At 43.9% G+C, this 52,259-nt stretch overlaps 1 protein-coding gene and 1 long non-coding RNA gene across 3 annotated transcripts; both read right to left on the minus strand.

The window, feature by feature from the left end:
• Positions 1 to 1,235: 1,235 nt before the first annotated feature.
• LOC115834260 lies at positions 1,236 to 5,959 on the minus strand. Its single transcript, XR_004029243.1, has 4 exons — positions 5,874 to 5,959; positions 5,406 to 5,467; positions 2,590 to 2,664; positions 1,236 to 1,248 (listed from the first exon to the last, which is right to left on the minus strand). It is a non-coding gene; the product is annotated as an uncharacterized LOC115834260 (long non-coding RNA).
• Positions 5,960 to 8,773: 2,814 nt separating this feature from the next.
• LOC115830421 (UAP56-interacting factor-like) lies at positions 8,774 to 32,315 on the minus strand. Of its 2 annotated transcripts, none has more exons than XM_030809005.1 (4): positions 30,795 to 32,274; positions 22,560 to 22,691; positions 10,467 to 10,615; positions 8,774 to 8,913 (listed from the first exon to the last, which is right to left on the minus strand). In XM_030809005.1, exons 1-4 carry the CDS (start codon positions 30,895 to 30,897, stop codon positions 8,797 to 8,799), a joined length of 501 nt encoding a protein of 166 aa, XP_030664865.1. In that variant the 5' UTR covers positions 30,898 to 32,274; the 3' UTR covers positions 8,774 to 8,796. The 2 variants fall into 2 exon arrangements, with proteins under 2 accessions (XP_030664865.1, XP_030664866.1); XM_030809006.1 differs by having other exon boundaries at positions 8,804 to 8,891; positions 30,795 to 32,315.
• Between the last annotated feature and the right edge of the window lie 19,944 nt (positions 32,316 to 52,259).

The raw sequence follows: 52,259 nt of genomic DNA on the forward strand, positions 1-52,259 counted from the left end.
AGCTATGATTATGCCGCTGCATTCCAGTCCTGGTGACAGAGTGAGACCATTTAAAAAAAAAAAAAAAAAGTCCTAAGGAATCTACAAAGTCAATACAAAAGTAAGTGAATTTAGCAAGATTACAGGATACAAGCTTAATACGGTTAATACCAAATTGTCAATGTGGTTTTGACCTTTTTTTTTTTTTTTTTTTTTTTGAGATGGAGTATTACGCTCTGTTGCCCAGACTGGAGTGAGTGACACGATCTCAGCTCCCTGCCATCTCTGCCTCCTGGGTTCAAGCAATTCTCCTGCCTCAGCCTCCCTAGTAGCTGGGATTACAGGCGTGAGCCACCACACCAGGCTAATTTTTGTATTTTTAGTAGAGACAGGATTTCACCACGTTGGCCAGGCTGGTCTCGAACTCCTGACTTCAGGTGATCTGCCCACCTCGGCCTCCCGAAGTGCTGGGATTACAGGCATGAGCCACCGCGCCTGGTTAGTTTTGACAATTTTATTAACTTGTATCCATGTAATCTGCTAGATGGCTATAGTCGAACAGCAGATAATAGTGTTGGTGAGGATGTAGAGAAATTCAGAACCCTCACAGAATGCTGGTGGGATAAAAGTTGTAGCACAGACTCCTCTAGGAAAAAAACAGTCCAGTATTCTCAAAAGGTTAGATTACAGAGTTACTATTAAACCTAGCAATTCTACTCTAGGTATTTACCAGGAGAAATGGAAACATGTTCACACAAAAACTCTGCACCAAATGCTCAAGAGCAGTATTTCCTAATAGCCGAGAGTGAAAACACCCAATACCCATCCAGTAATGAAGGAATAAATAAGATGTGGTATATAACATATGATGAACACTGTTCAGCAGGAAACAAATTAAATACGCTACAATATAGATGAACCTTGAAAACATTATGCTAAGTGAAAGAATTCAGTCACAAATACACACTGGCACGAGCTGATTTATATGAAATGACAAAAACTGGCAGACAAAAGCGGATTCGTGGTTCCCTAGGTTTCAGGGGGCAGTTAGGGTACCTTGTTTATAATTCACATTATATAATATCTTTGTTAATAAAAATTCTCAGCAAATGACCCAAGAAATATAGGAAAACGTTTTTTTACCTGTTTTCCGACACTGTTATGTCAAACTGTAGGGGAACACCTTTAGGAACTTTCATGATGTCACTTTGCTCCCCGCTTTGTTAAAAATGAAGGTACAGCAGTACGAGTTAATCTGGTTTCTGTGTTCTATTAGAAATATTAAAATATCAGAGCAGCTTAACAATTTGAAAAGGAAAAATAAATTCATTTGGTACTTAAGACATCTTGTACACATGTTCAAATGTATTAGGGGCCATTTTATTTGTGTTCTCAAAAAAAAAAAAGTGTCACTGGCTACTCTAGACTAAAATATGTATTTTGTCAGAGAATATCTCTTTTAAATGAACTATAAACTTTTCAACAAGTTGGAATGTTTTGGTGATTCCTAACTCTTGATCTTCCATTAAAATAAAGCAACTCTCTAAAGTCCTAGGTACCCATCCTACATTCTTTTCATTTCAATTTTAAGATGGCTGGATGGATAGGCACTGTGGCTCGGGCCTATAATCCGGTACTTTGCGAGGCCAAGGCAGGAGGATCGCTTGAGGCCAGGGGCTAGAGACCAGCCTAAGGACACAGCAAGACCCATTTGTACAAAAAAAAAATTAGCTGAGTGTGGTGGTGCATGCCTATGTTCCTAGGTGCTCAGGAGGCTGAGGCAGGAGAATTATTGGAGCCCAGGAGTTCGAGGGTAGCAGCGAGCTATGGTGGCGCCACTGCACTCCAGCCTGGGCATCAGAGTGAGATCTTATCTCTGAAAAAAATCAAGAGATGGTTTGAATAGAACATAAGCTCCATAAATTGACAAAGTTTATAAAGCAATAAATTTAAAGAGAAGGTAGGTCTGTATGGTCTGAAAAATAAAGACATCGAAAATATTACAGGGATTGAGAGAAGTAGCATGTTATACCATCATCTCGTTTATTATTATACACAAAAATATACATATTGGGTCGGGTGCAGTGGCTCACGCCTGTAACCTCCGCATTTTGGGAGGCCAAGGCAAGAGGACTGCTTGAGTCTAGGAGTTCAAGACCAGTCTGGCACAAACAAACACACAAAAAAGCCAGGCATGGTGGTGGGCAGCTGTCGTTCCAGCTCCTCAGGACTCAGGAGGCTGAGGCAGGAGGATCGCTGAGCTTTGGGAGGTCAAGGCTGCAATAAGCCATGATCATGGCACTGCACTCCAGCCTGGGTAACAGAGCCAGAACTTGCTCCAAAAAAAAGGGTACATAGAGCATACATGCACATAACTTTTAAAAACACAAAAAAACACTGTTCAAACGTGGTGATTTAGGGCTGCAGAATCAGGAATCAAGAAAGCTCTTACTTTACACCATATACTGTTTCCATACTGTATCACAGGTATTACTTTCTTCCTGGTTTATCCTAACTTGGACATCATTCTCTGAGCAGAAGTCCAATACTTTCTTATGATCTCATGTAATGAGAGGTTGTAATTTTTGCAAAAAGAAAGAAACAACTTACACTGGGCATTGCACTGCTCCAGGATTGTCAATAGATACAGTCAAAATTCCTCCATTTGTAGTGGAAGTTCGCCATCTGGTTTCAAAAAAAATCAAAAAAATTCATTAAATGTAAGTTGATAAACCCTATGTATATTCAAAATAAAAATAAACATTAAAAATAGCCATTACTTTTTCTTAGCTTGTAAGAAATAAGTACCTGAACCCCACCATGATATAATGAATCAACATCTTGGGTGCAGAACTGGGCATCTGAATTAATTTATTTAAATATTTTTCAGTGTAATAAATATATAAATTTAAAAAATCAAATAGTACAAAAGAACTTCTAATAAAAAGCAACAGTGCCTCACCCCACTATTCTCCTGTTTTCCATTCCTACTCTCCAGAGGCAGCACTTTTAACCTTTCTGTTTTTACTGCTTGCTGGTTACTTCCAATTCACTAAACAAGATGCTTACATAGTAAAAAAAAAACCTTGCTGCAGCCAGGCACGGTGGCTCCCACCTGTAATCCCAGCACTTTGGCAAGCAGAGGCAGGTGGATCATGAGGTCAGGAGTTCAAGACCAGCCTGGCCAAGATAGTGAAACCCCATCTCCACTAAAAAAAAAAAAAAAATACAAAATACAAAATTAAGCCGAGCGTGGGGTGTGGTGGTGGTATCTGTAATCCCAGCTACTCAGGAGGCTGAGGCAGAGAACTGCTTGAACTCGGGAGGGGAGGTTGCAGTGAACTGAGACTGCACCACTGCGCTCCAGTCTGGGCGACAGAGCGAGACTCCATCTCAAAAAAAAAAAAAAAACTTCCTACGATGAATAAAGATTTAGTTCGTCAAACTATCCTCCAGTTTCCTTACCTACCTTGAAACATTTTGATGGCTGTATCACTATTTCCGGGCCTTTGTAACTTAAAATACTTAAATCTCTGTTTCTTTCAGTAGAATCTCTTGACCCCACCCCCAGCTTGTGTGAAAGGATAATAGTGCCTCTATTCCTTCCCTCCACCTCTGACCCTTTGTACCTCTCACTTTCTGTCAGCTCTTCCTTTACATTCACATTAGTCAAAATCGGACATTTACAGTATATTCTGTTCTCAAATTAACTATTTTGTGCTTCGTCTAACAGGTTGATTCTCAAAGTTCAAAACAAATAACATTATATGATCACGATTATGTAAATATTGTTCACTGCAGAAGCAAAAAGGCTACAATTATTATTTCTTTCCCCAAGGCTTCTAATGTCATGACCCCTGTGCTAAAGAATACTACCTGTATCAGTTTCACAGTTTCCTAACACTCCCAATTGCTAAAAATCATGCCCCATAGTTGGCACCATATCTGGACCCTGACCATGTTTTGCAGCCAGCTCTCTGTATCCACAGGTTCTACATCCATGTATTCAATCAATTGCAACTGCAGAATGAAAACAATCCACGGATATAGAGGGCCAACTGTAAGGGACTTGAGTATCTGAGGATTTTAATCTCTTCAATGGGCCTGGAACCAATTTCCCTGAGACACAGACGGCCAACTGTATATATTTTGTTTTCCAAAAAGTAGTCATAATTTTAAATAGTTTAATCTCAAAACCTAATCACACTGATGGAATTAGTATGTTACAACTCACACTTAGGAGGTATGATTATAACAGGATAAATAGATTTTCAAAAGATTTTTTATAGGGCTAAGAAAAAAAGACTATGAAAAGGAAAACTATTGTTTTTAAAGTTGGACAAATTTTCCAAAAGCTCTACTGAATTTTATTCTATTCATTCCCTAAATAGGTTCATTTGTATGAAAGCAGTTATAGCAAAAAAAGAAGAAAAAAAAAAGCTGTTTCATTAAAATGGAATAACCAATAAAAAATAAAAATAATAAAAAAAGAAGTAATCTACCTGGCACTAAAACTGTTACAATATCGACACATGAAAACTCAAAAGGTTTTTGGGGAAAATTAACAAAGGACAAAACAGGATTTATTTTAGGCTCAATTTTTAAAAATTTTTTGGAGACAGTCTTTCATAGCCCGAGCTATGCTGCTCAGGCTTTTGTGCACTGGCATCAAGCTGTGTTGCTCAGGCTGGTGTGCACTGGCATCAAGCTGTGCTGCTCAGGCTGGTGTGCACTGGCATCAAGCTGTGCTGCTCAGGCTGGTGTGCACTGGTGATTGAGCTATGCTGCTCAGGCTGGTGTGCACTGGAATCAAGCTGTGCTGCTCAGGCTGGTGTGCACTGGTGATCGAGCTATGCTGCTCAGGCTGGTGTGCACTGGTGATCGAGCTATGCTGCTCAGGCTGGTGTGCACTGGTGATCGAGCTATGCTGCTCAGGCTGGTGTGCGGGATGGCAGCTGCTCGGTGTGTGCACTGGCATCGAGCTATGCTGCTCAGGCTGGTGTGCACTGGCATCGAGCTATGCTGCTTAGGCTGGTGTGCACTTGCATCGAGCTATGCTGCTCAGGCTGGTGTGCACTGGCATCGAGCTATGCTGCTCAGGCTGGTGTGCACTGGCATCGAGCTATGCTGCTTAGGCCTGGTGTGCACTGGTGATCGAGCTATGCTGCTCAGCTGGTGTGCAGTGGCGATACACAGGTGAGATCATGGCACTTCACAGCCTTGAACTCTAGGGCTCAATCAATTCTCTGGCTTCAGTCTCCCAACTAGCTGGGATTACAGGTGTGTAGCACCACTATGCCCAGCTTTCAGATTGAATTTTATTTTGGGTTTCAATTAATTTCTTCTGGACTGAGGTACATGATAATTGGGTAGTTAGTATTCTGGGAGTTTTGAAATAACATTTTGAAAAACAAATGGAAACTTACTGACGAGTTCTCTTTGCTACTACATCGTCTAGCAGTTGTTCTGTATTCAACTGGGCCTGAACCTGAAGGGAAAAAAAAGCAGTAGGTCCCACAGAAAGCAGAGGATTTGAATCCAAAGAGCAATCCTGCTCTAGAACTTTATAACCCAGTGGGCGTGTGCATGAATGCAGAAGAGGGGCCTGTGCTATTCCGGCAACACTTCCCTGTTGGAATTCCTATATGAGAACAAGTGGCAAATACAGGTTTATTCCCAAATAACAAGTTAAATTCTTATAAGACATTGCCATTGAGGGTAAGAAAAGACGGGAAATAAAAAACATACAACAGAAAGAACTAATCTACTACCACGTGCCTCACGTCCTGAACCCAATGCTGCCTATGACTGAGGCTTACTAAAGGTGGCTGCTCAGGATCCTCTTTGGGAAAAAACAACAAACAAACAAAAACACCGCCAAAGTTTTTAAATACCTTCAGGCCTCTTCTGAAAAGAAAAGTTGCCTGACGAGTATCTTTCTGATGATTTAATTTATTTCCACTCCTGGTAAAATTAGCTGAATGTTATTTCTGCAACAAAAACACATAGGCCATGCTAAGCCATTTAACTACTTTCAAACATCTTGAGGAAAAATAAGCAAAAATAGTTACATTCATAGGCTGCAAACATGAGGTGCAAGAAACAAACAACTCTGAATTATTTCCTTATTAACATGAAGCTACTGAGATTTGATTAACAAATACCTCCCTCCGAAGCAGAGCACATAACCACCTGTTAATTTCAAACCACTTTATCTTCCAAATATTCAATCCTCTAATATTCCATATATCTTCTGAAGACATTAATAATCACATTTTTAGTGCTATTTCCTATATTTGGTGAAAACATAACTTTACAATTTACAGGATTAGTACAAAGAAAAACTACACATAGGCCAAACTCAAGACCTAAAATAAACTGAAGACCAAAAATAAAGAGAAAGGTTTGAAAAATACATCTCCTCCTCCAGCTTTCTCTTCCTTCCTCACTCAGAAACCGTTATGTATTAACATAAACCATAGAGACCAGGCGTTATGGCTCACACCTGTAATCCCAGCACTTCGGGAGGTTGAGGTGAGTGGATCACTAGAGGTCAGGAGTTTGAGACCAGCCTGGGCAACATGGGTGAAACCCCGTCTCTACTAAAAACACAAAAATTAGCCAGCCTTGGTGGCACGTGCCTGTAGTCCCAGCTACTCAGGAGGCTGAAGCATGAGAATTGCTTGAATCAGGGAAGCAGAGGTTGCTGTGGGCCGAGATCACGCCACTGCACTCCAGCCCAGCGACACAGACTTCATCTCAAAAAATAAACCACAGAAAACTTACACTCTTCTATTTCTTGTTCTTTCATGCACAGAACAATGCTCTTAATTATGTTTGACTTTCACCAATTCTTTTTTTAATTTTACTTAAAGTTCTGAGACACGTGCTGAACGTGGAAGTTTCTTACGTAGCTATACATGTGCCATGGTGGTTTGCAGCACCTAATTTCTTTTGTTTTCTATAGGAAGTTAGTGAAGTATGAAAAATTAAAATTTCATATTTATCTATGAAATATTCAATCCTCTAACATTCCATGTCTTCAACTGATGTACTGATAAACATGAAACAATATGTAAACAAGTGTTTAACAGATTCCCTAGTCTTACCTCCAATCTTTCAGAGATTCAAGTTCAAAATTGCCCTGGCTAACCCAATTAACATGTAAGTCTAATGTAAATCATGGGTTCTTATTTGAGAAGGTCCCCTTTCACAAAAGGTATTATCAAGTGATTCCCAAAAGATGATGGTTAAAACTGCAATTCCAGCCATTCCATTTTTTGTTTTTTATTTTTATTTTTTTGAGACAGAGTCTCACTGTCACCCAGGCTGGAGTGCAGTGGCACTATCTTGACTCACTGCAACCTCCGCCTCCCAGGTTTAAGCAATTCTCCTGCCTCAGCCTCCCAAATAGCTGGAACTACAGGCATGCACCACCACGTCCAGCTAATTTTTGTACTTTTAGTAGAGATGGGGTTTCACCATGTTGGCCAGGCTGGTCTCGAACTCCTGGCCTCAGGTGATCCACACGCAGCGGCCTCCCAAAGTGCTGGATTGCTGGCATGCGCCACCACATCGGGCTAATTTTTGCATTTTCAGTAGAGATGGGGTTTTGCCATGTAACTCCTGACCTCAGGTGATCTGCCTGCTTTAGCCCCCCAAAGTGCTGGGAATACAGGCATGAGCCACTGTGCCCAGCCACTGCATTTTTTAAAAACCTCATTCCAGGTTTTGTTTGCTGAATTATCTTCCACGAAAGATAAATAAATAATACTAGAAACTGAATAAGGAAACTTCACACCTCATCAACTTCATCTACTTTGTCCTTACAGAGAACAGAATGCCATAACAACAGATCATAATTTTTTCTTTTCTTTCTTTTTCAGAGACGGGGGTCTCACTATGTTGCCCAGGTTGGCCCTGAATCCTGGGCTCATGTGATCCTCCTGCCTCAGCCTCGTAAGTAGCTGGGACCACAGGCACATGCCACTGCACCCAGCTCACAGGCCATAATTTTGGTTTTTATTATTGAATTTAGTATAAAAATAATTTCAGTTTAACAAGTGTTCATGAAGAATTCTTCCTTTCTAGTTTGATTTTTCCACAAATAACATACATTGTGATTCAGTGTTCTAGTAAGAGCCATCCAGACTGAGTAATAAATTGAGCTTTCAGAATTCCCAATTTTGAATAATTCCCACTGAGATGTTAAGAGTTCTACCAGGGCTGGGCACAGGGGTGCATGCCCGTAATCCAGCACTTTAGGAAGCTGAGGTGGGAGGATCACTTGAGGCCAGGAATTGAGACCAGCCTGGACAACATGGTGAGACCCTGTCTCTATTTAAAAAAAAAGAAAATTAGCAGGGCATGGTGGCATGTATCTGTGGTCCCAGCTACTCAGGAGGCTGATGTGGGAGGATCGCTTGAGCCCAGGGCGGGCCGAGGCTCCAGTGAGCAGTGATGGCGCCACTGCACTCCAGCCTCAGCAATAGATCGAGAAGCCTTGTCTCAACAGGGAGAAAAAAAAAGAGAGTTCTACTGAAGTGATCAGCTTTTGCAATTTTATTCCATATGTCAAAGAGGTAAGAAGCAGAGTGATGTTTTTTAAAAAGCTTATATCGTTAAATTCATCAGTAAGAATTCATCTAATAAACAAGCTATTACTGGATACATCCATGTGGATGTTCAGATAGACATCCCAAATATCTGTCTTGAAAATGACCAGATAACTAAAAAAATCACTGCAAATCCATTCTCACACCACTTAATGCAGGAAGTGTTTTTAATGCAAAATAACACATCATTATATTTGAGCACTTACTTTCTGCTTAGCTGGTTAGGTCTCTTGAGAACTGCTACTGGTTTCCTCTGCCCTTCATTTTGTCTCAGAAGATTTGCCTTCCTTTTTAACACTGGAAAATATTGTTCTATATTCTATCAGAAGGCAAGAAACTATGTTAATCAAATTGCATTTTTCTATATACTCTATACAATAAACATTCTGATGCAGAATCAACAAGGATTGACAACTGCTTGAATGTGTAGATAAGGGAGACAGAGAAACAACTTGAAACTGTACAGTCTACATGACTGAAAAGATGAAAACCCACATTATATTTAAAATATGTGAGGTACTCGGGGGACCCACAGGTGATGGAGAATCGTGGCTCTGGAACTCAAGAGAAGAATCAGAGAGCCAGAGATATTTAAAATATGTGAGGTGCTCAGGGGACCCACAGGTGATGGGGAATTGCAGCTCTGGAACTCAAGAGAAGAATCAGAGAGCCAGAGATATAAATCAGGGAATAATTTATATAAACATGATTTTTGATACTAATAGATTTTAAAAAGCCAAGTTCCAAAACAAATGCATGCCAAAAAAAAAAGAAAAACTGGGGAACTTATGACAGCAAAGACGCTGGAGTAGATATGGTTAGAGGCGAAAAGTATCATAAAAAACAAAAGCACATGAAACATCCTCTTTTTCTTCCTCCACATGTATAAATTAAATCCATCATTAAAGCCTAATTCAGATATCCATATTGTCCATAAAGACTTCTCTAAAGTTCTTGACAAATATGCACCTTATCTTATACTTTATCTGGATTCTTCTAGTAAGTATATGAGAAGTACTTCCTAAATATCCATTGACCAAATCACATTAAAAAGTCTTAATTTGGCCAGGCACCGTGGCTTACGCCTTTAATCCCCACACTTTAGGAGGCTGAGGCAGATGGATCACGAGGTCAGGAGTTCGAGACCAGCCTGGCCAGCATGGTGAAACCCCGTCTCTACTAAAAATACAAAAATTAGCCAGGCGTGGTGGCACACACCTGTAGTCCCAGCTACTAGGAGGCTGAGGCAGAGAAGTGCTTGAAACCAGGAGGCGGAGGTTGCAGTGAGCCAAGATTGCACCACTGCACTCCAGCCTGGGCGACAGAGTGAGACTTTGTCTCGAAAAAACAAAAACAAACAAACAAACAAACAAAAAACTCTTAATTTTCGGCCAGGCACGGTGGCTCACACCTGTAATACAGCACTTTGGGAGGCCAAGGTGGGCAGATCACTTGAGGTCAGGAGTTCGAGACCAGCCTGGCCAACATGAAAATTAGCTGGGAGTGGTGGCACACACCTGTAATCCCAGCTACTCGGGAGGCTGAGGCAGGAGAACTGCTTGAACCTGGGAGGTGGACATTGCAGTGAGCCAACATCACATCACTGCACTCCAGCTTAGGTAACAGAGCAAGACTCTATCTATACATAAAAAACAAAAACAAACAAACAAAAAACTTACTTATATTTGAGAATGTGGAAATTTAGGTATTCTTTATGAATGGCAATGATTTTTATTTAGATATTAAATTTTTTATATCAGTCCCAAAGTACCACATAAAAACAAATAAAATTCTCTCTTAAGCTTATTCACAGAAATGTCAGTACAAATAAAGGAAAAGGATATCTAATCCAGGATTAAGCCATCATCCTACCTTGTCACTTAGAGGTGGACGATTCATAGGACTAATTCCTTTTCGAATTCCAGTTGTTTTCCTAGCTGCAAGGCCAGTGATAACCCCATTAGGACGTCTCTTTCCAGGCATTACTCTTCCTCTACGATTCAGACTAGTCTTACCAAAACCTATAGGGGGGCAAAAAGAGAAGAAAATGTCAATTTAACAATTCAATTGGGGGGGTCACAGGATATTCTATTTCCCAAGGAAGGGGAACTTAGGAACATTTATTATTTTATTATTTATGTTTTTTAAATTACATAAAATACTTCATTTTGAAAAGGCAACCTGCTGCACTGGGAAGGGTTCTGTGGCTACACCGGGCTGTAAATAACTAGAGGATTCTCACATGCTGCCTCTAGCCATACTATTTTGTCATTAGTTTCTCAACAAGCAGGACAGTCTGTCTATCTTTACCTGTGCATGACGGTAGATACTAACCATATGTCGCTACTGAGTACTTGAAGTTAGGTAGTAGTCTGAATCAAGGTATTTCAAGGTAAAATATTTCACTGATGATTTATATAAATTATATAGTGAAATATTTTAGATATTGGGCTAAGTAAAATATATTCATATGTGCTCAATCTTTATTGAACAGTGCCGATCTGGAGTGGAATCACTATCTCATCTCCAATTTACTTATGACAGCACACTGCAATCTGGCTTCATTTTCAGCCCTACTCCATTCAAATTGCTTTTGCAAAAGTTGCCAGTGGAGTGCCAATAGACACATTTTAATCTGTGGCATGTGACATTACCAACTTTGGTCTTCCATTATATATCTCACCTATTTAAATACTTTTTTTAGGCTGGGCACAGTGGCTCACACCTGTAATCCCAGCACTTGGGAGGCTGAGGAAGAGGATCCCTTGAGCTCAGGAGTTTAAGACCAGCCTGGGCAACATAGTGAGGCCTTGCCTCTAAAAATTAGTTGGCGTAGTAGCACATGCCTGTAGTCCCAGCTACTCAGGAGGCTGGGGTGAGAGATTGCTTGAGCCCAGGAGTTCTAGGCTGCAACAGAGTGAGACCCTGCCTCCAAAAAATAAATAGATTAAAAAATAAATAAATATATAAATAAATAAGTAAATACTTTTTTCTAGTTAAAAAAAAAAATAGGGGCCAGGTGCGGTGGCTCACACCTGCAATCCCAGCACTCCGGAAGGCCAAGGCAGGTGGATCACAAGGTCAGGAGATCGAGACCATCCTGGCTAACACGGTGAAACCCCGTCTCTACTAAAAATACAAAAACTTAGCGGGCATGGTGGTGGGTGTCTGTAGTCCCAGCTACTCGGGAGCTGAGGCAGGAGAATGGCGTGAACTGGGAGGTGGAACTGGCAGTGAGCCGAGATCGTGCCACTGCACTCCAGCCTGGCGAAGAGCGAGACTCATCTCAAAAAATAAAAATAAAAGTAAAAAATAATTGGGAGTGTCTCTGAACCTATTCAGAGGTAAATTAAAAAATAAACATGTTCACTGCAGAATTCCTAGAAACACATAAAGTACAAATAAGAAAATAAACATCACCCATCAGCCTACCACCTAGAGATGACCACTAACATTCTGTCTTTCTAGTCTTTCTTTTACTTGTATACATATATTTTAAAAGTTAACATTTTTGGTTTTAACTATTTTTAAGCAACTCATGACTATCACCCGTAGTAATTCTCAATTTTATAGTAGTGCCTCAATTTATAGTAGAAGGTGAACTGAGTCAATCTTTCGGCAACTATACAACTCTACATACTATTTTGTAGCCCTACGTTAATCCTGTACTGCAGGCTGGGCATGGTGGCTCATGCCTATAATCCCAGCACTTTGGGAGACCGAGAAGGATGGATTGCTCGAGCCCAGGAGTTCGAGACCAGCCTAGGCAACATGGCGACACCCCATCTCTAGAAAAAATACAAAAATTAGCCGGGTGCAGTGGCGTGCACCTGTAGTCCAGGTAATAGGGAGGCTGAGGCAGGAGGATCACTTGAGCCTGGGAAGCAGAGGTTACAGTGAGCCAAGATCACACTGTACTCCATGCTGGGGTGACAGAGCAAGACCCTGTCTCAAACACACACACACACACACACACACACACACACACACACACCACACGTCTCAAACACACACACACCTATATTGTGAAAATATTATCCCATGTTTTTGACATCCTTTTACTGCATTACTTTTTAATATGCCATACTTGATCCAACCAACTTTAATCATTTCAGTTAGTTCTAATAATAAATAATATCACAATTGAACCACGGATATATTTTTAAACACATCCATGATTATTTTCTGAAGATGTAAGTTTCCAGAAGGTGAAATGCTAGGTGAAACAATAAAGCAAACTCCTTTTTTTTTTTTTTTTGAGACACAGTCTCACTCTGTCGCCCAGGCTGGAGTGCAATGGTGTGATCTCAGCTCACCGCAACCTCCACCTCCTGGGTTCAAAGAATTCTCCTGCCTCAGCTTCCCCGAGTAGTGGGGATTACAGGTGCCTGCCACCACACCCAGTTATATATATATATATTTTTTTTTTTGAGATGGAGTCTCGCTTTGTTGCCCAGGCTGGAGTGCAGGGGCGTGATCTCGGCTCACTGCAACCTCCGCCTCCCGGGTTCATGCCATTCTCCTGCCTCAGTCACCCGAGTAGCTGGTACTACAGGGGCCCACCGCCATGCCTGGCTAATTTTTTGTATTTTTAGTAGAGACAGGGTTTCACCATGTTAGCCAGGATAGTCTTGATCTCCTGACCTTGTGATCCGCCCGCCTCAGCCCCCCAAAGTGCTGGGATTACAGGTGTGAGCCACCACGCCCGGCCTATTTTTGTATTTTTAGTACAGACAGGGTTTCACCATGTTGGCCAGGCTGGTCTCAAACTTCTGACCTCAGGTGATCTGCCTGCCTCAACTTCCCAAAGTGCTGGGGTTACAGGCGTGAGCCACCACGGCTGGCTTAAAGTTTTTAGTTTTAAATCAAATATTGCTGCCCTATGTGTGGTTTCCTTCTAAAATTGCAACTAGGTGAAGATTAAACCATATTGGGAAAAACTGTACATTAAAATTAATTCCAATACACAATGACTTGCTATTTGTGTTAAATAATGTGACAGCTAACCCTTCACTGTGCTAGGCACTGTGCTGAGTACTATAATTTGTATGATAATCTGATAAGACTGATGCTAACGATCTTCCTTGAGAAAGGAAGAAACTGGAAAATATTCCAAAAGAATAAGTGAGCTTGTAGGGCAAAAAGAAAAGATTAAAAGGAGGAGGAACCCATTATTATACCAAAATTTCAGGACTAGATGAGAAAGACTGACAAGAAACTCTCATAAATAGGAATCAGATGGATTAAAACAAGATCTTAAGTATGAAATAAGGTTGGGCACCGTGACTCACACCTGTAATTCCAACATTAGTGAGGCTGAGGCAGGTGGATCATTTGAGGTCAGGAGTTCGAGACCAGCCTGACCAACATGGTGAAACCTCGTCTCTACTAAAAATATGAAAATTACAGGTGGTGCACACCTGTAATCCCAGCTACTGGGGAGCTGAGACATGAGAATCGCTTGACCTGGGAGGCGGAGGTTGCAACAAGCCAAGATCGCACTACCACACTCCAGCCTGGGTGACAGGGCAAGACTCCATCTCAAAAAAAAAAAAAAAGTATGGAATAGAACTCTATCCCTTGGCGCTTTCTATTGATAGTACAGTACATTGTTCCCATACTTATCAATCTTTCTGCTGTTTTTTTCCTCTTATCCAAGGTGTTGCCTCGCCTGCTTTTTTTTTTTGGAGGGGGGGGGACGGACTCTCGCTCTGTCACCCGGGCTGGAGTGCAGCCGCACGATCTCGGCTCACTGCAAGCTCCGCCTCCCAGGTTCACGCCATTCTCCTGCCTCAGCCTCCCGAGTAGCTGGGACTACAGGCGCCCGCCACCATGCCCAGCTAATTTTTTGCATTTTTAGTAAGACGGGGTTTCACCATGTTGGCCAGGCTGGTCTTGAACTCCTGACCTCGTAATCTGCCCACCTTGGCCTCCCAAAGTGCTGGGATTACTGGCGTGAGCCACTTGGCCCGGCCTCCTCCTCTGCTTTCTAATCAGGCCTATGTGATTTGTTCTCCCACCTTTCTACCTTTGAACAAACTTCATTAGCTGTATCTGTTTTAGCAATGATTATATTCTTTACCCTTTCATTGTCACACTACATAAAGTAAAGATCTATACATACTCTATATGCTACATATATATAGTATATCTATACATACTCTATATACTATGTACTATAATTGGGTATCTATACATACCCAATTATCTCCCTTTCCCTCTTATGCTCTGTAACTATCTTATATTCTAAAAAGCACTATGAAGGGGTACTAAAGACATCATCCAATGCAACAGTCTTTTCTTAGTTTTCATTCATTGAGCCTCTCTGCAGAGTTCCAGAGTACCCACATTCTCCATGTACTTCAACTATCTCCCTTTATGAAGACCCTTTTACATTTTCAGCTCCACCAGAGCAGTAGTTTAATACCAGTTAGGTATCAGAATCACCCATGGAGCTTAAAGAAAACCCCCCAAGCCCTACCTCTACAGGTCCTGGTTCAGTAGAAATAAAGTACAGCCAGAGCAACTATTTCATAAAGCTCCGCAGGTGCAACTAAGGTTGATAACAGCTAAAACTGGAGAAAGAAATTTTCATCTTTCTTTTGAATCCCAAGACTAATCTATTCATGAATTTCTTTCCACATACATCATATGCCTCAATAATTTCAGGAGCCTTATCATCTAAATAAAGATTTGAGGGATTTTCTGGGAAATGTCACATCCTAGAGTACATGTAATCATATTATTGGCTCCTTTCCAAAGCAACATACAAATATTCCCAACTCTTCTACCTCTAGTAAGAACAGCATTCTCAAACTTTTTAGTCTCAGTACCTCTTTACACTCTTTCTTTTTTTTTGTAGAGATGGGGTCTCCCTATGTTGCCCACGCTGGTCCTGAAGTCCTTGGCTTAAGCAATCCTCTTGCTCTCACCTCCCAAAGTGCTGGGATTACAAGCACGAACCTCTTCATATGCTTAACAATTGAGGACTCCAAAGTTTTTGTTTCTGTGGTTATATTTACTGCAATTAAAATAAAAACTTTTTTTTTTTTTTGAGACAAGAGTCTCACTCTGTCACCCAGGCTGGAGTGCAATGGCACGATCTCAGCTCACTGCAACCTCCGCCTCCCCAGTTCAAGCGATTCTCCTGCCTCAGGCTCCCGAGGAGCTGGGATTACAGGTATGTGCCACCACACCCGGCTAACTGTTGTATTTTTAGTGGAGATAGGGTTTTGCCATGTTGCCAGGCTGGTCTCAAACTCCTGACTTCAGGTGATCCACCCACCTCGGGCTCCCAAAGAGCTGGGATTACAGGGGTGAGCCACCACGCCCGGCCAATATAAAAACTATTAATAAGATAGTTAAAAACCATTTCACTTAAAAAATAATAATAAACTCATTACACATAGGGTAAACATCTCTTTTTAAATGAAAAAGAACAAATTTTAACTTTTATTTTAAGGTCGGGATACACGTGCAGGATGCGCAGGTTTGTTACACAGGTAAACATGTATCATGGGGGTTTGCTGTACAGATTATTCCATCGCTGAGGTATCAAGCCTAGTATCCATTAGCTTTTTGTTTTTGTTTTTTTTTTTTTTGGAGATGGAGTCTCACTCTGTCACCCAGGCTGGAGTGCAGTGGCCGCAATCTTGGCTCACTGCAAGCTCCGCCTGCCAGGTTCACGCCTTTCTCCTGCCTCAGCCTCCCGAGTAGCTGGGACTACAGGCGCCTGCCACCACGCCCAGCTAATTTTTTGTATCTTTAGTAGAGACAGGGTTTCACTGTGTTAGCCAGGACGGTCTCAATCTCCCTATCTCGTGATCTGCCTGCCTCGGCCTACCAAAGTGCTGGGATTACTGGCATGAGCCACCGCGCCTGGCCTTTTTTATTTTTGAGACAGAGTCTCGCTCTGTCACCCAGAGTGGAGTGCAGTGGCGTGATCTTGGCTCACTACAATCTCCACCTCCCAGGTTCAAGCGATTCTCCTGCCTCAGCCTCCCAAGTAGCTGGGACTACAGGTGCCCACCACCATGCCCGGCTAATTTTAATATTTTTAGTGGAGACAAGGTTTCACCATATTGGCCAGGCTGCTCTTGAACTCCTGACCTTGTGATCTGCCTATCTCGGCCTCCCAAAGTGCTGGGATTACAGGCGTGAGCCACCGCACCTGGCCTAGTTATTTTTATTTTCCAAAACAGATAAAAATATTTAGTAGGAAGAGTGGTATTGTTTTTGGATCTCTTTGGTGTTTGCCTTAATAGAAGACAACTAGATTCTCACAACTGCTTGTTAAGGACTGAATGTTTCTATCTCTCCAAAATTCACATGTTGAAATACTAACACTTAATGTGACGGTATTAACAGGTGAGGGCTTTAGGAGGTAAAGTCATGAGGATGGAGCCATCATGAATAGGATTACTGTCCTTACAAAAGTGACACTGGAGAGCTCTCTAGCCTTCTCTCTGCCACACAAGGATATCAAAAGAAGTCCAAAGTCTGCAACCTGGAAGAGAACACTCACCAGAACCTGACCTTACTGACATCCTGACCTTGAACTGCTAATCTCCAAAACTGTGCAAAATAAACGTCTGTTGTTTATAAGCTACCTAGTCTACGGTACTTTGTTACAGCCCACTGAACTAAGATCCAGCTTTTGCATTCAATCTACTTTAATTATCAGACATCGTGTAGACTCTGGAAAAGGCTACTGCACGTTCCTGAGAGAGTAAGAGTCAAAATACAATTAATGCCTTAGTATTAACATGAAATTAGCTTTCATCTTGTGGATCCCCCATATCGTAGGGATCCCAGAGGGTCCCTGATGACATTTTGAGAACTCTATACCATTCCACCACTGAAGAACAACTCTATACATTCTACCACTGAGGAACACTCGATACATTCAAGCACTGAGGAATAACTTGATATATTCTACCACTTAGGAACAACTCTATACATTCTACCACTGAAGAACAATTCTATACATTCTACCACTGAAGAACACGCTATACATTCTACCACTGAAGAACACGCTATACATTCTACCACTGAGGAACAATGCCATACGTTCTACCGCTGAAGAACACGCCATACGTTCTACCACTGAAGAAGAACTCCATACATTCTACCACTGAAGAACAACTCCATACATTCTACCACTGAAGAACAACTCTATACATTCTACCACTGAAGAACACGCTATACATTCTACCCTGAAGAACAACTCTATACATTCTACCACTGAGGAATACTCGATACATTCAAGCACTGAGGAACAACTTGATACATTCTACCACTGAGGAACAAGTCTATACATTCTACCACTGAAGAACAACTCTATACGTTCTACCACTGAGAACACTCGATACATTCTACCACTGAGGAACAACTCGATACATTCTACCACTGAGGAACAACGCCATACGTTCTACCACTGAAGAAGAACTCCATACATTCTACCACTGAAGAACAACTCCATACATTCTACCACTGAGGAATACTCGATACATTCAAGCACTGAGGAACAACTTGATACATTCTACCACTGAGGAACAAGTCTATACATTCTACCACTGAAGAACACTCTATACATTTTACCACTGAAGAACAACTCTATACGTTCTACCACTCAAGAACAATTCTATACGTTCTACCACTGAAGAACACTCGATACATTCTATCACTGAGGAACAACTCTATACATTCTACCACTGAAGAACACTCTATACATTTTACCACTGAAGAACAACTCTATACGTTCTACCACTGAAGAACACTCTATACGTTCTACCACTGAAGAACACTCTATACATTCTACACGAAGAAAACTACTTCTCCTGAGACTCTATACATTCTACAAGAACAATTCTATACATTCTTACCACTGAAGAACACTCTATACATTCTACCACTGAAGAACAACTCTATACATTCTATCACTGAAGAACAATCAATACTTCTCAGCCTATACATTCTACCACGAAGAACACTCTATACATTCTACCACTGAAGAACAACTCTATACATTCTACCACTGAGGAACAACTCTACACAGTCTACCACTGAGGAACAACTCTATACATTCTACCACTGAAGAACAACTCTATACATTCTACCACTGAGGAACAACTCTATACATTCTACCACTGAGGAATACTCGATACATTCAAGCACTGAGGAACAACTTGATACATTCTACCACTGAGGAACAAGTCTATACATTCTACCACTGAAGAACAACTCTATACGTTCTACCACTGAAGAACACTCGATACATTCTACCACTGAGGAACAACTCGATACATTCTACCACTGAGGAACAACGCCATACGTTCTACCACTGAAGAAGAACTCCATACATTCTACCACTGAAGAACAACTCCATACATTCTACCACTGAGGAATACTCGATACATTCAAGCACTGAGGAACAACTTGATACATTCTACCACTGAGGAACAAGTCTATACATTCTACCACTGAAGAACACTCTATACATTTTACCACTGAAGAACAACTCTATACGTTCTACCACTCAAGAACAATTCTATACATTCTACCACTGAAGAACACTCGATACATTCTATCACTGAGGAACAACTCTATACATTCTACCACTGAAGAACACTCTATACATTTTACCACTGAAGAACAACTCTATACGTTCCACCACTGAAGAACACTCTATACGTTCTACCACTCAAGAACAATTCTATACGTTCTACCACTGAAGAACACTCGATACATTCTACAAAAGAACAATTCTATACATTCTACCACTGAAGAACACTCTATACATTCTACCACTGAAGAACAACTCTATACATTCTATCACTGAGGAACAACTCTATACATTCTACCACTGAAGAACACTCTATACATTCTACAAAAGAACAATTCTATACATTCTACCACTGAAGAACACTCTATACATTCTACCACTGAAGAACAACTCTATACATTCTACCACTGAGGAACAACTCTACACAGTCTACCACTGAGGAACAACTCTATACATTCTACCACTGAAGAACAACTCTATACATTCTACCACTGAGGAACAACTCTACACAGTCTACCACTGAGGAACAACTCTATACATTCTACCACTGAAGAACAACTCTATACATTCTACCACTGAGGAACAACTCTATACATTCTACCCCTGAAGAACAACTCTATACGTTCTACCACTGAAGCACACCTCTATGCATTCTACCACTGAAGAACATTTGGGTTGTTTCTCCAAGTATTTACTGAGTGCCTAAATTATTTTTCACACATTAAGTTAAAGATTTCATTCATTGACTTGTTCAGCCATCAGAAATCATACTGTGGATCTGCAAAGAGCTCCTCTGTCCTACTTATTTCTCTTACCTCAAGCTAACATCCTCATTGACTCTACAACGTGGAAATCTGAACTTTTTCCTGGCCAATCAGAGTTTAAGACAATCGTCTATCTCTGTACATTCAGTAACAGTGGCAGCTGTTCTATTTTAGCCCCTGTCACATGTAAGCAATAAACGTACAAGGGCAAGCTCAATCTTACGAGATCCTAAGCTGCCCCTAGATATCATTTATTTCAAGGCTCAGATCATAACATCCATAAAAGGAAAGCTTTTCTGACACTTCATGGACCAGATCATATTTCACCTTATCCATTAAATCATTCCTGATCTTCTTAGTACAAAATCTCTAAAGTCCTATAATACTATTTGAATTTCTCTTACGACAGTTCTCCACACTACCTTTTCCATCTTATCTCTAACACTGTAAATTAACTCCTTGAAGCAGAAGACCACATCTTTATATACCCCCCAGGACTCAATCAGTTTAGGGTATCTATCAAGTATTTAACACTGAAATATATTAATGTTAAATATTTGATAAACATTAATTAATAAATATATTTCTGGTTCGATGAACTCTCAACAGTTATTTTAAAAACAACTAATACAAAAAATATATAGTATGTTCAATAACATTTATAAGAAATATTTAGGCCGGGCGCAGGGGCTCACTCCTGTAATCCCAGCACTTTGGGGGGCTGAGGCAGGAGGCCGAGGCAGGTGGATCACCTGAGGCTGGGAGTTTGAGACCAGCCTGACCAACATGGAGAAACCCTGTCTCTCCTAAAAATACAAAATTAGCTGAGCATGGTGGCGCATGTCTGTAATCCCAGCTACTGGGGAGGCTGAGGCAGGAGAATCGCTTGAACCCGGGAGGCAGATGCTGCAGTGAGCCAAGATCGTGGATTGCACTCCAGCCTGGGCAACAAGAGCAAAACTCCGTCTCAAAAAAAAAAATTTAAATATAAATCACTGGAACTAAACTTCATTTGCCACAGTTAAATACCTGTCATGAAATTTACTCCCTTAGGTTCAACTATTCAAAAAATTATTAGAGATGAATAATTTTTTTAAGGGCCCAATCTCAGTTATATGTACTTTTCTTGAGACAGAGTCTTATGCTGGAGTGCTGTGGTGCCATCATGGCTCACTGTGGTCTTGATCTCCCAGGCTCAAGCCATCTTCCCACCTCAACCTCCTGAGTGGCTGGGACCAGAAACAGGTACCACCACGCCTGGCTAATTTTTAAATTTTTTGTAGAGACAGGGTCTCCCTGTGTTACCCAAGCTGGTCTCAGATTCCTGGATTCAACTGATCCTCCCAAAGTTCTGGGATTACAGGCATGAGCCACTGTGCTCGGCTTCAGTTATACATATTTTGAGGATATACTGGGATATTAGCTGTAAACACAGAACTAATTATGTTCAACCTACTGGAGATTATTTTTATGTTTTTCAACATATAGAATAAAAATCAATTTGGAAGTTAGTCTGTCAAACATATTTTTACATATCTGAAAAAGATTTAGTTCTTTTGCCGGGCGCGGTGGCTCACGCTTGTAATCCCAGCACTTTGGAAGGCCGAGGCGGGCGGATCACGAGGTCAGGAGATGGAGACCACGGTGAAACCCCGCCTCTACTAAAAATACAAAAAAAAATTAGCCGGGCGTGGTGGCGGGCGCCTGTAGTCCCAGCTACTCGGAGAGGCTGAGGCAGGAGAATGGCGTGAACCCAGGAGGCGGAGCTTGCAGTGAGCCGAGATTGTGCCACTGCACTCCAGCCTGGGCGACAGAGCGAGACTCCGTCTCAAAAAAAAAAAAAAAAAGATTTAGTTCTTTTATTTGAACAAATATTTATTCTAAAATTCTGATATTGCTGATAAAGAAGTTAACAAGCCATATATATTAGTGTTCAATTACTGCCTTCAATCAAGATGATTATAAATAAGCTTCCAGATTATCAAAAATAACTAAATGTATAGAGTTCCACATTATTTCTAAAGCATTCATTTCTGAGTGTCACCTTTGGAAGATTTAACAAATCCTAACATTCTTGGATGATAAGATAAGGAGTCTGGAGGTCATTTTCTATGTAGAATGTAGTAGTAGTCTCCACATACTTAAAGAGTTCTCATATATAAAAGAGAATTTGCTTTCTATAACTTTACCGAAGTGATAGGCATGCTTTAATTCAAATTAAGAGGCCAGGCACAGTGGCTCATGCTTATGAGGTAGTATGCTCTTTCACTGAATATATTTAAGCTGGAGTTAGTCATCTATTAGACAGACTATTAAAGGAACATCTCACTTGGATGGAGATAGGAGCTCATGATATATAAGATCCTTTGCAATTCTAAACTCTGAATATAATTTAGACGATGTATAAACTGAAGTTACTTTTAAATGACTTAAAATGTTTAAGAAACAGTGTTACGCCTATTGAAGGCTACTGAAATTCTTACCAGGTTTTAGATCTAAACAAAAACCTAGGCATAGAGGAAACACAAAACACAAAGAGTACTGATGCATTTCCTCCACGTTAAGCATATGCTAAAGACAGTACACTATGAACACACAAATAACAGCTTTCCATTAAAGCTTACTTTCAAAACTTACCAGAATTCTGTTGGATTCCCCATCGCACTCTCATCCTGAATTGCTGGGCACCACTTTGCTGGAGGAGTCTTCTATTTAGTCTTGGAAAATTCTGCTTCTTCCCTTCCTTTCGATTCAATTTGATGATATCATCTATGATAGAGGAAATGCCAATTATTTTCATTTTAACTCAGTTACTCAGTTTCATTTTCTAGCTGATAGATGTCCTACATTCCTAACTTCTTTTCTACTTTGAAAGCACTTCCATAAGAGAATAATAACAAGAATCAGCCATTTTACAATAGCCCAAGGCAGATCTACCAATTAATGAAGAGTACTATTGGCCATAGTATTTCTTTACCTGATGAATCAAGCAGAAGCCTGTTTACAAAAGTTATTCCTACTTACTTCCCATAATCACAGAAGCCTCCATTTTCCTACTTACTTCCATAATCACAGACGCCTCCAATTTCCTACTTACTTCCCATAACCACAGAAGCCTCCATTTTCCTACTTACTTCCCATAATCACAGAAGCCTCCATTTTCCTACTTACTTCCCATAATCACAGACGCCTCCAATTTCCTACTTACTTCCCATAATCACAGAAGCCTCCAATTCCTACTTACTTCCCCTAATCACAGAAGCTTCCATTTTCCTACTTACTTCCCATAATCACAGAAGCCTCCATTTTCCTACTTACTTCCCATAGTCACAGAAGCCTCCATGTTTTAAAGATGACCCCCTTCTGGCCAGGCACGGTGGCTCATGCCTATAATCCCAGCACTTTGGGAGGCTGAGGTGGACGGATCATTTGAGGTCAGGAGTTCGGGACAGGCCTGACCAACATGGTGAAACCCCGTCTCTACTAAAAATACAAAAAAAAAATAAAAAATAAAAATAAATAAATTAGCCGGGTATGGCAGTGCATGCCTGTAATCCCAGCTACTCGGGAGGCTGAGGCAGGAGAACTGGTTGAATTTGGGAGGCGGAGGTTGCAGTGAGCCAAGATCGCGCCACTGCACTCCAGCCTGGGTGACAGAGCGAGACTCCACAAAAAAAAAAAAAAAAAAAAAGTAAAAAAAGATGACCACCTTCCAATATATAGGTAATCAAAAATTAAACCATTCAACTAAAATACTAAATGTTGAAATTCAGCAAATATTTATTGAGCATATACTACATGCAACGAATATATGTGTCAGGTTGTGCTGTAACTGAAACAAAGTAAAATACGGTCCCTTTTCTAAATAAGCTTAAAAGTACTGACGGAAACAGACATGCAAACAGCAAATACAAAACTAAACAAGTGCCATAATAAAGGTATAGTACAAAAAATACTAATGGCTCACCTCTAGCAAAGTACTTCAAGGTTACCTTATTTTTCTTTCTACACTGATCTAAGCCTCATTACTTCCAAACATACTTCCAAACTGCCCCAAGGTAATTCACAAACAAAAATACCACAACAGAACAAGGTGAAGACCAGAAAACTAAACATACTCCAGATTCCCATTTATATCTGTTAAAGGAGGTTACTAGAAGCCAAAAATACTCATTTAAGAAATATCCAGCTGGGCACAGTGGCACATGCCTGTAACCTCAGCACTTTTAGAGGTGAGATGGGAGACTGCTTCAGCCCAAGAGTTCGAGACCAACCTGGGCAACACAGCAAAACTTCATCTCCACAAATAATTTTTAAAAATTAGCCAGGCATGGTGGTGCGTGTCCGTGGTCCCAGCTACTTAGGAGGCTGAGGTGGGAGAACTCCTTGAGCTCAAGTGGTCAAGGCTGCAGTGAGCCACGATCACGCCACTGCACTCCAGCCTAGGCAACAGAGCAAGACTGTCTCTCAAAAAAAAAAAAAAAAAAAAGCCACAAACATTTCCTCCACAGTCCTAATTCCAGCATTGATAATTGAGAAAGCAAATAAAGAAACTGCATACAGTCAACAACTTCTTAATAAAACTCTATGACACTAATTAAACTCAATTTTTTTGTCACTATAGTCTTTCCAGAAGTCAGAGAAGGAAATACAACTTGAAAGTCCTTTGTAATATATTACTGTTCTACCTAACCAATCTCTAATCTCTAAGACTCTTAATTACATTCAAATATTCACACAAAATATCTCAAATCTCCCCAAAATATTTAGTTGTCTTCTTGAAATTAATGTCTAACGACGAAAGAGTTCATCAAAGTTAAGGGCACTCAAAAACTTTTGTAAAAAATTAAATGGTCAGCGGTGACCACCGTGAGCGTCCCGGAAGGGGCGGCAAAGACGTCTCCGTCGCGCACGAGGTGGCCTCGTTGGCTTTACCTTCGTTCGCGGTCCTCCTTGGTTACTGTGATCCCTCCGCGGGGCTCTGGGAGGCCAAGACCTGGGGCGCCACAGCGCTGCGCGCGTACGGCGGCCGGAAGGGGCTAGAGGCGGCTCCCTGGGTGACAACCGCGCGCCCCACCTTTCCCCACGTGGCCGCGAAGACCGACTCAGGAGCGTCTATCGGCTGCACGCCAACATCAACACAGGCAAAGATGGTCTCCAGGCGCATTGCCCAGGAGACCTTTGATGCAGCTGTGCGCAAGAACATCGAGGAGTTTGTGATGGGGCCAGAGGAGGCGGTGAAAGAGGCCGTGGAGCAGTTTGAATGGCAAGGGGTTGATCTGAGCAACATTGTAAAGACAGCGCCTAAAGTCTCTGCAGACGGATCCCAGGAGCCCACACATGACATCCTGGAGTTCTAATCTCATTTTAGCAAAAACTTATCTTTTTAAATATCCTGTTGCCCCTTCCTTCCTTCCCTCCTTCCTTCCTTCCCTTTCTTCCTTCTGTTGCCCCTGCTGGAGTGTAGTTGGCTCGATGCAGACTCCCTGCCTCCGGCTCCCGTGATTCTCCTGCCCTGGCCTGCGGGCTGCCTGGGATTGCGAGCGTGCGCCACCACCCCTGCCTGGTTTTTGTCCTTTGCCTGGAGGCGGGGTTTCGCCATGTTGGCCAGGCTGGTCTCCAGCTCCTGACCTCGAGTGGTCTGCCCGCCTCGGCCTCCCGAGGTGCTGGGACTGCAGACGGAGTCTCGCTCACTTGGTGCTCGGTGTTGCCCGGGCTGGAGTGCGGTGGCGTGGTCTTGGCTCGCTGCAGCCTCCACCTCCCAGCCGCCTGCCTTGGCCTCCCAGGGTGCTAGGATTGCAGCCTCTGCCCAGCCGCCGCCCCGTCTGGGACGTGAGGAGCGTCTCTGCCCGGCCGCCCCGTCTGGGAAGTGAGGAGCGCCTCTGCCCGGCTGCCACCCCGACTAGGAAGTGAGGAGCGTCTCTGCCCGGCTGCCACCCCATCTAGGAAGTGAGGAGCGTCTCTGCCCGGCCGCCCCGTCTGGCAAGTGAGGAACATCTCTGCCTGGCCGCCCATCGTCTGGGATGTGAGGAGCGCCTCTGCCCGGCCGCCCCGTCTGGGATGTGGAGAGCGCCTCTGCCTGGCCGCCCCGTCTGGGAGGTCTACCACGGAGGCCAGACGCAATGTGGGGGCTGGACGTGGTGGCTCACGCCTGTAGTCCCAGCACTCTGGGAGGCCGAGGCGGGTTTATCGCTTGAGGCAAGGAGTTCGAGACCAGCCTGGCCAACATGGCGAAACATATGAAAAATACAACAGACAAACCAACCAACCAACCCAGCCACAACAAAACAGGTCTACCCTGGAGTCATACTCTAATTTTTTCTATTTTCCTCCCTTTCTGATCCTTTATCCCACTTTCTTTTTCTTCCTCTTCCTTCTCCTTCTTTGTCAAATAGAGGATTGAGTTATTATCATTGATCCACACAAAGTCCCTCTCTCATTTATTTTCTTTAATTCCTACCCCCCATTTCTATTCCCCGTCTTTCCATGTGCAACCTTCCTAATATGTTTGATATGCATCTTTTTGTTTGTATGTATTTTTAGAAAATGTGTATTGTTTTGTGTGCAAAAAATAATAAAAAAAGAAAAAAAAGTAATGAGATAAAAAAACAAACAAAAAATTAAAAGGTCAACATCAGATATATAAACAGGAATCTCAACAAGCATAAAGGGAATACTTAGGAAGACACTATTTATGAGACCTACTTTCCTTTAACAAAGTGATACTTACTCTTCATCAAAAGTCTAAAATCTCAAGCCTTGAGAGTAAACCAAAAAAATGAATTTGGTCTGGGGAGCATTAAAAAAAAGAGGCAAAGTACAATTCTGACTAACAAAGTTAATCTTAAAATATAGCATATAGGCCGGGCGCAGTGGCTCATGCCTGTAATCCCAGCACTTTGGGAGGCCGAGGTGGGCGGATCACGAGGTCAGGAGATCGAGACCATCCTGGCTAATATGGTGAAACCCCGTGTCTACTAAAATATACAAAAAATTAGCCGGGTGTGGGCGCCTGTAGTCCCAGCTACTTGGGAGGCTGAGGCAGGAGAATGTTGTGAACCTGGGAAGCTGAGATCATGCCACTGCACTCCAGCCTGGGCGACAGAGCAAAACTCTGTCTCAAAATAAATAAACAAATGCCTGGGCGACAGAGCAAAACTCTGTCTCAAAATAAATAAATAAAATAAAATAAAATACAGCATATAAAGTCTAAATATAACTAAAAATCAGAAGTAGCAGAGCATATTAAATATAAAATTACACTTCACATTTCAACATTTTACTACCTATATCTTCAAATAAGTCAAATGAGCTACCATGGCCAAGAGGATTCTTTCAATCTAAAAAAAGAAAATGGCTTTCTCCTGCCCAATGAATAGATACACAGGTATCAGAATTAAAAAAAAAAAAATTCCTTACAATGAGCTATTTTAAGTTTCTTCCATAGCACTAGGGGAATATACATGGTAATAATAATAGCAGTAGTAGCAGTAGTGGTGGTGGTAAGTACTACAGTACAGGCATCAGCAATGTTAGTACCAACGGTTCTGACATGTATTCACTTAATTCACAACAATCCTATGAAATAAGTATCATCGTAACACCTGTTTTCAAATTAAGGAATAGAACCATGAGGCCAGCTATTGGTAAACTTGGTACTCTATGTGAAATTCATATACACCTGGCAAAGCCATGATTTAAAACAAAAAAATCAGGTTCTAAAACCTCTGCAAACCTGGTAAGATTAAACATTCACAAAGCATAACTGTCTAAGATAGATGATGTCTAGGATAGAAATGGGATGATCTCTTCATCCCATTTCTGTAAAATTCTCACCAAAAGAAAGGCAATAGAGGGACTGCTGTATGTTCCTGGGGGAAAGAAAGAGATCAAGCTGTTTCAGCTCTCCACAGCACTTCATTGCTAACTCCAAGAGAACTACCCCTCGGTTTTCTTCACTTGAACGTACTAATCACCAAACAAAACACGTATAAAAAAGCAAACAGAAAACCTAGAAACTTAAGAAATCTAGGTGTAAAACAGCTTGAGGCTCTAGAATCAGACTGAAATCCTGGCACCACCACTTAACTACCTTGTATGACTTCGAGCAAGTTACTTAATTTCTCTATGCCTCTGATTTCTGTAAAATGGAAATAACAAATAACAAAAGCATATATACAGACATACACACATATACATAGTGTATGTATAAAAATAACAAAGCCATATATACAGACATACACACATAAATATAATGTATGTATAAAAATAACCAAGCCATAGACATACACACATATAGTGTATGTATAAAAATAACCAAGCCATATATAGACATACACACACATATATGTCGTGTATGTAGAAAAATAAAGCCATATATATAGACATACATATATATAGTGTATGTACAAAAACAAAGGCATACAGACATACACACTACATATAGTGTATGTATAAAAATAAAGGCATACATACAGACATACACACATATATATAGTGTATGTAGAAAAATACAGTGCTGTGTACCAGGTCCTGTTCTAAGCAGTTCACACATGCCTTCTGACTCGTTTAATGTTTTCAGCAACCCTATGTGGTAAATACTACTTACTATAACCTTTCTACAGATGAGGCACTGGGAAATCATCTGCCCACGGTTACATAGTTACAAAGTGGCAGAGGCAGGACCTGAAAGGAGACAGTGTCGATCTGGATTCCATGCTGTCAATCACCAGGAGTACAACCCTCACAGACTTATCATGAGGATAAACTGAGTTAATATATAAAATGCTGGCCGGGTGCGGCGGCTGACGCCTGTAGGGGAGGCCGAGGCAGGCAGATCACCTGAGGTCAGGAGTTCGAGACCAGCCTGGCCAACATGGTGAAACCCTGTCTCTACTAAAAATATGAAAATTAGTCAGCCACTAGTGCTGGCGTGTACCTGTAATCACAGCTACTCGGGAGGCTGAGGCAGGAGAACTGCTGGAATCTGGGAGGCGGAGGTTGCAGTGAGCCGAGATCGCACCACTGCACTCCAACCTGGGCGACAGAGCCAGACTCCGTCTCAAATAATTAATTAATTAATTAATTTAATTTAATGCTTAGTCCAGGACCTGAACTGAGACAATGTGGTTCTGGGTTCCGTGCTCTCGATCGCTAGAATCCTCAGAGTTATTATGAGGATAAACTGAGTTAACATATAAAATGCTTAGTACAGGACCTGGTAGGTAGTAAGCACTCAATAAATACTCATTATTACATTATTTCTTGGCCTTACCTCAAAAGGTTTCTCTCTTTTTTTGGGGGGGGGGGCAGGGGGAGACAGGGTCTCGCTCTGCCGCCCAGGCTGGAGTGCAGTGGCGCAATCGGCGCACTGCAACATCCGCCCGCGGGTTCCAGCTATTCTCATGCCTTAGCTGGGATTACAGGCGCGCGGCCACCACGCCCGGCTAATTTTAGTATTTTTAGTAGACACGGGATTTCACCTTGTTGCCCGGGCTAGTCTCGAACTCCTGGGCTCAAGCCATCTGCCCGCCTCCGCCTCCTCCTTCAAAGGGCTGGGATTGCAGGCGTGAGCCACCGCGCCCAGCCCCAGCTTTCTCATTTCTTACAAGCTCACTACTAACCAGCAGCAAGGCAAGACTTGAGGCCAAACCTATTATTTCTGATCATTTGCTTAGTTCACATATTGGATTCTGACTGTGGCAATCCTAGAAATCAATAGTTCCCATCTCACCTGGAACCAAAAATGTTCCAGATAAACCACAACAAAAGACACACACGACAAATGGGAAGAAATGAAAACTGAAAGAAGGTTTCCAAGACGGTTATTACCCTAAAGACCGTCCTGGGAAAGGGTACGCCTCGGAATCCACTAGTCAGGTACTTTTCAAATATCCGAAAAACTGCCGGCCAAACAGCTGGCAGAGCTGACTTACACCCAACGCCATCACTTGAATCCCGACAAAAATGTTCGTACTTTTAGCCCACCTAAGCTAACCACAGCGGCTGGTGCCTCGGTAGCGTCAGGGCTGGATTTTAACGGAATCACCAACCTCCTGCTTTTTATATAATCGGCAAGAAAGCACGCCACCCTCTTAGATGCGCTCAAGAACCCCACGCTTTACCTGGCTTCTCAGCGAGCCACAGCAATCGTCTCTCCTTCAAAGATGTTTGCTTTTTCCCCCATTAGCTAGCTCTGAGGCCTGGAGAGGGAGGCTGTGCTTTTCTAGGCAGCGCTCAATACACAACAACATCCCACAGGCGGCCGAGCGCCGCTTCCTTTCTGACAGACGCTCCGGGGCCGCGGCCGGAGGTGGCCCCGAGAGTCGCGCCCGGCAGCCATGGCCAGCGCCGGCCTGGAACGCCCGGCGACCAGGGAAAGCTCCGGAAGCGCTGGCTGGACCGACCGCAGCCCCGGCCGGGCTCTCCAAGACCTTTCTTCAGAGAGAACGGCTCGGTCGGACCATTCCCCTCGCTTCCCGATAACGCCCACCGCGAACGCACTCCAGGGAAACCCGCGGACCTTTCCTCACAAAGAGCCGGCGAGCCGCGAGCCGCAGCCCCTCCGGGGAGAAGAGACGCCCCCCGCGACCCCGCGAACCTTCGGGCCCGCAGCGCCCGGGCCCCCGCCTCCACAGCCCCTCCTCCGACAGCCGCGGCCGAGGGGACGCCCGGGTCCCTCGCGGTCCAGCCGGGCACCTGGCGTCGAGCCTGCGCTCCCGGCTGTGCTCGGGGCCTCCGCTCGGGTCCGCCCACCAGCGAGGAAACTCCGCCGGCAACTGCGGCCGACCGCCCCTGCCCCCACAAACCGCGCCGCCGGGTTCCACCCGCGCCCTCCCCCGCACTCCAACTCGGTCCAACTCGGCCCCTCACCCAAAGACATATCTATTTTGTCGAGGTTTTCATTGCTGCGGGCCTTCGGCGGCGGCGAAGAGGTCGCCGTGGCTCCCACCAACCGGGTACCAAACCGGTTCATGGCTGCAGACGTCGCGCTGGGAGCGGGCGCGGGCAAGGCCGGAGGCGCAGGCCTGCCACCTCCCACTCGCGCACGCAGCCCGCCGCGCCGAGGGAGCGCGCACGCGCCGGCGCCGTCCTCGGTCTCCACCCGCGGCTGCGGGCGGGGCGGGGCCACCGACACTCGCGGGCGACCAGAGCGGCCCCGCGTCGTGACTCGCTCCTAGCGGCCCTCGCAGGATGGGACGAGGCATTGCAGCCGCTGCGCTGGGCGCTCGCGAGGACCGCCGTTGTGAGCAGTTCGACTTTCCGCCCAAACTGGGGGATGCTAGACCGTGGGCACCTCTGAATCTTATGCCTTCAGTGATACCATAATCCTCCGTGTCCTTCGAGGCCCTCCTGCTGCAGACAGGTCCCCTATACTTCGGTACACACGAGCCTTTCGCGCCCACTGCAATGCAGCCTCGGGAGGCAGGACAGACCCCTGCGAGTGTAGATTGCAGCTGCATCCCAGCTCCCCTCTCCCTGGCACGCTCCTCCACCTACAGCTGCGCTGAGCTGCCGCATCTGAACGCAAAGCAAACGCTGCAGTGACGGTTCCTGCGTCACCTTAACATCCAGAGGAAATGCTAACGTTTCCCGTGTCTGTACCATCTCTCAATCGGCACTCTCAAAACATTTGGCACGGTGTTTACCACCCTAATAAGACCTCGGCTTCCCTCGGGAGGGGTAAGTACCTCTGTTGATGTAGCTGCATTTTCTTCTAATTCATTTGCATTGGGAATGGATAGAAGGGTTCGTTTACTTTTTAATCATCCCTACGGGAAAACAATTTAATATTTGATGAATTCCTGCATGATAACTTTTTTCCGTTTACAACATACGGTATTTCCCTCTCTTCTTACCTCATTCTCCTTCCCTGAAGTAACTGCGTTTATGTGGAAGCATTTAGGTTATATCACCCTCATACAGCTTAAAACTATCTCGGATATTTACATCTAAGGACAATACCAGATGCATTCTGTCCACCTAGAAATCTCTGTCGCCTTTCTCCTCTCCAATTCATAAAATGCAAAAATTCCTTCAGCATGGAAACGAGCCATCTCAAAACCACAGTAGCCTCTGCTTAATTTAGTCATGTCACAATGTCATGTGGCTTCCAACTTCAACACCAATGACACATTTACTATTCTTTGCTTGGGGATCCCATGTTTTAAAATATTTCTTATGCATGTCACATTTAAAAATTAAAGCCAGCTGTTCCAGCTCCCCTTTCCATGCCTGAATTTAAAGCAAAGCTTGCAGTGACAATTTTGCGGTCACCTTAACAATAAAAGTAAATGTGAACGTTTCCTGTATATGCAGCATGGATAAAACCAGGAGTCTTCACACAGATTATGTTTCCAGCTGAAATCAAAGAACCATGACTTTTTTGTAAGCTTAGTAGTCTTATCTTGGGGAAATGTATGATTTTTGTTAGGCTTTTGGGAATATTCTAAATAACTTCTTATTCTCAAAGGTCAAGATGTTTCTTTTTTTTCTCATGACAAAGACATAACAATGTAAGAAGAGTGAACCACACACCTATCAAGGGCACAAGAAACTTTAATAGTGGAGGAAAGTTTGGACTCGGAAACTCAAGAACAATATTTGGCATGTCAAGGAGAGTATCATGTATGTCCTCAGCATAATGTGCTTGATTTTACTACTCTCACACCCTGAAGCCCCTTCACCGGTCTGGACTGCTAAAAACTAGAGAAACTGGCTCACTCCTGTCATCCCAGCACTTTGGGAGGCCAAGGCAGGCAGATCACCTGAGGTCAGGAGTTCAAGCCCAGCCTGACCAACATGGTGAAACCCCGTCTCTACTAAAAAATACAAAATTAGCCGGGCATGATGGCGGGCACCTGTAATCCCAGCTACTCGGGAGGCTGAGGCAGGAGAATCGCTTGAACCCAGGAGGCAGAGGTTACAGTGAGCCGAGATCGTGCCATTGCACTCCAGCCTGGGTGACAGAGCAAGACTCCATCTCAAAAAAACAAAAACAAAAACAAAAAAACACTAGAGAAACTGGGTTGTGGGCCCAGACCTGAGTTTTACTGAGTGATAACTTTTTCACTGACTGTAGTTATTCACGGTATGATTTTGGGAGAGTCTCTGGACCTCATACCCATCTTCAAAACCAGAAAAAGGAGTAATAATAGTGAGTATGAAAAGTATATTTAAAATCCTCTAAGCACAAGTCATTTTCTCCACATTCACCTTCTCTCACTGGAAATAACTTCTACCATCTCTGCTCATTTGTGGGAGTAACTACAAAGAGGATCCTTAGGGCAAGTTCTTAATTTTATGGAAGAAAATTAATGCAATTAGAGTTTGGAGGCATTTTGTACTTCAGGTATTTATAGGACAGATAAAAATCCCCAATGTATAAAATCCTCCCTACCACTAATATAATGAAGATTCTCGGCCAGGTGCGGTGGCTCACGCTTGTAATCCCAGCACTTTGGGAGGCCGAGGCAGGTGGATCACTTGAGCCCAGGAGTACGAGACCAGCCTGGGCGACATAGTGAGACCCTGTCTTAAAAAAAAAGATTCTCTTTTATCCTGATCTTCTCCCCCAAACCAAAGCCTTATCCCCAGTCTCCACAGTGCAAAAGGCCATGCTGCAGGATTTCATTAAACAGTCCTAGCTGTTGTGTTTCAGACTTTCAGGTTTCCCCAAGGGCTGAGAGTCTTGGGGCCTAGGAGCCATCCCCAGATTCCAGAGGGAAAGGCAAGAAAGCAAGAGCAAAGCATTGTGGGTAATGGTAGGTCTTTTCATACACAAAACAGAACAAAATAGCAACCCGAGACACACACAGTAAAAATAAAGAGGAAGACAAGCCAAGAAATCGGAACTGGGTCCTGTCCAAGAAGTCCAGCCAACCATAAGGGCCAGGGTTAGAAGGTCAACCCTACAATTTTCTGGGGCAGGAGAGGTAGCTATTCATTTAATCATATATTCATTGAGCATCAGGCACTGTAATAGGCCCTGGGGATTAAAAAAAAAAAAGTGAGCAAGATGGATGCACACCCTATCTTCACACAGCTTGAAGAGCAAAGAATATCTGGGCACCTACTGCAAATAAGGCCCTGTGCTGGGCGTGGGCATTCAGCCTTTGTCTGGTGAACAGCAGTTCTGCAGCTTTGCCTAAGTCAAGATAAACATGGAATCCAAGCAGCTGTGCTTTTAAAAGACTTCATTTCACACAATGTAGATAAAACAACCTCCAGGATTGCCAGGTAAAATGCAGGGCCAGCTAAATTTGAATTTCAGATAAACAACGGACAATTGTTTAGTACAATTATGTCCCAGGTTTCAGATAAACAGTGATTTTTTTTTTTTACTACAGTAAGTTTCATGTAATATTTAGGATATATTTACAACAGAGAATCATTTCATTGTGTGAAATAAAATAATTCAAACTTAAAGCTGTTGAAACTTTAAATTATTCTGAGCTTTTAGAGGGACGTGGCTATGTGGCATGAGTCAAGCAGCATGCAGTTGTAACTTCTGCTTTTTCCTGTTAAGTGATCTGGAATGATTGAGGTGTGCCAGAGATAAGACCCCTCAGAACATTACACCTCCTCACAGAATATTAAAGGAATCTTCCTTGGAATGTAGCAAGTTATACTAATCAAATCATTATAACTGTTTCTGCCTATATAAGTGAAATCTTGGCCTCCTCACTTTGGAGCACTGACCCCATTCCTTTGGAATCATGTTTCTGGATGGCTATCCTCAAGCTTTGTGCTGCAGTAAACTTTATACTTAGTCATGTTTTCTGAATCTCATTATTGAAGGTTGACATTTGTTTAACTGAAATTCAGGTTTAACTGGGAGTCTTTTATTTGCTAAATCTGGCAACCTTCTCAACCTCATACTTTTCTTTCTTTCTTTCCTTTTTTGAGACAGAGTCTCACTCTATTGCCCAGGCTGGAGTGCAGTGGCATGATCTCACTGCAACCTCCGCCTCCCGGGTTTAAGCAATTCTTTTCCTCAACCTCCCCTGTAGCTGAGATTACAGGTGCATGGCACCATGCCCAACTAATTTTTGTATTTTTAGTAGAGACAGCGTTTCACTATGTTGGCCAGGCTGGTCTCGAACTCCTGACCTCAGGTGATCCGCCCACCTCAGCCTCCCAAAGTGCTGGGATTATAGGCATGAGCCACCGCGCCCGGCTCAACCTCATAGTTTTCTGTTAACACTTTCTGGCTCCTTTTTCATAATGTGCACAGAAATCTACGTTTCTTCAAAGGTAGTAAACTCTTACCCACTTCACCCCTTAACTTTTTATCGGTTTGATTTGCCTTTTTTTTTTGAGATGGAGTTTTGCTTTCGTTGCCCAGGCTGGAGTGCAGTGGCATGATCTCACCTCACCGCAACCTCTGCCTCCCAGATTCAAGAAATTCTCCTGCCTTAGCCTCCCAAGTAGCTTGGATTTCAGGCATGCGCCACCATGCTGAGCTAATTTTGTATTTTTAGTAGAGACAGTGTTTCACTATGTTGGTCAGGCTGGTCTCGAACTCCTGACCTCAGGTGATCTGCCCGCCTCAGCCTCCCAAAGTGCTGGGATTACAGGTGTGAGCCACTGCACCTGGCTTGATTTGCCTTTTAAATCCCCCTTTTCTTTTCTTTTCTTTTTTTTTTTTTTTTGAGACGGAGTCTTGCTCTGTTGCCCAGGCTGGAGTGCAATGGCGTGATCTCGGCTCACTGCAACCTCTGCCTCCCGGGTTCAAGCAGTTCTCCTGCCTCAGCGTCCCGAGTAGCTGGGACTACAGGTGTGTGCCACCATGCCCGGCTGAATTTTATATTTTTAATAGAGACAGGGTTTCACCATGTTGGCCAGGATGGTCTCGATCTCTTGACCTCGTGATCTGCCCACCTCGGCCTCCCAAAGTGCTGGAATTACAGGTGTGAAGCCACCGCGCCCAGCCTAAATTCCCCTTTTCTTAGCTTTGAGATATATTGATAATAAAAGACACACACTGAAAGTATGCAGTTTATACAGGTGTACAGGATATATACCTGTGAAAACACTACAATAATCTGAATAAATATTATTATATATTCATTATTTTCTAAAGTTTTCTTGCTCACCTTTGTAATCCTTACCCCCCACCTACTATCTAGGCAACTACTGATCTGTTTTGTGTTGCTGTAGATTAATTTGCATTTTCTAGTATTTTTAATAAATGGAATCATACAGTATATACTTTTTAACTGGATTATTTCACATAGCATAATTGTTTTTCATTTGTATGCCTTTTCTTTTTCTTGCCTTATTGCACTGACTAGAGACCCTAGTATCATGTTTAATCGAGTAGTGAAAGTGAACATCTTTGCCTGGTTCCCAACCCCACAGGGAAAGTGTTCAGTCTTTCAACATTAAGTATGATGCTAATTTTTAAAAATGCCCTTTATTAGGTTGAGGAAGTTCCCTTCTACTCCTGATTTGCTGAGAGTTAATCATGAATAAATTCCGACTTTTATCTGATGCTTTTTCTGTATCTAGAGATTATCAAAAGGTTTTTCTTGCAAAATTTATTAATATGGCTAATTACATTGGCTATTAAATTTTGAATGTTGATTTTGTTTTTGAATGTTGATGTCCCAAATATTGCATTTTTGGGATAAGCCTACTTGGTCGTGGTGTATTATCCTTTTTACATGTTGTTGGATTTGACTTGCTGATATTTTGCCAAGAATTTTGTCTTTTCATGAGTGACACTGGTATGTCATTTCCTTTTCTTGTAATTTATTTGTCTGTTTCTTATGTTAACTCTTTTGCTTTTCAAAAGAGGATATCTAGAAATCATATTGATGTAATATGTATTATACTGGTATATTAAAGGAGTATGGTATAATCTATATTATATGATATATAGATAATGTGTATTAGGTATAATAACTAATTATTAGCTAATATTAGTTATTTTTTATTTATTTATTTTTTAGATGGAGTCTCGCTCTGTCACCCAGGCTGGAGTCCAGTGGCGCGATCTTGACTCACTGCAACCTCCGCCTCCCGGGTTCAAGCAATTGTTTGCCTCATGTTCCCAAGTAGCAGGGATTACAGGTGCCGCCACCATGCCTGGCTAATTTTTGTATTTTTAGTACAGACGGGGTTTCACCATGTTGGTCAGGCTGGTCTTGAACTCCTGACCTCGTGATCCACCCGCCTCGGCCTCCCAAAGTTTTGGGATTACAGGCGTGACCCACCACGCCCGGCCAATATTAGTTATTAATACACAGTAGCTAATTTGTACCTCCCTTAAACTTCTTATATATACACTACAGTTTTTCTTCTCTTTTCTGTTCAATTTTTTCCATTCTACCTGTCTGCTACTGTCTTCTGCTGCGGTAGCTTTTCTTTGCCACTTTGCTGTAGCTTTCTGTCCCTCTTCTGTGTTGCCCTTTTCCTTTGTTGTAAACTTTTCCTGTTCTAGTCTTCTGCCTTTTAATCTCAAAATTTGTTTGTTCATTTATTCGTTCATTCAACAGAGTTCGAGGTCCTACTATGTGCAAGATGCTGTGCTAGAGGCTGGGGATACTGCAGAGAACATGACAGACAGGGTTGCAGGCATAGCTGCTGCCCTTAAGAAACTCAAGAGCTCTGGAGGAGCCTGCCCGCCTCAGCTAGCAAGTTTAAAGGAGCACTACTGGCCGCTAAGTCCCTGAGCATCAATTCTGTGTGACTAGGGAACCTGCTCTGCGTGGACAAGGGAACTTGAAGGGGAATTCTTCCTGGACTCAGGGGTGGGACCTCTCAGCTTATTAGGCCTTGCCCTCCCTAGGGAAGGCAGGAGTCTTGACCACCAGGGATTCTAGATTGACTCACTGAATGACCAACTGTGACATTTTCCAAAGCTAAACAAATTTACATAAAGTGCAAAATTCCCCCCATTTACATAAAACTGTTTGTTTTTCAAAGATATCCTCAATTTGTACTGGATAGATTTGTAGTCCAGGAAGGCTCAGGGGAGCCAGGATTCTTGGGTCATGGGTCTTCAGGCATTCCTCCTTCTCCCAGGCTTCCTCTCTCTTTGCCCCTCAGGTTCCCTGCTCTGGGATGAGGAGCCCAGGCTGGGGGAGACTCACTAAAGCACAACGTCTTGCACATGGCAGCCACTCAAGCTCTGACCCTTTTCATGCAGTGGAGGGTCCCTTCTGTGTAGCTGTATTCAGCTAGAGTTGCAGGAACTTGGGCAGGGACAAAATGAACATTCATCAACTATGTTAAGGATTTGCTCAGTCTAGAAATAAGATTTTTTTTTTTTTTTTTTGAGGCAGTCTCACTTTGTCACCCAGGCTGGAGTGCAGTGGCAGGATCTCGGCTCACTGAAACCTCTGCTTCCCAGGTTCAGGTGATTCTCCTGCCTCGGCCTCCCGAGTGGCTGGGATTACAGGCGTCCGCCACCATGCCCAGCTGATTTTTGTATTTTTAGTAGAGATGGGGTTTCACCACGCTAGCCAGGCTGGCCTCGAACTTCTGACCTCAAGTGATTCGCCCCCCTCGGCCTCCTAAAGAGCTGGGATTACAGGCATGAGCCACTGTGCTCAGCTTAGAAATAAGATTTTTTAAAATTTTCATTTTAACATTAAAAATTGCACATTTTCTTTGGGAGGCCGAGGTTGCGATGAGCCAAGATCGCGCCATTGCACTCCAGTCTAGGCAACAAGAGCGAAACTCTGTCTCAAAAATAAATAAATAAATAAATAAATAAATAAATAAATAAATAAAAAATATAGTGTTAATTTGGGATTATACTGTATGCCAAAAAATAAAGTTCATACATTTATAGAACTAGAAGTGAGGCCAGGTATGGTGCCTCATGCCTGTAATCCCAATACTTTTTGGGTGACTGAGGCAGGAGGATTGCTTGAGCCCAGGAATTTGAGACCAGCTTAGGCAACATAGTGAGACCCTGTCTCTACCAAAAATTAAAAAAAAAAAAATTAGCTGGGCATAGTGGCACTGCCTGTGGTCCCAGCTACTTGGGAAGCTGAGGTGAGAGGATCCGCTTGAGGAGGGTGAGGCTGCAGTGAGCTGTGGTAGCGCCACTGCACCCAAGCCTGGGTGACAGAGCAAGACTGCTTCTCCAAAAGAGAAGAAAGTCACAGAAGGTAGAGAAATGCCAATGAGTAATATTGCCCCTTTCTTAAAGAAGTATAATCGTTTAGTAGGAAAATGAGAAAGTTTGAAGGAGAGTATTTTTTAACCTACAGGAAATCATAAATTGCTTTAAGAGGCTCTTTCATTATTTTTAATTGCCAAAACACTTTTCTTAAGTTTGAAAATACCTAAAAGCCATATATTATTTTAACAGAGTCATTAGTTTTTCACGGAGTTATTCTTGATCCCTCTTTCTCCCTCACTTGCCACAGTCAGTCCTTTATAGAGTAGCGCTGATTCTATTGCCTTCACATTGCTCTAATCTGAGCCTCCTCGTTCTCTTCAACCGCTGCTGTAGTTTAAGCCTGGGTTTGCAAACTAGCAACTCAAGGGCCACCTTTAGCCTACAGACAAGCTGTGTTTGGCCTGTGCAAAGTTAAAAGTTTAAAAAATTCGTTGCCAACGTTTAAAAATTTGGAAGTTGTGCTTAAAAATGCAGATCCTAGCTTCTTTTAAAAAATCAAAATATCATAGCTAGGTGTGGTGGCTCGCACCTGTAGTCCCAGCTATTCAGGAGGCTGAGGAAGGAGGACTGCTTGAGCCCAGGAGTTCCAGGCTGCAGGGAGCTATGATTGCGCCACGTGCCCAGCCTGGGCGACAGAGAGAGACCCTGTCTTGGAAAAAGAAAAAAGAGAAACCAGACTATCTGGCAACCCTAGGCCCACATGTTTCTTTCAACTGGTTCGCTTCACTTCTTAGCATTACTTGGTTGTCCCCCATAAGGATGACCAGTCTCCTCTATCTAGCCTTCCACCCTTACCTCAGTATAGTATTATATCTGCCCTATCTCCTGTCCACATTGTCAAAAGTGGCTTTCTCATCAGATTCGATCAAATCACTTCTTGATTTGCATATGCTTGATTTGCTTATTGTTTTCAGGATAAAATCCAAACTCCTTAAAATGGCATTTCATGATCTGGTTTCCCCACACCAGAATGCCCAGAGCATGCTGCTGCCCACTCCTTCCCAGCTCTGGCTATCCAGCACCTGCAGTTCCCAAGCCAGCACTTCCTTCCTCGTATCTGCCGTGTTGCTCTCTCCACCTTCTCTTCTTTCTCCTGGCTAACCCATACTCAGCCTTCAAAACTCTGCGTTGACATCCATCTTCCGAGAGCCCCCAGAAGCCTCTCTCTTGCTCTTTTATGATCCTAAAGCAACCTGTGCTCTTGTTTGTGAGGGCTTCATTTAAATGCTCGAGGTCTCCAAACACCACCAGCGGACATTAAGCCAGGGCGGGCTGAGTGGGGTTAATCCTACCGGGATTAGATTAGCGTTATTGCCTAGTCTACATCTCGGACTGAGTTCGGTCCCCAGCGTGTAATGTCACGGGGGTGAATAAGGGTCCGTCCCGGCACGGATCCCTCAGATCAATGTCCCCCGCCGCTTGCGAGCCGGCCCAGCCAGCCACCGAGTGCGTAGTAATCCACGAGCGCGGCCTGGGATTGGAGGGCGAGGCCTGCGGGAGCGGCCTGGGATTGGAGGGCGCCGCCTGCGGGAGCGGCCTGGGATTGGAGGCGCCGCCTGCGGGAGCGGCCTGGGATTGGAGGGAGCGGCCTGGGATTGGAGGGCGCGGCCTGCGGGAGCGGCCTGGGGTTGGAGGGCGCGGCCTGCGGGAGCGGCCTGGGATTGGAGGGCGAGGCCTGCGGGAGCGGCCTGGGATTGGAGGGCGCGGCCTGCGGGAGCGGCCTGGGATTGGAGGGAGCGGCCTGGGATTGGAGGGCGCGGCCTGCGGGAGCGGCCTGGGGTTGGAGGGCGCGGCCTGCGGGAGCGGCCTGGGGTTGGAGGGCGCGGCCTGCGGGAGCGGCCTGGGATTGGAGGGGCGCGGTCTGCGAGCGCGGCCTGGGATTGGAGGACGCGGCCTGCGGGAGCGGCCTAGCCTCGGACGGCTTGCCGGGAGCTGTAGTCCCCGGAGCCGGAAGTGGGGGTGGCCGGGATAGAAGCCGCAGCCAAGGCGGCAGTCGCTGCCGCTGCCGCCGCCCGGGTGTAGCGCATCACCCGGAGCCCACCGGCCGCAGGTGCCTCCTCCCGCTCCAGGGGGCGCCGGGAGCCCTGAAGGGCGAAGCGGCAGGGACGCCGCTCTTGGGCGAAGAGGCGGCCTCGCCGCCCCGGATGCGGCCGGAGGGCGCGGGAATGGAGCTCGGAGGCGGCGAGGAGCGCCTGCCTGAGGAGAGCAGGTGGGCTGGGAGCGGCCGCGGAGTCGGGGCAGCGACGGGCGCCGGAGCCCCGGGAGGCTTGGGAGGGCGCGGGGTCACGGAGAGAAGGGCCGGGCGCGACGAGGCTTGAGGACGACGGCTGCGGAGGACTTGTTTGGGAAGCATTTCGCAGAGGAGGGACGGGCGGGGCAGGGATGGGACGAAGGCACGGGCTTAGGGTGAGGAGGGTGGGTGGGATTTGCGGAGGGCAAGGGCAGCAGAGGAGGGTGAAGCTCAGATCCAAGACTGCTGGAGAGGAGGTGGCTGCTGAGAGACTGGGCGAAGAGGCCAGAGGGGTGCAGTGAGGTTTTACAGGCCAGAGTCTATAGATAGGGGCAGGGCACCACCCTGCCTGAAACTTGCCGTGACAGCAAGTGGGGCCAACGCGAGGAGGATGTAAGAATTCCTGAGAGCCGAGGTGAAGCGTAATGAGTGGCCTCGGGAGAAGCTTCGGAAGAGATGAGCATGGGGAGAAAGTGAGCGAGTGTCATGGCAGTGCGGTGGGGGCGGGGGCTGCTGATGAGACCAGAAACGCTGTACTTTTGTCATTGCCGAATCCCTGTCAGAGAGTGGCAGGACCTCTGTGTCATTTCCTTTTCGTCTTCAAACCTGTCACTTCTTCCTCACAATGCAAACTAAGCAAGTTCACATTTATTTATGTGGAACCATTGTCAGAAAGTTCATATCTTCTAGAAATTGGGGGATTTAAAATATAAAAACTACTTTGGACCGGGTGTGGTGCCTCACACCTGTAATTCCAGCACCTTGGGGGAGGCCGAGGCGGGTCGCTTGAGTCCAGGAGTTTGAGACCAGCCTGGGTAACCTAGGGAGATCCCCGTCTCTACAAAAATAGAAAAATTAGCTCGGCGTGGTGGTGCTCACCTGTGGGGCCAGCTACTCGGGAGGCTGAGGCGAGAGGATCACTTGAGTGCAATAAGTCGAGGCTGCATTGAGCCAAGATCGCACCACTACACTCCAGCCTGGGCGACAGAGGAAGACCCTGTCTTCAAAAAACAAAAAGTCGAAAAAACCTCGAACTACTTTGACTAAATGATGAATCGGAGTCTGTAGAGATGCCGTCCATATTTAGGGTTTGCTTCATTAATAACTGGTCTTAATCTTTTAAAGAGGCTGGAATGCTGACAGGCGAGAGCAGGAATGTGGCTTAACGGAGTCATACTTGACATTTATTATTTTATTTTTATTTTATTTTTTGAGACAGGGTTTCACCCTGTCCCCCAAGCTGGAGCGCAGTGCCGTGAACACGGCTCACTGCAGCCTCCAACTCTTGGGCTCAAGCAATTATACTATCTCAGCTCCCCAAGTAGCTGGGGTTATAGGTGCCAGCTACCACGTCTGGCTAATTTAAAAAACTTTTTTGTAGAGACAGGGTCTCACCATATTGCCCAGGCTGGTCTCTAACTCTTGGGCTCAAGCGATTCTCCCCCCACACGTCGGCCTCCCAAAGTGCTGGAATTACAGGTGTGAGCCACCAGGCCTGACCTCGCTTGACATTTAGAAACAGTTTCAGATATAATGATGGTCTCAGGAGCAGCTGGGATCCAAAAACTAGAAGCAGAATATTTACCTCTGAGAAAATATCAACAAGGGAAGATTTATGAGATGTTCCTGAGTGAAGACTTTCTATTTTTAAGGGTGACTCTACTTTTACGTGCAAAGTGGCCTGTTGAACAAAACCTGTACTGACAGGACTTTGGGGCTTCTGCCTGAGATCTGAGAATGATTTGTGCTAAGTGAAACTGAACATCTTACTTCCCTTTTCCATGTTTCAGTTTCTGCTTTGCCTATTTGTCTATTCTTCCTGCAGATGTCTGTGACATGCTTCGTGTGAAAGGTCCCATGTAAATTCTAATCACGTTTTAGGATTATTTTGATTTCCCTCTACCACTTCACGTGAGGGAGGCTGGGTTATTTTTTTTAATGTATGTAACAAACACTATTTACCACATGCCAGGTATTGTTTTAAGGTATTAAGATATGAATACTGCGTTAACTTCTTTAATCCCTATAACTATTGTATGTGGTCGGTACTACTGTTATCACTATGTCACAGATGAGAAAGCTGAGAAATGGACAGGGTAAGTAACTTGCCAAGGTTGTACAGCGAATCCCTGGCAGAACTGGATTCAAACCCAGGCAGTTCGGCACCAGAGCCTGCGCTTTTTTTTTTTTCTTTTTTTAGAGACAGGGTCTCACTATGTTGCCTAGGCTGGTCTCAAACTCCTGGGCTCAAGATATTCTCCAGCCTTGGCCTCTCAAAGTGCTGAGGTTACAGATATGAGCAACCATGCTGGCCCAAGAGACTGTACTTTTTTTTTTTGAGATAGAGTCTTGCTCTGTCGCCAAGGCTGGAGTGCAGTGGCACCGTCTTGGTTCACTACAACCTCCGCCTCCCGGGTTCAAGCAGTTCTCCTGCCTCAGCCTCCCAAGTAGCTGGGATTACAGGTGACCACCACCACGCCCAGCTAATTTTTTGTATTTTTAGTAGAGACGGGGTTTTGCCATGTTGGCCAGGCTGGTCGCGAACTCCTGACCTCAGATGATCTACTAGCCTCGGCCTCCCAAAGTGCTGGGATTGCAAGCGTGAGCCACTGCACCCGGCCTGAGTCTGTACTTTTAATACTTACCCTATGCTGCCTCTCACTATGCTAATAGTGACAAAGGAAGTGTAAGATAGTGAATAAATTTCATAGCATTCTGTGCCTGTCATTCAGGCCAGTGGGATAGCTCCTTTGCAGAATCTTTTCCCGTTTTTATTCTTTTTATGATTGCCTCTTAACCAAAAAACTTTAATCAAAACTTAATTTTAGTAGTGGGGTCATCCTCACAAAGTCACTCACGTCATTGTTATAGGCATACTGTGTTGGTGGCTGGTTAATTCAGAATGCGTGTTTAATGAGGCTTCATGGTACCGATGGCCTCCCTAGCTCCAGATACACAACTGGTAAATACATTCCTTGTGCTTGTTAATTGAGGCGTTGTGACTGGGTTACTGCAAACATAACCTTTCTATGGCCAATGAAATACCCAGTTCAGAAACAGTCTTCTTGATGAGATAGCATCATTTTTATTTATTTATATATTTTAAAGATAGGGTCTCACTGTGTCACTCAGGCTGGAGTACAATAGTGCAATCATAGCTCACTGCAGCCTCAAACTCCTGGGCTCAAGTGATCTTCCCGCCTCAGCCTCCTCAGTAGCTAGGACTACAGGTGTGTGCCACCACCCCCAGCTAATTTTTAATTTTTTCAAATTTTTTGTAGTGACAGAGTCTCACCATGTTGCCTAGGCTAGTCTCAAACTCCTGGCCTCAAGGGATCTTGCCGCCTTGGCCTCCCAGAGCACTGGGATTATAAACATGAGCCACTGTGCCCAGCCAATAGTGTCATTTTAAAAACGAAGGATCAGTATATTTTCCTTAAGTAGTTGATATAATGAAATGTGAATAAGCTTTAAAGTCAGATCTGCATTTGAATCCTAGTTCACAGATTAATTTGGCTTAACTTGATCAAGTTACTTTACTTAACCTGCCTGAGTAGGAAGAATAAGGCTTTCCTGCCTGAGAAGTTTTGAGGATTCAATAAAACAACGTGCATAAAGCTCCTGAGAGCCTGATAGGTAGGAGGTAGAAAAAATGTCGAATCCACCCCTTGCTAGTTTTTTTGAAATAAAGCGAGTGTCTCCCCCACAAGTGACTGTTTGCAAGGGTATCACTTGGTCTTCGTCTTTCAGTGGCTCCTTCATCCGAGTTGAACACATTGGGACCTACAGTGTTGGCTTAGCTTTCCACTTCCCCCGGTAGTGTGCTTATGTGATGGACTTGCCTATTGTTTTCCGTCTAGCTATCACTCCAGCAAGATGCTGTGGAGCTTAGGGGTGATACTTCACTTTCCCTCCGTATCCTAAATGCCAGTTATTTTGAGGTTGCCTGGTAAAACTACTACACTACGCTGGGCGCGGTGGCTCATGCCTGTAACCCCAACACTTTGGGAGGCTGAGGCGGGTGGATCACGAGGTCAGGAGATCGAGACCATCCTGGCTAACATGGTGAAACCCCGTCTCTACTAAAAATACAAAAAATTAGCCGGGCATGGTGGCGGGTGCCTGTAGTCCCAGCTACTGGGGAGGCTGAGGCAGGAGAATGGCGTGAACCCGGGAGGCAGAGCTTGCAGTGAGCCGAGATTGCGCCACTGCACTCCAGCCTGGGCGACAGAGCGAGACTCCGTCTCAAAAAAAACCAAACTACTAGACTGGTAAAATGCTAGAGGAATGGTCTTTCTGGCATTGCTCTGTCTCCCTAGACCGCCTTGGCCATGCAGTCTGCTGCTGAGCGTGCAACTCAGGTACACGCACTGCTCAGTGTTCCTGGCACCGTGATCCAGATACAGTCAGAATTCAAGGAGTAAGGTCCGTTTTAGCATCTCCAAACTAAGCTTATTCCACTGACCAAAACCTGCCCCTCCTCTGATCTCTGTTAATCGCATTTTCCACTCCCTCAACCAGCCAGAACGTCAGAGTGACACTGGACATTTCGCTCTTCTCCGTTCCCCATATCTAAGTAGTCACCAGGGTCTAAAATTCTGTTCCTAATTTTTCTTTTGAAGCCTTCTTTTTCTCTCCATTTCCAAATATAATGGCTTATAGTACTAAAAAATCTAGGATGTATTATTGCTTCAGAAATGCTCAAATATGGGTGTTCAAATTAAGAATTTGTATCTGTCTCTGGGCTCTGCTTCCTGATGTGTTGTTTTCATTCTCAGGTAGACTCTTCTACAGGTTACCGTAGCAACTCCAAGCTTAGCAATACTAGCAACAAGAAAGATGCAGTCCCAGCAGCTCCAGCAAAAGCAAAAATCCCGGGGCTGACTCTTTTTGGACTGACTTGAGTTATGTTTCTGTTCTTGTGGTCAGGGTATGGGCTATTTTGCTTCGTCAGGCCTAAGTTATGTGCTCAACTAACTTGGGGCACAACTAACTTGGGGCACATCCAGGGCGAATGGCGTGAGCCCGGGAGGCAGAGCTTGCAGTGATCCGAGATTGCGCTGCTGCACTACAGGCTGGGCGACAGAGCTAGACTCCATCTCAAAAACAGCAAACAAAACAAACAAAAAAAACAAAAGCAATGTTCAGTGGTTTTCCTATTGAAATAGAATATTTTCTATGTCAAAACTCCTCACTCTGGTACTGAATCTTTTTTTGTTTTTTGAGACGGAGTCTCGCTCTGTTGCCCAGGCCGGAGAGCAGTAGCACAATCTCGGCTCACTGCAAGCTCCGCCTCCCGGGTTCACGCCGTTCTCCTGACCTCGTGATCCGCCCGCCTCGGCCTCCCAAAGTGCTGGGATTACAGGCGTGAGCCACCGCGCCTGGCCTGAATCTGTATGTTAGTACTTAATGAAGTTTCCAATTACAAAACCATGGCACACTCACCCACTCTCACATCTTTCTCGCCATTCTCATTCTTGCTTTTCTACACTCACTGCAGTACCTCCCTCTTTGCCTGGAGAGCTCTTAGTCGTCCCTTAAATGACGCTCCTTTAGAAGGCATCCCTCTCTATTAGAGCACATCTGACATCTGCCTTCATAGCATGGTTATGTAAGTACCCATTTCCCCCATTACGTTCTGAATTCTCTGACAGATGGGACTCTTCCTCTTTAACCGCTATAACGCCTCTTTAAGCACCAGTGCCTAGCGCAGTGCCTGACATGTAGTGGTGTTCGCTGAATATTTGTTTGAGGAATGAAGACGTGAACGTTGTGGTCATTCCTCTTACAGTTGGGCAGATGCTAGTGGAACTGTTGTCATTGGAAGTGCCACTTTCTTCCCATTTATCCTTTTTTCACATTTTTAAATTTCCTGTTTTCTTTCTTTCCCGTCCCTCTTTGATTATGCCAGGGGTTAACAGTTTACATAGAACTGGTAGCAAAGCAGGGTGATCACATGATTTAAAGCAAACTAGCAATTGCTAGTTCGATTTTTAGTACAAAAATTACAGAAACATATTCTTGAAGCTCTTGGGGAAGCTGCTGTTGTCAGAACCCAGGAGGGGACTGCAAGGACTCTAAGCCTGAAGCTTTTCTCAGTATTCCTCTCCCACAGCTGTTTCTGTTTTTTAAAGGGTTCTCACATTGTTGCCCAGGCTAGACTTGAACTTTTGAGGTCAGGCATCCTCCTGCTTCAGCCTCCCAAGGAGCTGGTACTACAGGCATGTGCCACTGTGCCAGCATGCCTTTTACATTTAAATCATCTACCTGAAACTGAAAAGACTGAAACACTTTGTCTTTCCTCCCGTGCCATTGCTATTAAAGTGGTGTGTGTGCCTGCTTTACCTTGTTTGTAAAGCATTCTGTTACCTAGACAGTATAAGATGAACCTGGTGAAGTAATAAGATTGTCTTTCTTACATGTCTCATGAAATCAGCCTTGTTGTGCTGCAGTAACACCTTGACAGTTTCTTCCATTCCGGTCAAGCAGATTTAAGTCTTTACCATGTAAAAGTCATATCCCGTATTTGAGGAAGTCCTTCCTAGCTTTCCTACTTCAGTGAGAGGACCAACAGCATCAACAGGGCCTTGCAATCCGTGCTTACCCACAGACTTGACCTTGGTTTTAAACGCAGTGGAGATACTCTTTGGATGTGGAACACTGTAACCAAACTTCATTATGCTGGCAGACTGTCCAGTCCTTTACAATTTTTGGCAGAATTTTCTTTTTAAGCAGAATGGGTAAGAAGGCTTATTCTAGGTACCCTTCCTGATTTTGTTGGATTTATTAGATTTATGCAATGGAAGTTCACAGGGGAAAATGACAGAGAAAGAGAATATTATTCTCTGCTCTATGTTATGCTTCCCTAGATTGTCGGTTACACCCTCCTCTGTGAAGCAATTGTTGTCTCCATTTTACAGTGAGGGATTGAAGCTTCAGGAGTTTAAATGGCTTGGTCAAGAATGTGGATCTAGGCCAGGTGAGGTGGCTCACGCCTGTAATCCCAGCACTTTGGGAGGCTGAGGCAGGCAGATCACTTGAAGTCAAGAGTTCGAGACCAGCCTGGCCAACGTGGTGAAACCCCATTTCTACTAAAATACAAAAATTAGCTGGGCATGGTGTCAGGCACCTGTAATCTCAGCTACTTGGGAGGCTGAGGCAGGAGAATCGTTTGAACCTGGGAGGCAGAGGTTGCAGTGAGCTGAGATCGCACCACTGCCCTCCAGCCTGGGCGACAGAGCAAAACTCAGTCTCAAAAAAAAAAAAAAAAAAAATAGAATGTGCATCTAGTTTGTGTGCAGCTAAGATTCAAATTCAAATTCAGTTTGAATGACTATGATGTCTATTTTCTTTTTACTGGTGACATTTTCTTCCTGCTTATTAAAATAAAAAGATCTGTAATCCCAGCACTTTGGGAGGCTGAGCGGGCGGATCATGAGGTCAGGAGTTTGAGACCAGCCTGACAACATGGTGAAACCCCATCTCTACTAAAAAATACAAAATTAGCTGGACGTGGTGGCGGGTGTCTGTAATTCCCAGCTACTCAGGAGGCTGAGGCAGGAGAATCGCTTGAACCCAGGAGGCAGAGGTTGCAGTGAGCCGAGATCGCACCACTGCCCTCCAGCCTGGGTGACAGAGCGAGACTCTGTCTCACAAATAAAATAGGCCGGGCGCGGTGGCTCACGCCTGTAATCTCAGCACTTTGGGAGGCCGAGGCAGGTGGATCACGAGGTCAGGAGATGGAGACCATCCTGGCTAACATGGTGAACCCCGTCTCTACTAAAAATACAAAAAATTAGCCAGGCGTGGTGGCGGGCACCTGTAGTCCCAGCTACCCGGGAGGCTGAGGCAGGAGAATGGTGTGAACCCGGGAGGTGGAGCTTGCAGTGAACCGAGATCGCACCACTGCACACCAGCCTGGGCAACAGAGCGAGACTCCATCTCAAAAATAAAAAATAAAAAATAATAAAATACAAAAGAAATAGAAGATACATAGTCCGTTTCCTTCAGGAAACAAGCTATATAATATTAAATAACAGTCTTAAAGTATTTTTAGAAGGAATGGTATCGCGACATCATATGCTTTTGGAGTTCTAATAAAGGAGCTATAGTGGGTCAGATTATTTAGAACTTTTGAGAGAAAGTTGAGTTAGAGCTGGACCTGAATCCCTGAATGGGGTGAGAACAGGCATTCCAGGTGGAGAGCTCTGCATGAATAAGTCATGGCAGTAGAGTGAGCTTGGCACGTTTGTAATAGTGTGTGATAAGGTCCCTGTACCTAACCTGAGGAGTACTGGGCAGCAAAGTCAGTATTTAGATTGGGGCCATTGATGGAGAATTTTTCACCTCCATGCTAAGGAGTTTGTTGGTGGTTAGGTTTCTGACATAAGGGATTTTTCATCCGTATGTTGAATCCACTGATTGTTGAAATTCAATACATTTGATGTTACTCAGGCATTAAATAGGTGTCGAATTACAAAGCACACCTGCAGGTACTGCTTATTCCCTCCTGGACATTAAGATTCTCCTTTGGGCTGCGTGCAGTGGCTCACGTCTGTAATCCTAGCACTTTAGGAGGCCGAGGCAGATGGTTGCTTGAGCCCAAGAGTTTGAGACCAGCCTCAGCAACGTAGTAGACTCCAGTCTCTACAAAAAAAAAAAAAAAAAAAAAAAAAAGATTCTCCTGTCAGCCATGAATGTGTGGGACTGGCCAATGGTTACATTCTCCAGGTGCCCCAGAGCTGAGAGACTATATAAGAGAGTCAAGTATGTTTTTCCTATAAGCATGTTATTTATTTAAAGCATATTATTTATGTAAAAAGGAGCACATTCAACTACACAGCCTGCAAGTTAAATACTAGATAATTAAAAACAGAAAATATATAGCCAGATAAGAAGAAAAAGTTAAACACACATGTGATAGTCTCTCGCTACCCTCTCAGTGTTACCAATAATTATTTCACCTAATTCTATTTTTTTCTACCTGAAGGAAGAACCATTACTTCTTTCCAGGAAGTACTTTCTGGCATTAAAAGTCCCAGGGGCACTGCCTGACCACAGTCTTTCAACGTAGAAGCCCAGATACTTGAGTATTTTAAAAATCCTTTATGGTGCTTTCCAGCTTCTGGTTTGTTCAGTTATTGATCCTTTTTTGTGGGAAGGGATTTTTTAGTTTTTTTGTAGAGACAGGATTTTGCATGTTGCCCAGGCTGGTCTTGAACTCCCGAGCTCAAGCAATGCGCCTGCCTTAGCCTCCCAAAGTGCTGGGATTACAGGTGTGAGCCCACCACACCCAGTCTGCTGATCCTTTATTAATTGGCTAGTATCAGGAAAGGCCTAAACAATTCCACTCTTCTCTACAGTTCCCCCATATTACTAAAGGTAACCACTAGTAACATATTATTTCTTTTCGTATTTTTATGTGGAGATCGTAAATCTAATTTTACATTCTGCTTTTTATACTTTAATATGCTATAATTAGCTTTAGAAACTTTTTGGTCAAAAAGTTTCATTCTTTGTGGTATTCCATCATGTGGATGTACACCTTTCTTCCTCCACTTTGGGGATCAAAATCATTACCTGACTTGGGACAACCTGACTTTCAGCTGTGATCCATGGGCCTGTCCCAGGATAAAGAGCTTACTGTGGAAGGGACATGCCAGTAAGCTGAAGCTGTTTCCTTTACCACTAAAAAGAGTATTTGGGGATTGAAGATAGACCAATATGTATTTCTTACCTTGAATCTCAACTTTGGCAGTTGCATAGTACTTTCACTTATTACTATTTATCATATTAATATATATCACATATAAGACTCACATGTCATATATTTTTTAGTGATTATGTTTTAGTTATGTATTAGTTATATAGTGTAATACTTACAGAGTTTTGTAGCTTTTTACTTTAATCTTGTAGTGTTACTATTATAACATGGTAAGCTTTTAAGACTGAGTTGGCATCTAGAAAACTGTTTTTCCCCAGATATACTTATTTCAGTTACTGAGGCATTTTCTGTTGCCTCTTAAGGAGGGATGTGGTCAAGATCCTCGCCAGAAGAAGGTAGTTGGGATTTTATTCTGGATTGGCTTCATTGTGAGTTTGATGAAATGATTATGTAGAGATGGGTTATTCTGCCCGTGGCACTTAGGCCTGGTTCCATCCAGGCGTAGGTTGAGACAGTTAGAAAGATGTGCATTTAGTTTATGGTGATTAAAGGAGAACATTCTGTATAATGGCAGAAGTGGCTCTACCAAGAGCTGCTTTGAACCAGTTCACTTCCAAGGTCTTGATTGTGCTCATATAAAGATGACATGTGAATACAGGGTGATACCATTCAAATAACTATTACCAAACAGGTAATAGGAAAAACTGACCTTATCTGCTGAAAACATGGTTAAAGAATAGGGACAGGATATATATATACACGTATATATATATGTGTGTGTGTGTGTATGTGTATATATATGTGTATATGTATATGTGTATGTGTATATATATGTGTATGTGTATATATATGTATTTATATGTGTGTGTATATATATACGTATATATACATATATATGTATACGTATAGATATCGTTTTTTTTTTCTTTTTGAGATGAAGTTTCGCTCTTGTTGCCCAGGCTGGAGTGCAGTGGCGCGATCTCGGCTCACTGAAACCTCCGCCCCCCAGGTTCAAGCAGTTCTCCTGCCTCAGCCTCCCGAGTAGCTGGGATTACAGGCATGTGCCACCACGACTGGCTAATTTTTGTATTTTTTTGGTAGAGAACGGGGTTTTTCCATGTTGGTCAGGTTGGTCTCGAACTCCTGACCTCAGGTGATCTGCCACCTCAGCCCCACAAAGTGCTGGGATTACAGGCGTGAGCCACTGCGCCTGGCGGGAAAGGATATTTTATTTCTCCATTGTGATCTGTTTACTTGCATCTAAGATTCAGGCATAATGGTTTAATCAAACCAGTGTGTATGAGC

Source organism: Nomascus leucogenys, unplaced genomic scaffold, assembly GCF_006542625.1.
Source record: "Nomascus leucogenys isolate Asia unplaced genomic scaffold, Asia_NLE_v1 001144F_52289_qpd_obj, whole genome shotgun sequence".
Lineage (NCBI taxonomy): Eukaryota > Metazoa > Chordata > Mammalia > Primates > Hylobatidae > Nomascus > Nomascus leucogenys.

What these genes read in the sequence shown, in the direction of transcription:
- LOC115830421 (XM_030809005.1), bottom strand. Translation starts at nt 30,897, where the DNA reads ATGAACCGGTTTGGTACCCGGTTGGTGGGAGCCACGGCGACCTCTTCG. An exon ending in GGGAATCCAACAGAATTCTG is followed by an intron (nt 10,616 to 22,559) that starts GTAAGTTTTGAA and finishes GCCCCCCTATAG; the next exon opens with GTTTTGGTAAGACTAGTCTG. An exon ending in GTCCACCTCTAAGTGACAAG is followed by an intron (nt 8,914 to 10,466) that starts GTAGGATGATGG and finishes GCCTTCTGATAG; the next exon opens with AATATAGAACAATATTTTCC.